At 36.2% G+C, this 71,321-nt stretch overlaps 5 protein-coding genes across 5 annotated transcripts; all 5 read left to right on the top strand.

Moving 5' to 3' along the window:
• Nucleotides 1–24,683: 24,683 nt before the first annotated feature.
• LOC115983580 (probable F-box protein At1g60180) lies at nt 24,684–27,414 on the top strand. Its single transcript, XM_031106298.1, has 3 exons — nt 24,684–25,304; nt 26,165–26,347; nt 26,893–27,414. The coding sequence occupies exons 1-3, from the start codon at nt 25,119–25,121 to the stop codon at nt 27,223–27,225; spliced, it is 702 nt and encodes a 233-aa protein (XP_030962158.1). The 5' UTR covers nt 24,684–25,118; the 3' UTR covers nt 27,226–27,414.
• Nucleotides 27,415–30,718: 3,304 nt separating this feature from the next.
• On the top strand, nt 30,719–38,464 carry LOC115987572 (bifunctional riboflavin kinase/FMN phosphatase). Its single transcript, XM_031111154.1, has 11 exons — nt 30,719–31,019; nt 31,648–31,763; nt 32,283–32,469; nt 33,350–33,480; nt 33,598–33,667; nt 33,789–33,854; nt 35,757–35,911; nt 36,002–36,097; nt 37,654–37,805; nt 37,890–37,973; nt 38,080–38,464. Exons 1-11 carry the CDS (start codon nt 30,823–30,825, stop codon nt 38,224–38,226), a joined length of 1,401 nt encoding a protein of 466 aa, XP_030967014.1. The 5' UTR covers nt 30,719–30,822; the 3' UTR covers nt 38,227–38,464.
• Nucleotides 38,465–39,966: 1,502 nt separating this feature from the next.
• Nucleotides 39,967–47,084, top strand: LOC115987999 (telomerase Cajal body protein 1). Its single transcript, XM_031111620.1, has 14 exons — nt 39,967–40,304; nt 40,481–40,543; nt 42,014–42,069; nt 42,342–42,422; nt 42,552–42,625; nt 42,932–43,014; nt 43,316–43,422; nt 43,515–43,657; nt 43,733–43,780; nt 44,688–44,740; nt 45,417–45,501; nt 45,611–45,677; nt 45,786–45,896; nt 46,730–47,084. The coding sequence occupies exons 1-14, from the start codon at nt 40,033–40,035 to the stop codon at nt 46,849–46,851; spliced, it is 1,365 nt and encodes a 454-aa protein (XP_030967480.1). The 5' UTR covers nt 39,967–40,032; the 3' UTR covers nt 46,852–47,084.
• A 5,240-nt stretch (nt 47,085–52,324) lies between these two features.
• On the top strand, nt 52,325–54,803 carry LOC115988022 (putative FBD-associated F-box protein At1g61330). Its single transcript, XM_031111649.1, has 3 exons — nt 52,325–53,326; nt 53,903–54,067; nt 54,188–54,803. Exons 1-3 carry the CDS (start codon nt 52,367–52,369, stop codon nt 54,539–54,541), a joined length of 1,479 nt encoding a protein of 492 aa, XP_030967509.1. The 5' UTR covers nt 52,325–52,366; the 3' UTR covers nt 54,542–54,803.
• A 5,216-nt stretch (nt 54,804–60,019) lies between these two features.
• LOC115986978 (F-box protein SKIP27) lies at nt 60,020–61,418 on the top strand. The gene is made up of 3 exons (XM_031110412.1): nt 60,020–60,522; nt 60,655–60,729; nt 60,824–61,418. The coding sequence occupies exons 1-3, from the start codon at nt 60,277–60,279 to the stop codon at nt 61,076–61,078; spliced, it is 576 nt and encodes a 191-aa protein (XP_030966272.1). The 5' UTR covers nt 60,020–60,276; the 3' UTR covers nt 61,079–61,418.
• The last annotated feature ends 9,903 nt before the right edge of the window (nt 61,419–71,321 follow it).

Here is a 71,321-nt window from a genome sequence, read left to right as displayed (position 1 = left end):
TACTTATGTATTTTTAGAATCTATTGTAAGTTATAGTTTTTGATATATGAAAAACTGACTACTTTCTAAACCATCTATGATATATTTGTAAGATTAAAGAATGATCTATTTGCAACTTATTATTTTAAGACTATGAAACTTCTTTAGTAATTTTTGAAAACCCATAGCATATTATAATTTCTGAAGGCTCATATTACATCTTATTACTTTACAAATCTATTGCTTGATAGAACTTATTAGGATTTTGGTTACTTATTGAGTTGTCAACTCACCCCTTTTTCCCCTCCAATTTTAGATTATGAAGAATAACAAGTTTTAGGAGTTCTGATGTTGTGTTGTGAACGGGAAAAGAAGCTTAGTGATTTTAGGATTGAATGGTCTTCGAATAGTTTTATATTTATTGGCCAATTGGCATTATGTACATAAGGTTTGGATTTTTGTTCCTATTAAATTATTGGAGATCTATTCATAAGGAAATTGTTTAGGTATTTTGGATTTAATTGATTTAATTTTGAGGATAAATTTTAGTTGCTGAGAAGGCTTTGCACACTTGTAAGGGGCTTACTTTATAAGCGTGCAGCAGTTGTCACGTGCCTATCTTTATAGTTGGGTTCGGGGTGTGACAGTAACGATAGGAACTAGACTTGTAATCAAATCCAAAAGAAATATATACAAGAACTAATCTCCTCGGATTGTGCCGAGGATGATTTTCTTTGGGTAAAACTAGTTTTTCTTTGCTTTCTCGTCATTTGGATCTACTATAATTGTTATCCAACTCATTAGGGCCTAGTTTTCTAACCCACTCTCTACAAATTCATTGTATTGAGCTCTTTGGGCCTAGATTGTATTACCTTTTGGGCTTAGGAACTAGATTGTGCCTGTACAATTGGCGCCGTCTGTGGGAAAAAACTCGTGTTGTAATGAGTTTAACGTTCAATTATGATAGGTTCAGGTCAGAATCGAGGGGAGTCCGTTGGTTCCCAACGTCAAGACCAGTTTCTCAACCTTGAGCGGAGAAGGGACCGAAAGGTTAGTGTGCATACCGCGCATACTAGTAGGAGTCAATCTCGAGGTGGGAGTCACGTCTCTCATGAACGTGAACACTAGGAGCATGCAACTGGAGATTGACCGTTTGCGAAGGAGGTTGCGCCACAATTGACGAAGAAGGCCTCCTTCAAATTTTGACTTTTCTTCTAATAATGATGGAGATGGTAGTTACAGGCCCAGGTCAAGGACTCCCTCCAGTGAGTCTTTCTCTTGTGATGAGGATCACCACTATGAGCATGGACACAAGAGCCTGCCTTGCAAAGGCCTGGGAAACGACTTTATGAGCAGGGCGTTAAACCAAAGTTCCAAATCACCTTTCACACGCAGAATTGAAGGAGGAAAACTTTCTCGATGATTTACTCAGCCAATATTCACCATGTACAATGGTCGAACGGACCCTGTAAAGTATGTAAGCCATTTCAACCAAAGAATGGTTGTTCACTCCAAGAATGAGACCTTGATGTGCAAGGTGTTCCCATCCAGTTTGGGGCTTATGACAATGAAATGGTTTGATGGTCTAGGAGCAGGTTCTATTAGTTCCTTTGAGGAATTCACTCGGGTGTTCGGATCTCGTTTTGTTACTTGTAGTAGAGTTCCTCGGCCTTTGGATTCTTTGTTGTCCATAACCATGCAAGAGGGGGAGACCCTGAAAACATACTCTGACAGATACTAGGAGATGTTCAATGAAATTGATGAGAACTTTGATAACGTAGCTATAAGGACCTTCAAGGTCGGCCTACCTGCCGAGCATGATTTGAGGAAGTCATTGACTAGGAAGCCTGCTAGGAGTGTACGTCAACTTATGGACCATATTGACGAGTATAAGCGGGTCGAGAAAGACCAATAGTAAGGGAAAGGAAAGGTTAAGGTTATCCCTCAAAATAGGAGGGATTTTGGGTCTGACAGATACAACAATAATTGGCCCCGTAGAGACTTTGCTAGGTAATTTAGGCCTATTGCTACTCAGGTGGTTGGCACAGTGTTCCGGGAACCAGTGTGTAAAGTTGTAATTTACAACTATGTGTTTTGTTGGCTTTTATTCCGTGCCAAATTTGATTGTAATTATGTTCAATATTTTGTACCCTGTATTTCACGTGGGATTTATATGTAAGGGATGTGTGTGAGAGAAAGAAGGTGTGAAGACTCAAGGCATTGAAGACTGAAGTGTTTTCGTGGGTAGCTCGCGAGTAAGCATCCCGCGAAGTGATGCATGTGCCTTGCACATGATTGGAATGCGAAAAGTCAGGATAGGATGAAGATAACTAGTTTTCGCAAGTATCTCACGGGTAAGGCCTTCCCGCGAGACACCCGTGAAACAATCTGTTTTGCTAGATTGTCATTTCTGATACACACTTTCTGTACCTACACTATTTATACCCATATTACCCACAGATGTTAAGGAGTGCTTCTGAGAGAAAACCCTAGCCACAAACCTTGAGAGTTAGAGATTGTTATACCCACAATTCTCTACACAATTGCTTGTGGATTTTTCCTCAACTCCTACCTCTCTATTTCCATACCATTGAGAGGTTGATAGCCCAAACACTTACCACATCCTTTCAAAGTGTTCAGTGAGGTTTTGGTGCTGCTAGGAAGTATTGGAAGAAGCCAAGCTTTAGCGGATGCAATGGGGAGTATTGTAAGATCCGAAGAGCTAGACAAGACACGGTTCCGAGAAACCTTGTTGGAGTAGGAGCTTGGAGGGCCTAGACGCATCGGGTAAATTAGGCTTGGAGGGTCTCTTGCTAACTCATGTATTCCAACTAATTGTCTAGTAGATCAATTACCTCTTGGAGGGCGGCAGAGAGGTTTTACGCTGAGTACTTCGATTTCCTCTTCGATAACACATCGGCATGTTATCTTGTATTTGCATTCTTCTTCCCTACTTTTTTAGCTTCCATATTACTGCTGTGTTATATTGAATATGGCTTGAAGTAGTTTGTTTGTTTATTCGCTCGCATTTACTTTATTCCACACTTAGTATAAGTTAGAGTAAAATCTATCGAACCGTAATTTTTAATTAGGGGGGTCTAAACAGCTCTTGTGTTTTAACACATTTTCGAGCATTCACAGTGCATCAAGTCTTGGAAAAGATTAAGAATGAGCCATATTTTAAATGACCAAATAAGATGGGAGGAGACCCTATAAAGAGCAACTAAAACCTTCATTGCCAATACCACCAGGAGCGAGGGCACACCACAGAAGATTGTAGAACTTTATGGAGCCATCTGGAGCAGTTGGTTAGAGAAGGAAAGTTAAAGCAATTTTATATCAGCCTAGTGGGCAAGGGGGCCAGGCAGGATTGAGATTTCAAAGAGATGCTTCTTTGAGAGCCCCTTTAGGCACAATTAATGTTATTCTGGCTATTCCGGGGAGGACTGGTTCTCGTGCCTCCCAGGTATTGTCCATAGCTCGGCCACATGTAGAGGACTCTACCCTTAAGCTGAAAAGGGCTAGGATGGAGGTCCTACCAGCATTAAGTTTCTTAGATGAGGACAAGGTTGGAACCATACAGCCACATGATGATATCCTAGTGGTCACCCTCAGGAGAAGGGGGTATGATGTGAAGAGGGTGTTGGTGGATCAGGGTAGTGGGGCAGAGATTATGTACCCTGATTTGTATAAAGGGCTAAACTTGAAACTTGAGGATTTGACAGGTTATGATTCACTTTTGTTAAGCTATGTATGTGAAATTCCCTCTTGGAGACTTAAACCCTGACCCTTACCCCCCACACCCCACAAGCATTTATACTTGTGGAATGACCACCGCACCAAGGGTGCACGGTGGTTAAGGGTCATATTTCTAGCGTAAAAAACATGTGATGTAAGTAGAGCGGGGGGAATTGTCTCCTGGCCACACCAAAATTCACCTTGATGTTATATTTTGTTACTTCTTTTTTTTGGGTATATATTTATAAATAACTTTAGAGAGAGAGTATTCACCTTTTTGTACGAGCAAAATATGGATTGAATAGAAGAGAAAATAACAAAATTGATAGTAAATAAAACAAGAGAAGAGCAGTCAAAATAAAAAGAAGATAAAAGGATGGATGAATTGTAATATTACGTTATAAAGTAGTGGGGAGATAAAATGTAAAAGTGCGTGAGGGGGAAATATTGGAGAAAGTGTAATTGTAAGGTGAGAAATTAATAAAGAGCAAAATTGTTAATAATGGGAGAGAAAATGTTAGAAATATGTGGATGGTATATGGTTGCTGATGTGACTCAATTAGAGCGTAGTAACCAAAGTTTTGAATTCCATTTTGGAGACCGTTCTGGATTGGTCATAGGAACGGAATATTCCGGTACCGGCATGTGCCAGTGCACCGTTCTGAGGTTAAGCGCCAGATATATATATATATATACCACAAATGCATAAAAGAAATATTGCACTTAAAAAAAATACTAGGCCCATAAAACCTCATACTATCATCCTAAAAGTCCATACTTCATAACATCTCATATATACATGATTAAACAAAAAAGAATGCATAACGTCTTATACATAATTTAACAAACCATATGGAAATACTTAATTTAAACAAACCAAATAGAAAGCCATCTAAGAAACTAACCCCGCTGGTTTCAAAAAAAAAAAAAAAGAAAAAAGAAGAGAAACTAACCCCGCTCAGTATCAATAAAAAGAAAATCATTAAGGTCAGGGACATTGGTCATGGCAACATCATCATCATCATCATCAAAAACAGGACTTTCATCATTTTCTATAGTTAAAGGAAAAGGAAAAGATTTTCAAAACCAAAAGAGAGACTTGTGATTAGAGACCTATGAGATAGAGACTGAGAGTGAGCTGAAGTGGTAAAGTGTTGAGCAGCCGTGAGGGAGAGTGAGATGGAGGCTTGGAGACAATGGAGAGTGACAGTTGATGATGCCGAAAATACCACTAGTAAGTCACACGGTTCTCGCACACTCCAAATAGCACCTGCACAGTAAAAAGAAAGGACCTAGCAGAGAGTATCGGTGTGGTACCGGCCAAATACCCTCCGAAGGTCAAGTTAGAACTATTCTCACTGCTCTAGAGTGCTAGAGAGGGTAAATTATGCGTATCTTGGTTCGTGAGGGTGCTTGGTTTTTATAGTAGTAGGGCTTGATCCCTTTTCCTTGGAGTAGAAGTCTTTTCCTTATAGGAGTCTCCTTGGGCGTATTTTGCGGGATCCTTTCCATATAGGAATCCTTCTTAGATTTAACAAAACGTGGAGGGCAAGTCATTTACTTATACACGCAAACGTGGTTTGCAAGCATTCTTGGACTAGTGCTGTCAGCTTATATTATGCTTTCGGTCTTCATACCGTCAGCTTCAGGATGACTTTCAGCTTTATTATCCCGTCGGCCTGTGGTGCCTCTCCTTACAACTTTATCCGCCGTCAGTCATTGAACAGGGACTGACGGCCCAGTAGATACCGTCACTATTAAACCGTCGGTTTATCTTTCTTGACCAATTTCTTTTATCCTTATCAGTTGCCCCCTACTCCATATCTCCGTCATTTTTCATACTGACAGGTTATGGAGTTCATGTTTATGTTAATTGTCATATTCTTTAAGGAGGCGGGAAAATTATTTATACGGAACTCCTCGAGCCGCCGTGCATTTAATGCTTTGGACACGTGGCGAGTTCCCATTAGCTTTGCTTCTGACGAGGGCGTCGCTTCGTCTTTCGCGCCCATTCATTCTGTATATAAGGGGGGCCCTCCTCCTCATTTCCCCTATTTCATCTTTGCTGATCTTTGAGAGAGAGAGACCGTCGCCCTGAATTCCGTCAGCTTGTTCCTTAACTCCGTCACCTTGTGCATTGCTGCCCTTGAAGCCGTTTCTCCAAGAAAGTTAACTCACTAGTAAGTTCTATTTCTTCTCTTCTTTTCATTTTTACTTATGCCTGTATAATTCATTAGTGAGGACATCAGCTTAGGTACTTAGATTGGATCCGTCACTTGTAGGTAGTCAGATGTCAAGTGACGCGTCATGTGAGGAGTCGTCAGTCCGCAAAAGAGCGGGCTACGACGAGGCCTTTGGTTCAGGCGATGAGTCAGAGGACTTCTCGCTTTCGTCAGAGAGAGGGACGTCGGCCCGACCTCCTGACAGTGATGAGAGTTATATTGAGGGGGCTAAGGATGAAGTAGAAGAGGGAAGAGGAGAGGATGAAGGTGACGGGGGTGATATAAATGTTGACGGAGATGATATAAACGTTGACGGCGGTGATAGCGACGAAGATGATAGTGATGGAGATGAGGGACTAAGTGAAGGAACTTCAGAGGGTCCTGGAGATAACCGTCCTTTCATTCTCCCTAAGAATTGGCTCGTCAACAAATTTTTACCTAGGATGAGTGATAATGTTTTTAGGGAGTTGCACACTCGTCACCAAATCCCAGACCATATCCCGATCCGTCTCCCTGAAGAGAATGAGAGTTTTACTCAGGGAGAACCGCTGACGTGGGCATGTATGATGCCATGTTTGCTGCGGGTCTGAGATTACCGTTGACTGCCCTACATCGTCAGCTGGCTGACTTCCTGGGCCTGTCCGTCACTCAAATTGCCCCAAATGCCTGGAGGACTTTCATAGGAGCTGAGATCTTGTGGGGCCGTCTAAGTAGAGGAAACCGTCAGCTTACCTTAGACGAATTCTTTTACTGCTACAGGCCCCATCATATCGCCTCGTCTAAGGGAACATACCATTTTAATGTCTGGGAGAAAAATTTGAGGCTGGTATCAGATATGCCAGATTCCAATAGGAAATGGAAAAGTAGGTATTTTTTTGTTGAAAGGACGGATTGGGTTTGCCGTCAGGAGGAATGGGCGACGATGCCCTATGGTTATTTTGACAACACTTGAGCTTTTGTCAGGGATTCAGGTTAATCCCGTCAACCATGTTCCTTTCATTTTTGAAGTGACGCTACTAACACTTTCTCTTTTTTCTTTTCAGCTCATACCCGTCCCCACATAACTGATGAACAGGAGGAGTTCATCTGTCGTGTTCTGGAAATCCCTTTGGAGGAGCGCAAGTGTAGGGATTTGATCACCCTTGACACTATTCATCTATACTATGGGGGTCCAGAACTGTCAGCTGAAGCCCGAAAATTGGACGATTTTTCCCACTAACGTAATTACTCCTTATCACCTCTGTCAGTCTACTCCTCCGTCTCTTGTTCTAACTGTTAGTTTTTTTTTTTTTTTTTTTTTTTGTATTTGTATTTGTATTTGTAGAGATGGAATCTGCTAAACAGAGGGTAAGGGCTGCCGCAGCCTGTTAGAAGGAGGAGAAGAGGGCAAAGGAGGCAGGGGGGAGACGTCTTCAACCCCTAAGACCGTCACTAAGCAGGCAAAGAGGAAGCCCGATGGGAGTGATGGTCGTCCGGCTAAAAAGGCCGCCGTCACTCCTGGGGATGGTGCTGTAAAAGAAAAATCACCTCTCAAGCTAAGTCACGGTGCGGGCAAAGGGGTAATGACCTCCTTGGGTCCCGTCAACGAGGGCCCCTGTCACCTCTTGACCCACAAGGAGTATACCGTCGGGGAGGTTAAGTCCTTCATAAAGCCGACGGACATAGAGCCTTGTGATCTGTTGGGGACGGAGGATTTAGAGGCGTCAGCCCTTTTTGATCTTACCAGGGTATGCTTGCTACCTTTTGGTCGAACTGATCTTATTTCGCTTTGATGAACTTTGACTGACGGCTGTGTTCTTTTCTTAGGCCTTGGTGCGTGTTACGGCCCTTCAAGACCGTTGCGTTGCGAAGGAGGGTGTCGTCACTCAGGTCCGGAAGCACAATACAAATCTGAAGGAAGTCAGTGAGAAGTTAGTGGAGGCTGACCGTCAGAATGACAAGCTCAAGGAAGAGGTGAGGGATCTAGGCCAAAGGCTGCAGACGGCTGGGGCTGACGCGGTTCGAGACTTTAAGGCGACGCAATCGTTTATTGACTCTTGTGCCGAGTATTATGGCACTGGTTTTGACGATTGCCTTAAGCAGGTCGCGTCAGCATTCCCAGAGCTGGACCTATCCAGAATTACAATGGATGGTGGAGATGACGGCTCCTCTCAGCCCAATCCCACTCCGGAGTTTGACGGTGTTGTTGTCCTAACCCAACCTGCTGCAAACCCTCCTACTCCTGCTTCCAAGACTCCAACTACAATTGTAAACATTGAAAATCAGCAAACTGACGGGAATCCTACTGATGCTCCTGCTTCTTAGTTCTCTTTATTTGTATTTTAACCTTGCATTTCAATCATTTTGCAAACAATCGTTGTACTTTGATTTTTTTTTTTTGGCAAACAATTGTTTAAGAGCCCGTTTGGTTTTCTCGGGGTTTTGTTTGTATACAGTTGTATTTATTACATGGTACATCATTCCCGTCGCTTTTGTATATATATATATATTTTTTTTCAGTAATTGAGCCGGACGAAGTCCTGGTAAACATTCTCGTCTATTTGGGAACCCCGTCAGTTTTTTGAATTGGCTGGGTGACTCCGTCGGTATAGCCTTCTTTGCGACTTATGAGATATCCTTCTTATCTCGTCAGTTTCACGGGTTTTCTCCTTGGATTTTCGACCTTGTTCGTCATTTTTCAAGGACCGTCACTTTGGTTGCACTATCCAAGTAACGGTTCCGTCGCTTTTGGCCCGTCGGTATTGAAGATTCGCCCGTCACTTGTCACCATTTTTATTACTTTACTGACCTTAATGTGGCCGTCAATTTTCTGATTTTTAATCATCTTATGGTCTTAATGTAAGCCCGTTGGTTTTATAATGGCTCCGTCCGTTTGGTGAGACCGTCAGCTTTTTAGCTTTAGTCTGACGGGTTTGATGATCTTATCATCTTTTGTAGGCCCGTTGGTTTTAGAACCTTGTCCATATGATGATTGCCACATTTATTAGGTGGGACCATCAGCTTTTTAGCTTTAGTCTGTCATGGGCTTGATGAGCTTGTCATCTTTTGTATGCCCATTGGTTTTAGGACCTTGCCCATGTGATGATAGCCTCATCTATTAGGTGAGACCGTCAGCTTTTTTAACTTTAACCTCGATGACCTTGTCATCTTTTGTGGGCTTGTTGGTTTTTGGAACCTTGTCCATATGATGGTAGTCTCGTCTGTTTAGTAAGACCGTCAGCTTTTTTTTAGCTTTAGCCTTGATGACTTTGTCATCTTTTGTGGGCCCGTTGGTTTTTTGGAACCTTGTCCATATGATGGTAGTCTCGTCTGTTTAGTGAGACCGTCATCCTTTTAGTCCGTGTGTTATGAACTTAATCATTTTTGTTGTTCACTTTTGTGAACTTAGTTGTTCACTTCTGTGGACTTTAAACCGTAGATTTCTAAAATAGATACTTCAGCAATTTTGAATAAACTCCTCTTATTGCCATGCATTTGTGAATAAAAGTAATTCCAAAACCAAATCCTGCCTTTTGGGCTTAAAAAAAAGAAGTGTTGTTGCAAAAAGCTAAAGTAAATGATAAAGCTGAGGAGTAAGACTAAAATTTGCTGAAAATAAAAAAGGTTGGTCTTCATGTTGCCGTTCCTACTGGTAATACTTTCGTAGGTGCTCGGTGTTGCATGGGTGTGACAGTTTCTGTCCTTCTAACGTCTCCAGGTAGTAAGTGCCTTTTCTCTGCCACGATGTAACTCGATAAGGTCATTCCCAATTGGGGCCGAGTTTCCCTTGGGTAGGGTCCCTAACGGCACCCATGACCTTTCTAAGAATAAGGTCTCCAACTTGGAAGTCTCTGTGGCAGACCTGAGAGTTGTAGTGTTTGGCCATGCGGTCCTGGTACCTAGCAAGCCTTTGTTCTGCTGCCGCTCTGATCTCGTCCACTAGGTCGAGTTGCAGTCGCATAGCCTCGTCGTTTTTGTTCTCATCATGGTTGTGCACCCTGTAGCTTGTGAGCCCAACTTCGGCCGGGATGACTGCTTCGCCTCCGTACGTCAGTCGGAACGGTGTCTCTCCTGTGGGTTTCCTTGCCGTCGTCCTGTATGCCCATAGTATGCTTGACAATTCTTCAGGCCATATACCCTTTGCCCCCTTGAGCCGAGTCTTGATAATCTTGAGCAAGGATCGGTTCGTGACTTCGACCTGGCCATTAGCTTGAGGGTGGGCGGGGGAGGAGTAGTGGTTCTTTATTCCTAACTGTGAGCAAAAATCCCGGAAGGAGTCGTTGTTGAATTGCCTCCCGTTGTCCGAGACAAAGACTCTAGGAATGCCAAACCTGCATATGATGCATCTCCAAACAAAGTTTTGCACGTTCTTCTCTGTAATTGTGGCCAAAGCTTCAGCTTCCACCCATTTTGTAAAGTAGTCAATGCCCACCACCAGAAACTTCAGCTGTCGTACTGCTGTAGGGAATGGTCCCATAATATCTAACCCCTATTGTGCGAATGGCTATGGGGCCGTCATCGGGGTCAGCTCTTCGGTTGGTTGTCTAATAATATTGCTAAACCTTTGGCATTTGTCACAGGTCCTGACATAAGTTTCGGCGTCCTTCTGCATGGTGGGCCAATAGTACCCTGCTCGCACAAGCTTGTGTACCAATGATCTAGACCCTGAATGGTTTCCGCAGATTCCTTCGTGTACCTCTCTCATGACGTAGTCTGCCTCTTCCGTACCCAAGCATCTCAGATATGGTCGGGAGAAGCCTCTTTTGTATAGGACGTATTTTATTAGGACGAACCTTGCCACCTGGACCTTCAGTTTTCTTGCAGCCTCCTTTCCGTCTGGTAAGACCCCGTCTTTCAAGTATGAAACTAACGGCGCGGTCCAGCTACTGTCGGAGCATATTTCCTGCACGTTGCTGGGATCTATTAGCGGAGAAAGCTGAACGAAAGAGAGTACATTACCAGGGATGACCATATGTTCTGCTGAAGTGGCCTTTGTGAGGCGATCGGCTCGCTTGTTTTCTCCTCTGGGAATTTGGAAGATTTTGGCTTCTAGGTCATCCACTCTCGCCCTTACTTGATCAAGGTACTTTTTCATCCTTTCGCCCTTGCACTCGTAGTCTCTATTTATTTGGTTAGTAATGACCTGAGAGTCGCAGTAGATGACTACTCTTGCGGCTCCTGCTGCTTTGGCGAGGTCGAGTCCTGCTATCAATGCTTCATACTCTGATTCATTGTTGGTAACGGGGAAGTCAAGACGGACCATATATTCAATTGTATCTCCTTCGGGCGATAGTAGCAAGATGCCGGCCCCTCCGGCTTGTCTGTTGGAGGACCCATCAGTATATATGCTCCAATGAGGGGACTCTTTTGCCCCCTTGTCTTCGTCATGAGTGAATTCTGCTATGAAATTTGCGACGATCTGTCCCTTGATTGCTGTCCGTGGGCGGTACTGGATATCAAATTTGCTCAACTCTTTGGCCTATAACGCCAATCGACCCGCAGCCTCTGGATTGCTCATCGCCCGTCGCAAGGGCTTGTCAGTCAGGACGTTCACTGTATGGGCTTGAAAGTACGGTTTGAGCTTGCGGGCCACCGTAACTAATGCAAAGGCAAGTTTTTCCATAGGCGAGTATCTTTCTTCAGCACTACGAAGCGCTCGACTCGCATAGTATACGGGCTTTTGTACTTTTTCTTCTTCTCTCACTAAGGCAGCACTGATGGCTATGGGGGAGACGACTAGATAGAGAAAAAGCTCTTCTCCTGGCTGCGACGGGCTCAGCAGTGGTGGGGAGGAGAGATAAGCCTTTAATTCCTCGAATACTTGCTGGCATTCGGCGGTCCACTCGAATGATCTCTTCAGTGTGCGGAAGAAGGGCAAACATTTGTCCGTCGCCCTTGACACGAACCTATTCAGTACCGCTATTTTTCCGTTGAGGCTTTGCACCTCCTTCACATTTCTTGGTGGCACCATTTCCATAATGGCCCGGATCTTGTCCGGGTTTGCCTCAATTCTCCTTTGGGACACCATAAATCTTAGGAATTTTCCCGCCGTTACTCCAAAGACACATTTTCTTAGATTGAGCTTCATGTTGTAGGAGCAAAGGGTGTTGAATGTTTCTTTGAGATCTTCCAGATGATCTTCTTCCCTTCGGCTTTTTACTAGCATGTCGTCAACGTAGACCTGGACATTCCTCCCAATCTGTTGCGCGAACATTTTGTTCATAAGTCTTTGGTACGTTGTGCCTGCGTTCTTCAGGCCGAAGGGCATCATTTTGTAACAGAATAGGCCTTGGCTGGTCACAAACGAAGTTTTTTCCTGATCAACTTTGTGCATTCGGATTTGGTTGTACCCCGAGAAAGCGTCCATGAAACTCAGCAACTGGTGTCGAGCCGTTGAGTCTACTAGGACGTCGACCCTTGAGAGGTGATAGCTATCTTTGGGGCAGGCTTTGTTAAGGTCGGTGAAGTCCACACACATCCGCTATTTCCCGCTAGCTTTTTTGACCATTACTACGTTCGCTAGCCAATCGGGATAGTATACTTCCCTAATGAAGCTTGCTTCCTATAGCTTTCGGACTTCTTCTGCTATGGCCCGATCTCGTTCGGGGGCGAACACTCTCTTCTTCTGTCGGACAGGTGGAAAGGCGGGCGATACATTCAACCTGTGCACCATGACTGAAGGGTCTATTCCTAGCATATCTTCATGACTCCAGGCGAATACGTCTCGATTGCCTCTGAGGAAGGTTATGAGCTCTTGACGGATTGCGGGGTTAGCGAGTGTTCCAATTTTGGTCGTTTGGCCAGGATCGGAACTGTCAAGGGGTATCTCTTCTAACTTCTTTACTGGCTCCGTTACCGTCCGGTACTCTTCTATACTCAAAGCCTGAACCTGATCCTCCATTTCCATCATGGCTATGTAGCATTCGTGCGCGGCCATCTGGCTTCCACGCAGCTCCCCTACTCCGTAGTTAGTAGGGAACTTAATCATTAGGTGGTAAGTTGAAGTTACTGCCTTCCATGAATTGAGTGTGGGTCGTCCGAGGATAGCATTGTATGTAGACGAGCAATCGACCACCAAGAATGTTACGTCCTTGGTTATCTGCTGAGGGTAATCGCCTACCATTACAGACAATGTGACCATGCCCAGGGGGAATACCCGGCTCCCTTCGAAGCCTACGAGCGGGGTATTTGTCGGAATCAATCGCTCCCTATCGATCCTCATCTGCTGGAACGCTGGGTAATATAAGATATCTACTGAACTGCCGTTGTCGACCAACACCTGGTGCATGTTGTAGTCTTCTACCCGTAAGCTGACGACGAGCGCATCGTCATGTGGATGGTGAAGGCGTCGTGCATCCTCTTCTAAGAACCCGATTATGGGGCCTTCTCTTCGTGCTACCTTCGGCACGACTCCCGTCAGCTGAACATTTTGTACCATCCGAAGGTAGGTTTTGCAGGCCTTTTTGGATGACCCGGCAACAGCCGTTCCTCCTACGATCATCCTTATGTCCCCTATTGGGGGCCTCGGTCGCTCATTATCCCGTTGGGGGTGTTGGTCTTGTGCGGGTGGATCCGTTTTCTCCTTACTAACAAACTTCTGCAGTTTTCCTTGTCTGATAAGGGCCTCAATTTGCTGCTTGAGGTCATAGCAATCAGTCGTATCGTGACCATGGTCGTGGTGGAAACGGCAATACTTATCCCTAGAACGTTTGTTGGGATCACTCTTTAGCTTTCCCGGGAACGTTAGAGCCTCCTCGTCCTTGATTTGCATAAGGACTTGATCTATCGGGGCTGTCAATAGAGTGAAGCTCGTGAATCTTCCCCCCAGGGGCTTAGAGCGCATTTCATCCCTTCAGTCTCCCGTCCTTGCTTTCTTTCGGCCTTGGTCCTGCCGAGTGTTTTCCTGCCTCTCTCTTTTCTTTGGCCTCTCATCTCGCGCCAAAAGCGCGTCTTCGACGTTTATATACTTTGTGGCTCGGTAAAGTACCTTCGACATGGTCTTTGGGTCGATTTTATACAGGGAGAATAAAATCTTACCCTTCTTTAGCCCATTCGTGAATGCTGCGACAAATATCTTATCGTCGGCTTCATCGATCGAGAGTGCCTTCTTATTGAAGCGGGATACGTAGGCTCTTAAAGTTTCATCCTCTCGCTGCTTGATACTCATCAAACAAGCCGTAGATTTCTTGTACCGATGGCCTCCGATGAAGTGCGCAGTAAATTGAGCGCTAAGTTCTTTGAAGGTGCTGATGGAGTTCAGTGTCAATCGGCTGAACCAAATTCTCGCCGTGCACTTCAGCGTTGTAGGGAAGGCCCTACACATGATCGTGTCTGCCACTCCTTGAAAGTGCATAAGGGTCTTGAATGTCTCTAGGTGGTCCAGAGGGTCCCTGACTCCGTCATAACTGTCTATCTATGGCATGCAGAACTTACTCGATAGGGGGAAGGAGTTGACGGAGGCGGTGAACGGCAAGTCTGTTCGGTTGACAAGGTCGTCAAGATCACTAGACACTTGCCCCTTGAGAGCATTCATCATAACCTCCATTTGTTCCTTCATCGCCTGCATCTCTGCGATAATAGGTGGCGGAGCCGTATCTACAAGGGAAGGGAGGCTCACGTTCTGCCGCTCCGGTTTGCTCGTGGCATTACTGGACTAGGGTCCCTCTTGGTGTCTTCTGTTAGCGCTGGTTCCTTCTTGATCAGCTCCTTGGTTGTCCGGTGCTGCGTTTTTCTAGCGTAGCTGCTCATCCAGGTCGTGATTTTGTTTGGTGAGGCGTTCCACGGCCGCGGCGAGAGTCTTAACTTGCTTCTCGAGGGTGGTCGTGGGTGGTTCCTCTTCTTGAATGTCGTTAGTGGTTGCCATTGAGCGGGTGAGCACTATGCAACCTTTGTCTGGGAAGCGGTAATATGACTTTACACTACACGGTTCCCACAGACGGCACCAACTGATGATGCTGAAAATACCACTAGTAAGTCACACGGTTCTCGCGCGCTCCAAATAGCACCTACACAGCAAAAAGAAAGGACCTAGCAGAGAGCACCGGTGTGGTACCGGCCAAATACCCTCCAAAGGTCAAGTTAGAACTATTCTCACTGCTTTAGAGTGCTAGAGAGGGTAAATTATGCGTACCTTGGTTCGTGAGGGTGCTTGGTTTTTATAGTAGTAGGGCTTGACCCCTTTTCCTTGGAGTAGAAGTCTTTTTCTTATAGGAGTCTCTTTGGGCGTATTTTGCGGGATCCTTTCCATATAGGAATCCCTCTTAGGTTTAACAAAATGTGGAGGGCAAGTCATTTACTTATACACGCAAACGTGGTTAGCAAGCATTCTTGGACTAGTGCCGTCAGCTTATATAATGCCTTCGGTCTTCATACCGTCAGCTTCAGGATGACCTTCAGCTTTATTATTCCGTCGGCCTGTGGTGCCTTTCCTTACAACTTTATCTGCCGTCAGTCATTGAAAAGGGACTGACGGCCCAGTAGATACCGTCACTAATAAACCGTCGGTTTATCTTTCTTGACCAATTTCTTTTATCCTTATCAACAGTAAAAGTGAGATTGGAGGCCAGAGAGATAAGCACGGAGAGATTGAGAAGAATTTAGGACAACTAAGAAAGTAAATTGACTAAAAAGAGCATTCAACTTTGCTAAAATTTCATTATATTTTATTGATGTTAATTTCCGAACCGGAACACCATTTTTAGCTAGAACGCTGGAATTTCAGCCGAACACTGGAACAGGCCGGAACGGGCAGGAATTTGAGGTGAAACAGAACGGGGGGGCCAACTGCACCAAACAAGGCACCAGAATGGAATATTCTAGCCATTCCAGCTGAAATGAAACGGAATTCAAAACTTTGGTAGTAACAATATAGATAACTTACGTATATATGCCACTTGTAAAATATTAAATTGTATACACACACATATTCAATTTGAGACAAGAAAAACTTATCCCTATCTTTTCCCCTTTTGGAGTAAGAAAAACCCATATAAAGTAGAGCTGATAGGCCTGATATAGTTTTCATCCCTACACTCAATTAAGATTAATAAGTGATTAATAAGTTTTAGACGCAAGTTAATGTTTACTTAGTAAATTTACCAATCATTCCAAATTATGCCAGTTAACCTATTATGTGAAAATTATATGAAGCAAATGATCACACGAGTCAATCATATGAACATAGCTTAACTATTTCTAAAAGCCTTGTAAATAAATAATATTTACTATTTTTAAATAATGAATTCCATGGTTTTTGTTTAGAATAGCATAGGTAATGTTTACGATTCTGAACAAGAACCAATAATCATATCATGATTTTAATTTGAGCTTGTACGATGAAGAATGACTATCATAGCATTATGAAAGTGAAATGAATAGTGACCATAGAATCAAAAAATCATTATTTCCCATGAGTTTAGGAAATACATAAGTAATTTCGAGTTCTCAAGCTTTTGAATCAATTGCAGTTATGGGCGTAGGTAATTTAATCATATGGTATTTCCCAAGTATTAACAATATTGGGCTTTTTACTAAATAGTGCCATTGGGCTTTTAAATATCGCCAGTGAGAACTGGGTTTTTTGATATTGCCAATGAGAACTAGACTTTTAATATTGTTAGTGAGAACTGGGCTTTTAATGTTGCTAGTGAGAACTGAGTTTTTAATGTTACCAATGAAAATTGAATTTTTTGATATTGTGAATGAGAACTGAACTTATTGATAAATAATTTGTCATGGACTTGAATCATGTTTTTTGATCTTGAGATTTGAACCCCTTCAATAAATATTGGGTTTTATAATATTTTATATTTGTGACACAATTTTGTGGTGGGACGGAGTATTGCTATGGGTTAGCATGATAATAGGGTAAAAAGAATATATATAGAGGGGCTCAATAATTTATTGGCGATGTTTCAGCATACATAGATGGTATTTAAATAAAAATAGGTGTAAAAACATGTACCCTAACAACGTATTACAATAAGAGACAAACCCAGTTAATTATAAAGAGACTTCAATTATTATATTGTATAGGTACTAACGAGCAAAAAAAGACCCCTTATGTTTAGATAAGGTAGGGCGCCTTTACTAATATTAGAATATTAAGGCACTTCATGCTTTAAAAAGATTGCAGAGGTACGTTAGCATCCTTCCTTCAGTTGGCTACAACCTATCTATTCATCTCTTTTTCCAAATGCGTATTTAGGGATCTCACTTGCTCATAGATCTTGAAAAAGATCAATATCCTTTATGCAATATTTCTTTCTACCTATTATATGGTTGCTATATTAAAAACTTCAATAAGAACAAAATCTACCGTGGTTCTGTCTCAACTCTTATTGTTGTATTTATATTTAAAACAAAAAAATTGAGAACACTTCTTATGAAAGAAATTCATTAGAAATTGAAAATATTTATAGGAATCTTTTTGTAGATAGCAATTGAAAGTGGGGAAAGATCTCTATTCAAAATCTTGATTTTGTTTGCTCAACTTTACTTCATCAATCCTATAAGGTGGAACCGGAATGAAGTTGACAAAAATAAAATTTGAAATAATCTTTACCCAAAATAACATTAGAGTGGTGAAGTTCAATAAGTGTGAGTAAAATAATTTTTGTTTCTGGTTTGTGTATAAATATGCTTGAAATACATATGTTTATAAGTATATAGTTAGGACAAAATTTGATTACAAACTTAGTTCTTGCCTAAGAATACAACTCTCTCAAAAAAAATTTAGCATGGTTACATTTTTTTAATATCTAACCATTAAATTGCATGTTCTTTATGTTCTTAACACAAATGTCAAATTTCATACCAATTAGATGTAATTTACTATTCAATCTATAAACTTATTTTTTATGTATTATTTTAGATTGGCAAGAATTGAAATTTAAATATTAGATTGATGACATCGCTATTAATTTTGATTTCCTTGAAATCTTGCAAACATGAAGAATATAAGAAGAATATAAAATACAACGGTGGATTTGGCAAAATTCGCAAAAATATAGAGATATTTAGTATAATTGTAACCTTAGGTTACAACTAAGTTTGTAGTCAAATTTTGTTAATATGATTATTTCTTTGTGTTATGGAGAAATACTATCCACAAATTACGTAACAAATCATAGGAGGTTAATTAGAAGGAATTGTTACATTTGTATGATAATTTAAAAATTATACCGCCTATTTTCTTCTTCAATATAAATAATTGCTAAGAGCTCCTCTTTCTTTATTTTACTAAATGATGTCGATAAAAGAGGGTTTTTTTTTTTTTTTTTTTTTCCACCAACCATCTTCTAAATATTTGAGATCGTAAACACTACCAAGATATTGCTGAGGAACCCTAAGGCCTCCATTAGAAGGTAAAAGAGCACGTGTAATTGTATTATAGGAAATCTAGGAAAGGAAAAACTTGTAAGGTTAATTTACGATTGTTGTTTTTAACATTTGTTATATATATATATATATATATATATATATGTTTGAAATTCTATTTTAGATAGCAATTGAAAGGAAGAAAGTGATCCCAATTTCAAAGCTAGATATTTTTTGCTCAACTTTACTTTATCGTATAAGGTAGAACCCACAATGTTATAAGTGAAGTTATAGAAATAAAATTTTAAAATAAAAATTACCCAAAATAACATCATAGTGGGTGAAGTTGAATAAATGTTTGAATAAAATAATTATTGTTGCTTATGTTTATAAAGATGTTTAAGATACATATGTTTATAAGTATGTTTAAAATTAAAATGGGTATATGTCTATAAATATGCTTATTATTTAGTAAATACTTTGTGTTATGAATAAATTTTGCCTATATATCAGCCCTTTACACGACTCCATTCTCGACCACATCCTCTCCTTGGGCACAGAAGCCGCAATCAGAACCAGCGTTTTATCAAAGAGATGAAACTGGTTATGGACTTTTGCCTATGACTTATACTTCTATAACCTTCCTAGCGTAGCACGTGCCCCTGATTTCGTTGCCTTCCTGTGCAAAACTCTAGAGCTATACAGTTCTTTTGGTAAGTTAGACAAGTTTCTCATTGACTTTGAATACAAAACTAGTTACGCTTCTGAAGTGAACAAGTAGGTTTGCTTCGCCACAACCCACAAAGTCAGAAAGCTCTATTTAGAATTCGAAACATCTGGTTCGAGTTACTTGTTCCCTCGACGTTTATGCACAAGTTCGACGTTAAAGACCTTGTCTCTAATGTTTTGTCACTTTACAAAAAAAACTACTATTTGTTGGGGTTCGCTTAAAGTACAATGGATTGGTTATGCAAGGTTAAGCCATGATATGATGCAGAATATTTTGTTGGGTAGTCTTGCTCTGACAGAATTGAGATTGTATAACTTTGTGTTTAAAGGTTACAAAGTGATCATACCTTCACAGGCCTGAAAAAATTAGAGCTAGTTGGAGATAAAGTTCTTGCCAATAGTGATGATGATTCTGCTATAGTAGAAATTTCGGCTCCTAATCTTCAGTCGCTAAACATTTCTGGGTTTATGAACAAAAAGAGGTTCCAGTTGACACAATTACTGAATATGGAAGAAACAGCTGTTACATGATCGATCAGATTGATTTAGTGCGTCTTCTTTTATAGCTTCCTCATGTTCCTAAACTTAGGATATCAGCTTGGTGTTTTAAGGTGAGGTTTGACATACTTTCTTGGCCCATTATTTAATACAAAAATTCTTTTGTATGTTTTCTTTGAAGGCTAAAACTTAGGTAAAAACTTGATCTATAGTTGTATTTGTTAGAGATATATATTAGACATATTAGCCCAATGTAATAGACTCAAGCCCAATCCTGCTTGTACTAGTAGTTTAGGGTTTAGTTGCCTATATATATTCATGTTATGACTCATTGTAACACAGGTTATTGTACTACACCCTTACATAATAAATATGTAGCTCTTAAGGGATTCCTCCGTGGATATAAGTTGACAAGGTTGAACCACGTAACCCTCGTATTCTTGATGTTCTTATTCTATGCTTCTTCTTCCGCATCCACTCTAGCATATACAACATGGTATAACACATCGCATTGCTAATAATACAATTAACATGGTATCAAAGCCAAACTTCGTTCTTGGCATCAAACAAACATCTCTACACAGCAAAGAAGATTCTCACGCGCACATCACCATTAGAAGTCACACATGTTTGTCTGCTGGATCTAGACTCCACGGGATCTCGCAATCACCATGGCTCTGTGCTGTGTCAAAATCCAACAACCAAGCAATCCGTGCCTCTCCCTATCAAATCTGTGCATATCAAGCCTTCGCCTGATGAAACCAACAAGATAGATGTGCTCCATGGCATATCACGACCAAAGCCCAGGAACCTGACCTCCAACGGGTTCCGCATGCGCCACCAGGCGCGGACAACGACTCCCAAAACTCTCACATGCGCCATTGAAGATTCTCAACTCCCAGCTCGGATCTCAGCCACACGCGCCGCCAAGACGGCCTTGTCATCCCCCGATCCACTTGGCCTGAGAATTTGGTAATCATACGAGGTAACACGTGCTCACACGCACCGCCTAGGTATCTGTCTCATCATCATGCGTTGGTACACGCTGTCACGCACCTTTCACACGCCGAAGACAAATGCTGATGTCATCAAGTGACATCATCATTCCACATCAGCATGCCACGCACGCCCTAGGCCACATCATCGACATGTCATCCGTGACCCGACTCGGAAACCCGGAATCGACCTGGACCATGTATCTGTTGACTTTGAGCTTGGACTAGTTGACTTTGACTTTTTGCGTTAACCTTTGACCTAAAGTCAAAATTTCCGAAAGGGCCTATCTTGTTCAGTTTTTTGCGTAGATTCCAATTTCAGACTCCATTTCTTCATTTGAAGCTCCCAAATTGGTCAATTGGCACATTCTTCATTGTGGTTTCTCCAAAGGCATTCTTCACGGCATCTCCAAGTGATCTTCTCATACTTATCCAACCTCAAGCCTTCATCGAGCTTTTGCCTTGAGTTTGATGGAAGGTATTAGAGATATATATTAGACATATTAGCCCAATGTAATAGATCCAATCCCAGTCCTGCTTGTACTAGTAGTTTAGGGTTTAGTCGCATATATATACTCATGTTATGGCTCATTGTAATACAGGTTATTGTACTACACTCTTACATAATAAAGATGTAGCCCTTAAGGGATTCATCCATGAATGTAAGTTGACAAGGCTGAACCACGTAACCCTCGTGTTCTCGGTGTTCCTATTCTATACTTCCTCTTCCGCATCCACTCTAGCATATACAACATGGTATAACACACCGCGTTGCTAATAATACAATTAACAGTATTGACTAACCAGGCAATTTGAATTTAATTGTTATTGTAAAAGATATATATTGTTTCGTTGCATTAGTTAATACAACTATGTACGTAATTAAAGTCACCAAAGTAACTGAACCTCAATTTTGCAATATAAGATCTTATACCCAAGTTATGTCACCTTGTAAATTTGAGGATGTGCAAATCATGTCATTAGGTCTTTTCTATTTTTCTTGGTGGCTACCAAAGAAACTGAGAAAGGTCAATTGCTTCATTGTATCAACCAGTAATGAAGCCCACTAGCTTCCTCTTTGCTAAGAATGATCAATATTCTTGTCTGTACATGCTATGAAAACATAATTTCTCAATCATTTGAAAAGTTATCAATGCTAAACTCTCTTGCTTCTCTCTTGATTTGCTAAGATCTTAACAATTAATATTGAAAATGCAAAGTTGGCCATCTCCGTTAGCAAAGCTCAAAACTTTGGTATTGGACACAGAGCTTGGTAAGTGGGACCTTCCCGGAATAAAATTAGCTATAAACCTTGTGCCCTCCTACGGCTCCAAGGTGAGTTTTTAATTTTTAGTCAGAACTTCCTTCTTCTTCTTCTTTCCAGTGCTATATTTTACAATACAAAGTTCATAAAAACTTTAGTATCTTACCACTTCTATCTGATCTATCTCACTTTATTTGTTAAAGTGGTTTTTAAAATGTCCAATTTCAATTGGAATTTTTTTCCCTTCTGGAGCCTTTCCACTTGCTTTAAGATATACCTTTGTATTTTTTTAAAAAAGAAATTACATAGCAAATTTCAATATGTATCCCTAACTTATTGTCTATCTTTTAGTTTGAGTTTCCCCCAGACTATACAGACAGTAACTTTGATCATGAGGAGTACTAGAAATCGCAGGACATGACATTTGGGCGTTTGCATCTCAAGACTGTTGAGATTGTTGGCTTTGGAGCAAGGTGTGTTGGTTTGAAATTTGTAACTGGACCTGTACAATTTCTGCTTAAGCATGCAAGGGTGCTACGTAGCACCCTTGCATGCTTAGCACGGTATACCGTGCTAAGAGAAGATAATTATATATGGAAAAAGAGAGAGTAGTACTACTTCAGGTCCCTCAACTATTTTTATCATAACAAAGATCCTCTCCAAATGTTGTGGTTTTGTTCTCCTGAGGATTTATCGGAATTCTCATAAGCAACAGATTCATTAATCACTATTACATTAATTCATGCATAGAGGTTTTCCTTCTAGATTAGAATTTTATGACCTAACTTTTCAAAAGCCTATCCTCAAAATGTAGTAATGTCATATTTTTCTTGCTATTAAGCTTGTTTTAATGAACTATCCAATTCGTTGGTACTTGATAAGTGTTGAAGTGGGCCTGTGTGTGGCTTGAATTGCCACAAGCCCAAGTCAGTCTAACCTTAGTTGATCGAATCCTATTTGTAATAGGAACCTCTTCAGCCAACTTTGACATATATATATAAATATATATATTAGGTTTGAGATTAAGGGAAGCTATGAGAGATAATTCCTAATAACCTAGCAGCCGCATAAGAAGAAAGAATAGTGTTTTCTTGTCTTGTAGGTGAGAGAGAAATATTAGAGCCGCAAGTTTTACTCTGTATTTTTCCCTAATAATAGTAAATCCCTGCAACTCCGTGGACGTAGGCAAATTGCCGAACCACGTAAATATTGTCTTGTGCGTGTGATTGTTTTCTTTAGCGTGTGTTTTCTCTATTTGTTTTGTTTCTCACAGGTTGGGATTTTGGTTAAATTCCCTACAATAAGTGCAATTGTGATGCAATTTTCTTTCGTCTAATCAGTTTGTACTTGCTTTTGAATTTTGGAAAATTTCCTAGTTCTTTGACGGTCCTAAATATCGATTGAACTTTTGAATTCAATGGCTTGTTGAAATGGACCAAAAAATAATACGAATTCACAAACTTTAAAATGTTACTATGATCAAATGCTTTTGTTCACCGTACTTGATTTTTTGAAAGTCATTCCACAATCCATACTTTAAATACTAATTATTCCACAATCTATACTCTAAATACTAATTATCATCTCAAAAAAAAAAGGAAAAGATAAAAGAAAAAGATAAATCACTCCACAATCTCTTTATTCGAAGTGGATTCTTTTACAAAAGAAAAAAAAAAGTGAAAAAAAAATTACCTAGTATTTGATTTCTTGAAAGTATAAAGTACCATACAAAAAAAAAAAAAAAAGAAGATAGATCACACCACAGTCCACACTCTAAATACTAATTACTATCTTAAATATTTATAGTCCACTTAATAATATAAAATTTTAGCTAAATTGACTTCATTATACTTTCATGTAACAAACTATTAGGAGATATACAATAGATTCTTGGGTATTATTTAATTGCACGTGGGTCGGAATGGCAATTTTGCCCTGCCCAGTTTGACTTGCTCCTTCACGCTTTGCCTTGCACAGATTTTTCCAGCCTTGCAAAGGTGGTGGGGTGAGGATGAAGCGAGATTTTAGCCCCGTATCACAGGGCGGGACGAGGATGAGTTTAGACATTTTAGACCCACCCCGTCCAATTCCCATCCCTGCCTTGCCTCCCGTTGACAAGGGTTATAATTGTAAATACTTGGATAATATATTTCAGTTTTTGCTTAAAATTAATTGAATTTGATGAGATGAATTTAGTTCTAATTTGTTGAAGTATATATTTATGAATGAAATAGGTTTTATTAAAAAAAATTATAATAATTGTAAGACTAATTAACAAAAAGTAAAATTTTACAATATAGGGTGCGGTGCTCCGTAAGCTCCAAGGGACAGAGATGGGGCAGAAAAATCATTCGACCCGCCATACCATTGCCATCCCTAGATGGGCATACTCATAAGCTCATGAATTTTGCAAGTACTCAGAGCCCCCTTTACAAAATCCATCTCTTGGCCCATACGTAAGCTGTAAGCTTAAATGGGCACTTCTCTCCATATATGCCAGAGAGGCAGATACCACATTATCACATTCCTTCAAAATTTTCTATAATTAATAGTAAGCCAGTATTTTGAAGATCACCAATTTCCCTAGAAAACCTGGAATCAACGAAGACCTCAGAAGACTTTTGGGTCGTGGAAGAAAGAAGCAATAGCAATTGTGTGTGTACCAAAAGACATAACCTTGACCGTATCAGCGACTTACCAGACTCCATTCTCCACCACATCCTCTCCTTCTTGCCCACAGAAGAAGCTATCGAAGCCTCATACTTATCAAAAAGGTGGAACTGGTTATGGACTTTTGCCTCAGGCTTATCCTTCCATGACCATCAAGATTCAGAGCATGTCACTGACTTCGCTGTCTCCGTGTGCAAAACCCTACCCCTATACCGTTCTCACAAGTTAGACAAGTTTCACATCACCGACTTTAGATACACACCACATTTCGAGTGTTACGTGGACTACTGGGTTAACTTCGCAACAACCCACAATGTTGAAAACCTCTATCTAGAACTTGATAGTACAGAGATGCCCTATTATGATCATTATAAGTTGTCTCAAAGTTTATGCACTCACTCGTCGTTAAAGACATTGGCTCTAAGATTTTGTAAGTTTGAACCAAAACCTTGTATTCGTTGGACTTCGCTCAGAGTATTATGTATTACTTATGCTAGGTTGACCCGTGATATGATACGTAAGATTTTGTTGGGTAGTCCTGCTCTTACAGATTTGAGATTGTATAACTTTGAGTTTCAAGGTAAGGTAGGTAAGAATGTGGTCACTATTAATTCTACAAGCCTGCAAAAATAAGAGCTAGATGGAGGTAAAGATCTATGCAGTGAAGACTTTTCTGTTGTAGTAATTTTGGCTCCTAATCTTCGGTCGCTAAGTATATCCGGGTTAATGTATAGAAGGAGGTTTCGGTTGAGGAATGTATCATCTTTGGTTGAAGCTAAACTCAGTTTCGAGAGGACAATGACTGATCATGAAAGAGAATCTTGTTACTCAAAGAATCGGAGTGTGTTAACGAAACTTCTTGTATCGCTTCTTCATGTTCCCAAAATCACCATATCAACCTGGTGTCTTCAGGTAAGGTTTATACTTAAAAAATCGAAGTTTATTGTATGTTTTCTTTTCAAGGCTAAAACTTAGGTACAACGTGTATCTTAGGTTTCTCACCTAAATTGATCAATAATGTTATTGCATTGATCAATGAATCATATGATTGAATTTAATTGTATTTTGGAAAAGATAACATCGTTTTGGAAAAGATAACAGTTTATAAGTTTTTTCCCCTTTCTTTGAATGCATATAAGAAAACAAAAGAATATATTTGAAGAAGAGAGTTGATCAAGAGGACCTTCTTGATTCTTCAGCAAATTCTACCTTCATAGATGTTCTCTTATTCCATCTATTAAACGTTTCTAATTTCTGTGATTAGCTTTTAATGTATAAAGGATAATGGCCATGGTGACATTGATGATATGATTCTGGAAAAGGTTCAATCTATGAACACAAAAAATGGTTATCTTCACTGATAAGTTGGAAAAAAATTTATAATATAGTTGTCTTAGTCGACGGCTCGAACCCTGTAATAGGAGAAACAACTAACTAAACCTGTAATAGGAGAAAGTACTAATTAAACTATGTCAGCTCACAGTTTAATTAAAAAGTTAAAAACAGAATTCTCTGCCATTCTTGTGGCAACTAATAATTAGTAATGCAAATCATATTTTCTATTTTCCTTTGGTGGCGATCCGGGAAGGCACCTGTTAAGAATGTTCAATAACATCATTTTATGAACTAGTAATGAAGCCAATTTCCTTTCTCTTTGCTAAGATTGATCATTCTTGTTTGAACATGGTATGAAAGCATATTTTCTCAGGCATTTGAAAACTCATCTATGCTAAGCCGTCATGTTGTTTTTGTTTTTGTCTGAATGTGCTAAGGTCTTGAGTCTCTTGACAATATTGGAAGTGAAAGCTTTGCCATCTCCATTGGCAGAGCGCAAATGTTTGGTCTTAGACACAGAGCTTAACAAATGGGACCTTCCAGGGATCACTAACCTGCTTCAAAGTTCACCTGATTTGGAGAAACTGGTTGTAAACTTGGTACCCTCCTGCAACTCTAAGGTGAGTTTTTGATCAGAACTTCCTCCCCTTTTTTCCCTAGTGATATTTTACAATACAAAGTTGATATAAACTTAGCATTTTACTTCTTCTATTTAATCTCATCCCACCTTATTTGTCAAAGTGATTTTTAAAATGTCCTATTTTCCCGGGACAATCCAAAAAGGAACAATTTTGGGGGTTGGAATGTGCACTATGCAAGTAAGTCAGACTCCCTCCCCAACAGAACAAGATCCTTTTCATCAATTTCACGACTATGAATTTTTTCCCTCTTATCTAATTGAGTGTAGAGTGCCAAGTCATTTAATATTAAATAACTTTTGTTTTTTTTTTGAGGGGATAATATTAAATAACTTGACACTAGATACACAATTAGATTTGCAGTATCTTATTTAAACAATGAATTTGGTCCGTTTCAAATGGAGATGATCCTTAAACTTCTAGAGCCTCCTTTTCACTTGCTTTAAGATATATACTTATATTTTGGACAAAGGAATTAACATTGGAAATTTCAACTATCTATCCCTTAACTTAATGTTCATTTGCAGTTGGAGTTTAAGCCAGAATTTATCAACGATTATAACTTCGATCACGAGGAGTTTTGGAATTCGAAAAGGACATTTGAGTGTTTGTCTCTGCATCTTAAGACGGTTGAGATTGTTGGGTTTGAAGCAAAGTGTTTTGGGTTGCCATTTGTACTTGGGTTTGTACAGTTTCTGCTTAAGCATGCAAGGGTGCTAGAGAAGATGGTTATATATGAAAAAAGAGAGGCTACTAATCAAACCCCGACTCTTGTGGAGGCACGTGAATTTCTGCAGGTCACTCAACTAATTTTATCATACCAAAAATCCTCTCCAAATGCCGTGGTTATGTTCTCTTGAGGATCTGTCAGAATTCTCATAAACAACAATTTCATAGATTACTATCACATTAGTTCATATATAGAGATTTTCCTTCTTGAACATAACTTTATGATCTAGCTTTTTCAATAGTCTGTCCTCAAAATGTAGTAGTGTCATCTTCTTAATATTAAGCTTGTTCTATTACACCATCGAATTTGTGGATGTATGAAAGTGGTGCCATTTTATCTTGTCTAATCTCTTTGCACTATACTTTTAAATTTGTAATAGTTTAATTTCCAAGTTTCTGACTCATATATCGATTGAACGTTTGGTTTGAGTGGCTTGTTGACGAACCAAACCAAAAAAATGACTTCAACAGGCTAGAAAAAGTTGCTATAATCAGATGCTATTGTTAATCAATTTAAGGATCATGTAAGTGCTTTAATTGGATGATTTGTAATGCTTAGGAAGTCTTGGATGTTTGAGTTTGACACCTTGGTCGAAGAGGGAATCATTTCTCGTCTCAAGGATCCCATATGGTGTTGTAACTCCCAACTCTTATTCTGAACCCCCTTTTTTCAATATGAATACATAACTTGTGTACACAGTTTACTGCTAGTTATAGAGATTTTATTTATTTATTTTAATTTTATCAATGATTAACATGACATGCTGCCTCCTGATACTTTAAAAAATCTTTCACATGTTATAAAATTGTTTTTAATGTATTTTGTCGTAAAATTGTTTATTTGATTGAATCATGATGGGGTCCTTAGAACAAGAATTTCAAGGCTAGAAACATCACCTGAATGCAAACTTAATTATCACTGAGTATTTGATTATCTGGTTCTAGAGAGGGAGAGAGAGAAAAGGAAGAATATGCACGTTTTTATTTTTTAAAGAAAAAGAATTAAAGTTAGAAACATATAGCTTACTTTGGTTCTTGGAAAATTTCAATATGTCCCTAATGACTCTTTTGTAGTACAAAGATAACATTTCTGCATGTGTCAAATATCAGTTATCAATATGAATGACTCTATTGATGATTTGATATTAGGGACATAGAGATGAATTGATAACTGATAGTTGACACATGCAGAGCCTTATGGCTCTAGGTATACAGCACCAAAACCTTCTTTTTAACACATTTATAACTCTGAGCTATCAAATTTCAAACTCAACCAACTGTTTTATAATGGAGATCACTAGCCACAGCCATGACTCTTAATTTCCTATGAATCTAACAGAACCCATTACACGCTCTGGATCTGACAATCAAGTCAGTGGTATCATCCATAAGAAACTTTATCCATAACATTCCACCACCCAAATGGCCCTAGGACTCAGAGAGAAAACAAAGAAAAAAAAAAGCTCCAAAGATTTCTAAGAAGACATCTTGATCGGTTTGTCATCAACATTTTCTTTGACTTTTTAGCTTACTTGTTTATATGCAACTTTTTTTAATTACAGTTACATTTTAACATACTATCAGCAAATAACAAATAAGCCATCAATAATAAGCTGCATCAAAATGCAGAGAGTCATTGTCTGCCTAGGCAGTCCTCTATTTGTTGTTGCTTACTTAGTGGTGTTGGTATATTGGAATTATCATTATGTTGCACTGAATCCGCTTTCATTTTGTCATAATTCACTTGGTTTTCTAAGAAAAATGACTTTCCCCAATATAAATATTGGTTGTCAAGGTCCAAATACTTAAAAGAGTTAAAAAGGATCAAGGTCCAAATACCTAAAAGGCATGCCCAGAAGTCATCGTCCTATAGTTTTAGTTGCTTTGTGTTTGTTATACAACATGGAAAGTGGAGACCTCCAAAACAAGAGACCAAAGTAACCAGTATTTGAGGATTGTGATTAGGGCCCTCACTCGGTTGTACACTAGGTATGTGGAATTTAAACATATAACGTTAGCTCTATAGTTATTGCTCTTATCATCATGCTAAGATACGAGTTGATTTTTGATATAAACATGGTTTGAATTTCAAATCTCTTATTTGACGGCAATAAACTTTACTAATTGAGCATTTGAGCTAACTGGAACTCATTGGTACGGCTAGGAAGTCTCAAATCCACTAAAACTTCAAATAAATGAACCAAACACTATAAATCCACAAATAAGACAATGAATTTTCATATGGATCACCATCCACTAAGAATGGAAAAGGCACCGGACCTAGACAGGTAAAATTGTACACTATATAATAATGAGTTGCAACAATTTTCTCTAAACAAATACAAGAGATTAGAACAACATCAAGAAAAGATCCCATCAAGTGGATCTTATATACCAGCAAATTCTTGGCACACACATATAAAGTTGAGCTTCTTACCATTTCTTATGTTCAGATCAATGGGGTAAGAGCCTAGCAGAGAGTTCAAAAAGAGAGTTAATAATGTCGCTAATAAATCCAAGACCTCATAATCTATTGAAAATTTTCTTAAACCAAATGCACTTAAACATTTAAAGTCCAGAAAGTATATGGCCATGACAAAATCTCCTGTTTTTAGTTGTGAGGAATCCGGGTGTACTTTATTTTATTTTGACTTTTGGTGGAATATCATCTTAGTTTATGTGAATATTTTGCGATTTTGTTGTGGCCATAAAAAAAAACTCTATGAAGTGGCCTCAACATGTGATTTAGTTGCACATAAGAGATGATATTCTCATTTCTGTATTCTCTTTTTTCAACATGTGAGATGATATTCTCATTTACTTTATGTTCTATGAATATCATCTCATTTCTGTATTCTCTTTTTTCAATAGCTTCGTTTGGAAGTTTATAAGGAAATTGAATGAAATAGAATGATCATAAGAGAATAGAAATGAATGAAATGAAATGAAATATATTTAAGTAAAAAAAAAGGAATGGAAATAATGGAATGATGTGGAATTAAGTAACATTAATTGGATGTTTTAGAATAACTGAATGGAAAGGAACGAAAATGAATGGAAATAAAATAATAAAATATTATTATTTGGACAAGAGGGCTCAATCTACACATGCCTAAAGCCCAACCCAATGTTCAACCCACGTGCATATAAACTCATATTTTCTATCATTTCTTATATGGATCTCAAAAATTCCCACCACTTCAATATTATATTCAAATGGACACATTAAAAGTCAGTCTCTTATTCACTTCATAATATTCTTCTAACATGAGCATTAAGATTCCCTTGCTGAACGAATATATGATTTTTTTTTTTTTTGAGAAATGGAAAAATATATAAAGATGAAAGCAATAGTCTTGACCCTGGCTTCTTGGATTATGCGAGCTACTTGAGGTAAAATACAAAGTTAATAAATATTTTCTCACTTTTCTCTAGTCCCTTACTAAAAAAACAAAATTTAAATATTTTATGTACAATTTTTATTATTATTTAATTTACGTATAACTTTTTAATTTCTTATTTAAAAATCTATATTCTTGATTCAGCTTATTATCTAAGCAAAATCAACCAAAAGGCTATGGATATATATATATATATATATATATATATATATATAAAAGCTCTGAAAGCCCAATCAACTAGGCCCGTGAAAATAAACTCTCCCTCTGCTAATCTTCTTCTCGGTCATTTGGGTCACCGGCTTGCTCTTGTGGGTATTTTTATTATTTATGTTGACGTGGCATATCCTCAGTGGAACATACTTAAAGAATTGCACTAGCAACTACAACCCGGTAATTTTCTCAGCCAATTCCAACGGAAACGGGAAAGCAAATCTCGCTTTGGTCTCTCCTCAGGAAAAGGAAAAGGGAAAGGGAAATCTCAATTCCAATACAAAACACAAACACTCTGTTCGTGCTTCACCTCAGTAAGTCACTGAATTGATTCTCAGAACTTTTTCCACGCATATCAGTTCCTAACGTTTCTCTTTTTCTCTCTCTCTCTTTTTATTCCGATCACATTTGCTCCTTCTGCCCCCTTTCTTATTGCAAAACTTTTGTAGAATTGTAAAAACAAGATTTTTATTGCTATTTGAACCCGCGTCTCTTATTCGAGATGACGAGAGACTTTATCAGTTAAACTAACTCGATTCGAGTATGAATAAGAAGTTAATCTTATGTTAATGTTTGTTATATTTTGTGAAATATCAAATGGGTCCAGCCAGGGGGCAGAAAAATATAGTTTTGAACTATCTTTGTATCAATACCCATAACATGAATTGTGCTATGTGATGGTTCAATTGGGTGATCTTTATAATTTTGAGTGAATAAAATTGTAGGGATTGTTTTCTTTCTTGTATGTATGACAAGGTGTAGCTTAAGAGTTAGTTGAGTTTTGTAAGATTTGGGTTAAGAAGAGATGGTGAAAAAAAATAAAAAGTCGAATATCGAAATACTGTCATGAATTGGTTCATTTTGTTTTCAACAATGAGATGTTGGTATTAGATTCTTGCTGATATTTACTGGGTTCTTATCTCATTTTCATATATATTCCAGAAATGGGAGCATAGCTGTAACTGGAAGATTTACTGTTAAAATGTCGATTGCGAAGCCATTAAAGAAGTTAGCATCGTGTGTTATCCTTGATTTGGATGGGACGCTTATTAATACAGGTTAGTTTGTGCTTTTAACATTGTTAAATTTTTAATTTTTTTATTTTCCATTATGTTATGTGTGATGAGCACTTTGCTGATTTGTTGAAAGTTGGTTAAAGTATAGCTGTACTTAGAAAAAATGAAGCTTTAAAATCTCTACATATATAAATAAGCTAAAAAGCTAAAAAAGAAGCTCCTGGCAAATAGACACTGATTGATGTTTAGATATTTTCATGAGCAAAGTCCAGTGAAGTTTGGTAAACAAAGAATAGGATTTTTCTTGAATTCCTGAATTTCACCATCTGTTTTTACCAGACACTATTGATAAGAACGTTCAGAAATAGTCCTACTTAATAGAGGGTTGCAATCTCTATTTGCATGTGGCCGTCATATTCAATATATTCAGTACTGATCTTGATTCTTATTGTCCTATACTGTTTGCAACCATATTTTCATAAATTAGTTGATTGCTTTCAATTCATATTGGTGATTGTTTTCTTAATTCGTCATAATTTGTATTTTTAAATTTGATGACAGATGCCCTTTTAAGTGATGTTTTAGGCGGTTTCTTGAGTAAGTATGGAAAGCAATGGGATGGGAGAGAAGTTCATAATACTTTAGGAAAGACACCACTTGAAGCTGCGGCTGCTATTGTGGAAGCTTATGATCTTCCCTGCACTACAAATGAATTTATTTCAGCAATCAACCCACTTTACTCTGAGAAGTAATTATCTATTGCACTTTTAAATTATGGTTATTAAATATGTAAAGTTTTTCCAATTGAGGCAAGTAATATTGCCCTTGAATTTCAGGCGTAAATTTTATTTCAAATTAATCTGCTTTTATTTTTTAATGGTAAGATGCATGCATGAATATAGTATTGAATCCACAACCACACCCTCAAGGCCTCAACCCTGTACTTATGGGGGAGGAGATGCTTTTTCAGGTAGAGCTCATTGGCCTTTTTTGACTTTTCTATTTTCATCTGCAAAGGTACAACATTACCAATTGCAATAATCTGGGGATTCCACTGGAAATAATAAGCTGAGACACAGTTTCTTATATAGTTATTTTTCCAGTTTTCGTCTTAGAAAATTGTTCTGCTATACAATCTATAAGCCATGTGCTCTATAGTTTGTAGAATAAATGGTTTTTTGTTTATAAACGCCAATGAAAACTTTTAATGTGAGAATTCCAATCGGAACTTCAGTTCTCGTCTGTTTAACACATACTCAAAGGGTTTCTTTGCAAATTTGGCAAGTTACTGATATGAAAAGCATGCTAACATGTCACCAGGCTATGTAGTGTTGGAATCTTGGCAATTTTCATCCCTATAAATGATGACTTATCTTTTTGTTTTTGTTATTACTTTCATGGTTTTTGTATGACTAGGCTGTTCTGCTGTATAGGTCCGGGCTCTCATAAAGCATTTTGACTTGTTTTCATTAATATTTAACTATACAGGATTTACTTTGTGCCATTTGTTTGTCACTAGGTTCTTTGATGATATAAACCATAGCTACTCATCTACTCATTGTTATGTGTTTAAAAATTTGAATTTTTGTGCCAAAATTTTGAGTGTCTTTTTACTGCTGTTGTTGTAGGTGGTGCAACATCAAAGCACAGCCGGGTGCCAATCGTTTAATTAAGCATTTTGGTGGTCATGGGGTCCCAATGGCATTGGCTTCAAACTCTCCAAGGGTAAATATAGAAGGAAAAATTTCTTTTCACCAAGGTAAATCTTAAACCACTTACAACTTGATCGAGATATTGACTTGCTAACATGCAGCAAGGATATCATTTTTTGTGATTTTAACTTCTGAGATTCTTATTCAATATTTTCCAATTATAGGATGGAAGGAATCCTTCTCTGTCATCATTGGTGGTGATGAAGTGGCATCTGGGAAACCATCTCCTGATATGTGAGATGCAACAAATAGTTTTTGATTTTGACTTCTTTATTGAGGTTTTTTTTTTCTTTTGGTCTTAAGTGTAAAAGTCCATGTTTGTCTGTTATTCTAACTCCATGGTTCACTGTTTAAGATATCTTGAAGCAGCTAAAAAGCTAAATGTTGAACCCTCCAGCTGCCTAGTCATTGAGGATTCTATGTAAGTGACCTGACTTTTAACTCTTGAAGTTCTGAATTTGTCCTTTCATTGTATTATTCTGACCTTTGCTTTTGATAGCACCTACTGAGTATCGCATTGGGGAGGGGATGGTGATTTTCCCTTGCATGATTATTGATTTGCCCTTGTATACTTGCACTTTATAGTATCAACAGCCACTTATATTTAAGTCTTCGATAGAACATAAAAGAGTTACATATTGCCATGTGCTATATTGGAATAAAAATATATTCAAAAATATTGTCTTTTTTTTGTCTTTATACTTGTTTTTTATTTAGATTGGTGAGAAAAGAAATTTATGATAATAGAAATACCACCTAGATCACTTGGAGCTCTGTATTATAAATCCCATGAGTCCATTAAGCTCCTCAAGCCTGTGTGTGCATTCCTCCATCATAGTCCATGTCATTTACCCTTGACGCAGAATCAATTCATTTCTATTGAAGTACAATACTAACTAATTATTTGTTGCAGCCATTTTAATTTTTTCTAAATATTGCTAAAATTCTTAATGTCAGGGATTTTTTTAAAACTTAACCTTTTAGTTTTCTGAGACTAAGGTTGCAGAAATTCAGCCCTATAGAAGCATAACTTTTTCATATATCTGTTATCTCTCAAGGCATTAACTGTGAATTTATTCAATTTCCATTCTATTGTGAAACCTCCAAGTTTGAAATATTTAGCCCAAAACTTGTATATAGCTCTGAAAATTACTTTGTATCAACATTTCAGGATTTCTGAATATTAATTCTTAATTTACTTGTTTTATTGCTAGAAGATGTACAATTGTGCATGAACTAAATTGATGGAGTTGCATCTTTCACCCGTGCCTAATGTAGGACAACCTAGGCTTCCCACCTAGATTAGTCCTACCGAAGAACCTTAGGCTTCCCACCTAAGGTGTTTGGAATCACCACCAAACAAATAATATGCAATCTCTGCAAATAATCTCAATAATAATAATAATAGTCTGTAAACTACAAAAGGAACCATCTGGAGCTTTACATACAGCTTCCAGAAATCATAATGATAAAGATAAATTTTCCTAAACAATCTCAAATACTAAAGATAATCCTAACAATCTCAAATACTAATCCAAATACTAATCCAATACTAAAGATAAACCCAAATAAAGATAACATAAATGATAAAAATAATCTCCACAAATGTGCCATCATGTGGTGTCCGCACCAGTGCCTTTGTTAGATTCATGACTCTCTATTTATTTCTTTCTTTTTTGATAAGCTTCAATTTCATTAAACTAAAAGGAAGACAGAGCAGGGGGGATGTCTGCCTTACATGACTCTCTATTTCTTGTTTTCTAAGTTTGCTCTTCTTCTTTTTTTTTTTTACTTTTTTTCGGTTCTAGCATAATTTTTCACTAAGGGATAAAGGAGTCTATTCCACTAATATTACTGTCTTAAGAAAAGCTGTCATGTAATGCTATTTAATATCTTAGTGATTGATACTTGATGTTTCACACAAATCCCTGCTTTCAACCATGGTCCATGGGTATATGTATTGCCCGTTTGGTATAGGTTATTTTTTCAGCTTTTCGCAAATGGGTTGTCTGAAAAAGCTGTACCTAGAAATTTTGAGGTTTAAAAATCTGTACTTTGAAACAGTTCGGTTTCAAAATGGGATGCCAAATGGGCACGTGGTCTTGTTCACATTTTGGAGGGTTGACCATATTGTTATCCCTCAGTGCATGAATTACTTGAAATGGATTCTAGATATAGTTTTATGTGTTAGTCTAATGATGAGAAGTTTTTTACTGTCTTCCATCAGATGAGCATGGTTATTTATTTGTAAGGGTTAATATGATGAGGATTTCTGTAATAATTTCTTAGGTTTTTTCTTAATGCTTGTATATTTGGTTGTCAGACCAGGTGTTACCGCTGGTAAGGCTGCTGGAATGGAAGTAGTTGCTGTACCATCCATTCCCAAACAATCCCATCTTTACACTTCAGCGGATGAGGTGATCAACTCTCTGCTTGATTTGAAACCTGAAAAGTGGGGCTTACCTCCATTTCAAGATTGTAAACCCCTCTCTACCTTTGTTTCAACCATGTTAAGTCAGTTCTATATGTATCAACCATTTTTAACAGAGCTATTGATTTGTTTTGCAGGGGTAGAGGGTACTTTGCCAATAGAAACTTGGTACATTGGTGGACCTGTCATTAAGGGGCTTGGTCGGGGCTCAAAGGTACTTGGGATTCCTACAGGTATGTAAAAATCCCCCAAGTTTCTTTTTCTTTTTCTGGATGAATGAGAGACTTTTTTTGCAAAAAAGAATAGAACATTTAGTACAAAGGCTCATGGAAAACAAGCAGCAGTAAAGAAACAACGAAAACCACAAGAAAACTACTAGGTATTAATATCCCAAGCTACTTTCCAATTACAACAGATGCTTCTATTCCTTATAAATTTGGGACATTCTAGAAAATACCAATCTAAGCTTGAATATCATCTTTGATCTCCTTCAACAACTTTTCATCAGTTTTCACCTGTTTGTTATAGACACTTGCACATCTTTGAAGCCGAATATTGTAAACAGTAGCTGCAAAAGCAAGTTTACATGCTAGCAGTCTAAGTGTGCATTTGGATACCACTTATTTTGCTGAAAACTGAAAACAATAAAAAAATAATTTCCGGTTATTGTTCACATGAACATTGCAAGAGATGCTGGGTCAAAAAAAAAAAAAAAGCCAAAAATGCAGAGGCCAATCCAAACAGAGCTTAAAGCTTTTTACTTTAACTCTTGTACACTTCCTGATGTACTCGGGTTGGCTTTATTTTTAATAATATTTTATGTTACCTATCAAAAAAAAAAAAAAAACTCTTATACACCCCAAAGCATAATGTAAGGCCAAGAACAAACATGTCTAATAAAAAGACATAAAGAGAGAACTTGTTTCCACACTCTCCTAGTGAAGGAGCACCCAAAAGAATAAACGGTCTCTTCATTCCTAGTAATTTCTGCAGTACACACACTATACACCACCCTTATATCCCCATCTGGCCAGTCTATCACGAGTAGAATGTCCATCCTTGATAGCAAGCCATAATATGGATTGCTTAGCTATTCCAGCACTAAACCAAACCAACCTGTACCAATGCAGTAGTGGATGATTTCCCCTATTCTCATTCCAAGCTGAGTTGCAGGTAAATTGACCTGAAGGCTTAGGGAACCACCTTACAGAATCTTCATGCTGCAAAGTAACTTGAAAACGGCCCACTTAGATGGTGACCAAGGTCTCTGATCTGGCAGGAGGCCAATGCCACTGACCATCAGCCAAATCATCAGAAACTTTAGCATTTAGGGTGCTGCCAGCACCCTAAGTCACTTTTTAGCCATATATCAGCAAAAGAGCTCTATCAGGATGCACTTTTTGTCCTGAGCCTACTGCATGTTTTATGAGAGGTCTTATTACACCTTTCAGAGTACCCTTAGTGAATGTTGATGGACCAAAAACCCCCCAAAATTTCTCTTCCTTTGTCTCATTAAGCTAGGATTATCATGCACATTTCTTGACTTTTGAATACCTATTTGCTTTGAAATCAGTATTAATTTTACTTTCAGGCCACTGAGATGGTCTATAGATCTGTCAGTTTCTCATAGTTAGCTGGTTTTGTGGTTTCTCCCAACGTATCCTTCAACTCCTACTTTTGCTCATTGAGCTTGAGAGTTTTGGGATATTATTCAGGTTATAATTTATTCTTCTTTTTCACTTGATAATTTGTTGCATTTTGTTAATGTAATAACTTCTTTATTTTTCAGCTAATCTATCTACCGAAGGTTATTCAACTGTCCTTTCAGAGCATCCCTCGGGGGTATATTTTGGTTGGGCTGGATTATCAACCAAAGGTGTTTTTAAAATGGTCATGAGTATTGGGTGGAATCCATATTTTAACAACCCAGAAAAGACCATAGTGAGTGTGATGAGACATAAATGATAGACTCTTGAATTCTTTTCCTCTTGTCCATTCCCTTGTTAAAGCTAGTTTACAATGCAGGAGCCATGGTTGCTTCATGACTTTGCTGAAGATTTCTATGGGGAGGATTTGCGTCTTGTTATTGTTGGTTATATACGACCTGAGGTATTATCATATATGATTGCTTTTTGCAACTTTTTGGCCCCTTGCTCATTCCAGTCTAGCTCTTCTTCCCTTTTTTCATGCTAAATTTGGGTGTGGAATGTGATAGGCCAATTTTTCGAGCATTGAGAGCCTGATAGCAAAGATTCATGAGGACGGAAGAACTGCAGAGGAAGCTCTTGATCTTCCAATATATTCAACTTACAGGGATGATCCATATTTGAAAAGCTGTGTCAAGGATAGCAGTAATTTATAAATTTCGTGAAATATATTATGCCAACCCCATTGGCTATAATGGTAATGGAGCTGTTTCCCCTTCATTTGATAAATAAAAATGATAATGGAGCTGTTTTTTCTTCATTTGATAAAGAAAACCGACTATAACCCTGATATTCTTTTATTTTGATGAGGTTCTTTGCGAGTCCCAAGAACACAAATGGGTCTAATGTACCGTGGGAAAAACATCATTTCAATGTATTGTTACAATTCATATATGAGTAGCAACAAAGAAAAATAATCATTTAACTGATAGGCCCATGGTCCTGTTTCATTTTTCGGAATGGTTTCTAAAATTTTCTTCCAATTAAAAAAAAAAAAAAAGCATTTCTAACTTAAACAGTAGAAACACAAAACCCCACTAACGTAAGAAGCATTAACCACTAATGATTTTGCATATGTTAAAACCCATATCATGGTGTAGTATTGTTCCATTATAAATTCTGATCACATATGTGATACGACGTAGTTTTATTGGACTCAAGTTTCATCGACGACCATGAATGGACTTATAATTTCATTGGCGACAATGAAAGGAAGGATCAACTTGACAAAAATGTTAAAGTTTAAGATTTGAATGACAATTCATCTAACCAAACATAAAGGTGTAATTTGAATTTCAACCTTACTCCCTAATTTCTCTCAAATTGCTCACTTTGGTTAGATCCACCCGTTCACTTTTCACATGCACTACATAAATTTTATTCCCCAACCTCCAACTCAAGAAAAACAAACAAAATCTCCCAACTATTCCCCCCCCCCCCCTTCTTTGCTCCTCTCTCTAGAAATTTGACCGATGTTGGAAGAAAATCTAGAGGCAATATAGTAGGATTGGTGACTACAACTGTATTTGCCAATATTGAATTAGTTTTTTATTTTTTGGGGGAATTGATGTTCGATCAACTTCTTCACAAATAATATAGTAAATCCACTATTGCCATTTTTGCATTTTTTGTGCTTTTACTTTCGCTCTCACTTACAATTCTCTTGCTAAAAATTGACCAAATGGAAAAAAATCTCCGAACGATTTCTTTGAAATTTTAGCATTGTCGATAGGCCAATTTAGAAGCCGACTCTAAACTAAAACAACATAAAGTGCATCCCCCCCCCCCCCCCCCCAAAAAAAAAAAAAGCGAAATGAACTCTTGAAGTTAAAAAAAATAATCCTCTTTATTTGTTTCTAAATGAAGACAGGGTTCATTTTATGATGAGAATTTGGTAATTGACAAATCAAAAAATAAATATAATACCATACTATTTAAAATTAACTATATTTCTTATTTGGTGGAATAGAATTTTAAAGGAAGTAACACCAATGTTTTTATATATTTTTTTTATAGGAAGTAACACTAATATATTGTTTTAATATTGCATAAATTCATTTTTCTTCTGTTTCATTCTTAAGTTCTAAGAAGTTCATTTTTTTTTTTTTATTCTTAAACCTTTTAATGAATTTTTTTTAATTTAGAATAAATAAATAAATAAAAGATTATTTTTTAATAAAAAATTAGGATAAAAAAATCTAGAATTTAAATCTCTCTTAGTTATCAAATTATAAAAAAAATTAATTAATTAAAAATAGTGTGACATTTTTTCAATATTTTAAGAACCATAAACGAAAATCTCCAAAAGTTTAGGGGAAAATGTAATTCATAGAAATTTTAAGGAGGAAACAGTATTTTTCTTAACCTTAAAAAAAAAAAATAATAAATAAATAAAAACGTCTCCTCTTTGTAAAGAGCAAAATTGAGCGGAACCTCACTAAACTCTCTAGTCAGTGGTGAAAATGTCTGTAACAGAAGCAATGGGACAAGAAGAAGAAGAACAAGAGAATCACAATCACAATAACAATCACGAGTCCGAGTCCAAGTCCAAGTCCAACTCGCCCTCAGAACTGGCAGAAATTACAGAACCAACCAAGGACCAGGAGGAGCAGCAACAACAAGAGTACAGTTGGCCTGTGATTCGGTTCGATGTTCCGCCTCATAGAACCTACCATTTCTACAACCAGTTCAGGAACTCTCCAAACCCTAACAACTTCCTTAAAGCCATCAAATGGTACTTTTGTTTTTTGTTTTTTTTTTTTTTTTTTTTTTTTTGTGTTCCTCCCATGTTGTTTTTACTCTTTCACAAGCTTTAACTTTTAACTTCTTTCTTGTTTTTGTTTTTGTTTCTTTGGTTACATTTTGAACTTTGGGGCTTAATTTTGTTTTGTTTTTGGAGTTTTAATGTAGGTCTCCAGATGGGTCTTGTTTTCTTACAAGCTCTGAGGACAATACTCTTCGTGTGTTCACATTGTGAGTTCCTTATATTTTTAGATGCTGTGCTTTATGTTTTTTAATAAATTCAACTATGTGGTACATATAAAAAAAAATTAGATAAATGCAACCATGTTGTTGTGTTGACCAATTACCTCTCTTAGGCCTTGCAAAAATGGGAGTTTTATGCACTGAGTACGACCTTTTTAAGCATGTGATTGTATCGACCAATGAATCACATAATTGAATTTAATTTTCTTTGAAAAAGATAACACTAGTTTGTATGCATTGGTCAAGACAATGAATTCAATTAGGAAATCTAAGCTTAAGCACCAAAAGAATTGTATCTAAGTTTTAGCTTATGGTTTTAGAGAGAGTTTAAAGTTCAAACAGGGCAATGCAAGTGGTATATTGAAAAAAGAAAAGGAAAGAAAGGATGCTCTTGGATACCATTTTGGAATTACTTTTCTTGCTTTTGAAATATAGATTTAATGCAGTTTGTGATTTCAGAAGCAAAACCTGCACTTTAACAACCCAATATTGATAGTCACCTTTTTGTTACTTATATCTGTGTTGTGGTCTCAATTTTTTTTTAATGCATTTAATGACCTTATGAAAAACACTCACATACGCAAAAACTAATGTTGTAGCTAGGAAATTATTGGTGTTAAAACCATATAAAATTTCTTTGTAATTCATTAGGACTATGTCATGTGTACATCTGAAATGGATCAGTTTCTTGGTTTGATTAAATATTACAAATCTAAAAGTGTATTTGGTGCCACGTTAATTAAAACTGTTCAATGACTTGACACTATATACATTGTCAGATGGAGAAAATAAAATGACATTCCTTTCCAGAGGGATAGAGTGATCCGCAAAATAGGATTGGGAAAATTACAATAACTTCCATTAACACATAAAGAAATGATAGAGTGGCCAGCAAAGTTTTGCAAAAAATGACAGTCCTTTCTAGAGGCATGTGATAAACATAACATATACAAAAAAATACCTATTTTACCCTTGAGTTACTCAATTAAGCATGCATAATTTTTGGTAATTGGGTGAATCAAATAACTCAAGGGAAAAATAAGGACTTTATCAATAAAGCAAGGGAAAATTAGGACATTAACCAAGAGCAAGTTAGTCCACAAAAATAAGGTAACCCAAGGACAAAATAGGAGTTTCTTTTTATGTTTTATATTTATCACTACAATTAGGGAGGGGAGTGTCAACTTTTGCAAAACTTTGGGGGGTCATTGTCATTTTTATTTACCTCAAGGAAAGTTGTGTTATTTTCCCCATAAAAAAATTCTTATAAAAAACTGGGTAAAACTAATGCTTTTGTTTATGAAAGCAAGGTGTTTTAATAATGCTAGAGAAAAATTATTTACGTGGTTCAGAAAATGATACTTTGTTTGCATGCTCCTATTTTCACTGTTATGTCACTTTGATGCATTAATGTGTCCATAAGAACTTTACCATAATAAGTATTTTGTTCTTCAACAGACCAGATAATGGAAGTGGTGGTGATATCAACACTTGTTCAATAGCTGCTGATGAAGGTAAGTTTATATTTAAGCGTTTTTGTTTATTACACTATACCATAACCATTAACTCTCTCCAAAGATGATTTCTTGTGAGAAAAGAATGAAGGGGCAGTAGTGTATGCGCGAAACTTCTCTTTATTGAGAATGATTCAGAACAAGAATTTTAACTAGTTTGCATCGATATATAGAAGCTAATTTTGGGTTCTTTGTATCTAAACTTGTGAAGCTCACTTGCTTTATTCAATCATTATACATATACTTATGGTTTAACTTTTAAAAAAATGCAGATTCCTATGCTGCAAAACTTGTCATGAATGAGGGAGAGTCAGTATATGACTTTTGTTGGTATCCATACATGTCTGCTTCAGGTGCTTCAATAATCTCCCTTGTCCTTGTGCTGTGACTCTTATGCTTTCAGTTAAATTTGGATTGATTTTGCGATTGATTGATGGTATTTCTAAATGGAAGTTTGATCCGAGGATTGATTGAAATTTCAGATCCAGTTAGTTGTGTTATTGCAAGTACGGCTCGTGACCATCCAATTCATCTTTGGGATGCTACTTCGGGAGAGGTACTGAGCTCTTATTGCTGAAATGCTTTTTGTTAATGAGATTTGTGTTTTATTAAGCTCTAAGACTCGAAAATGGCTTTGTAATATACAGTATACGGGCCTTTCCATGGGTACACCTCTCTTTCCTACATTATGAAGGCATGGTGGGTCCCACCCTTAACATGCGCCATGTGTATATTCCAGCTCACCATTTCTAAACTCTATGTGCTCATTCATAGACTTTCTACGAAGCTTGTGCACTGCATTTGTGGTTTCCTTATTACTATAACTGGTTGGTGACCATTTCCTTCTGACTGAAAATTTCAGCTGCGCTGCACATACCGGGCTTATGATGCCATGGACGAAATAACTGCTGCCTTTTCAATTGCATTCAATCCCACTGGGACAAAGTAAGTAAGGTTTTTCAAACGATTCATAATTTGCACGCGCTGCTATTTTAGCCTTTCGTATTAGGATTAAAAAGGACACTGTTCTCAGAATAGTAGATGCTGTTTATTTATATATCACCTTTAGCTCTAATGTGATGCTAATACTTTATAATGAAATGTGGTTTAGTGCATTATCTGAACCATTTATATAACTGCCTCTATGTGTTGTCATCTAACTAGGGTTTATGGATAGTGCAGGCATGGTATCTGGGTGCCAATTAACAGATGATCCATTGATGTTTATACTTTTTTTGTCATGCAGAATATTTGCTGGATACAACAAAGCTGTTAGGATGTTTGACATACATCGCCCTGGTAGAGATTTTAAACAACATTCTACACTTCAAGGGAATAAAGAAGGCCAAACAGGTGCGTGTTCTTATTTTAATCACCTGAGTAAAATTTTCTTTTGGTCAATGAAATAATGAAGCACATATCCTCATCTTTTTTACTGTCTACAGGTATTATATCTGCACTGGCTTTTTGTCCAACTCATACTGGATTGCTAGCTATGGGTTCTTACAGCCAGACCACTGCAATATATCAAGAAGATAATATGGAACTCTTGTATGTTTTACATGGTCAAGAAGGTGGGGTTACACATGTAAGTCTGTATTCCCCATCATTTACTTCATTCTGATATTGTATCAATAAATAAAGGCAAAAATTATTTCTTCAGGTCCAGTTCTCAAAAGATGGAAACTATTTATATACAGGAGGCCGGAAGGTAACTATTTCTACTTTTTTTTTTTCTTTTTTTTTCTTTTTTTTTTTTATTTTTGTGAGCGTTGAGAATGGGATTGGACGTGGTAATGAACTTTTTTCTTGGAGACCATATATTCACTTCTTGTGATCAATTTTTACATCTTTGTTTTTCCTATTAATGGCTGACTGAAGACAAAATATGCAAAACAAAAGCTAGAAAAATTTCCGGGCTATCCAAAGTTAAATAAATATATGTAGTTTTCCTATTAGTATTGTATATTAGATGATAAATTAAAAAATAAATGATAGTTTTGCTATTATAAAAATTAATGTTTAATAGTAAAATCAAAGGTTATGGGAGGGTAATTTGTTTTCCAATTAAGCCAGTTGTCAAGAGGTTGGGGTATAATTTTTTTGCCTGCTCCAAACATACTTGCTGACATGATGCTAAAATGTAATATGTGGTTTATTCAGTTCACCTTCAGATTTTCAAATATATTGCAATGATGATTTTTAGTGTTAAGGACACTGTTGTGAAGTTCAACTAGTACGGTCATGACCTGGCGGGTGGGGGTGGGGTGGTCGTTGTGGGTTTAGGCAGTGCCTCTTTTGTACCACATAATATTGTGCCCCTAAAATAGAACAAAACAGAAAAGAATTATTGTTTCTTTCTTCACCTTATGTTTGCCAACTTGCCATTGATATTTCTTGCACTAGAGTCATTACTTCCTTAAGGCCTTATTCTTCTGGGGATTTGGCAAAGTTGCTCTCTCTGTTTGCATTCTTGTATGAACTTCTGTGTAATTCAGCCATGTTGTCATTTTCTGATGGACTTGGAAAGTTCAAATATGGTGCATTTTCTTATGCTAACATTATGTGTACATGTTTTCTATCCACCTGTATAAAATTCGCATTTAATTTTCTTGAAGGACCCATATATACTATGCTGGGATATACGCAAAGCCGTTGATGTTGTGTACAAGTAAGTAGTTTTATCTCATCTGGAGAAGCTTTCCTTCTTCTTCTTTTTTTATTTATATATATATATATATATATATATTTTACAATAATATGCTAGTCCATCACACAAGGAGGTGTACACACAAACAACTGAACATTTACAAGAAAGAGACTCTTAAGGATATAACAACCAATGTATTGGGCCCCACTTCGGTTCGTACCCGGGCTCAGACATTTATTTATCAAAAAATGTATTGGGCCCCACTTATAAAGGAAGAGTTTAGGCCCACAAGTGAGGGAGAGTATTAGAATTACGATTAAATGATTTAATTCACCTTTTCCTAATAGTTTAAACTTTTGGGAGAATTGGTAATTTAATACATAGCAACACCCAATAAATATTATGAAAATTCTAAAACCAAGGATTGACAATTTCCCAAATCATGTGCCAATAAAAGTGTATGAGTATGTACTTGGCAATTTTCAGTTTCAATTAATATCTAATCTTCGCATATGGTTTCTTAACATTAATAAAAGCGTTCCTTGTCATTTTCCATTCACTTAATGACTACCAAAAGGAAATTTTAACGCCATTAATAGAAACTTATGGTATCTATTAATGCAAGTTTGTTTCTTTCATTCATTAAAATAAGGCAATATTGAAGTGTGACCAATTTTATATATGTGCCTTGTATTAGGTTATACAGGTCATCAGAATCTACCAACCAGCGAATATTGTTTGACATTGAACCCTTGGGCCGACACCTTGGTACAGGTGGTCAGGTATTGTTTTAGTTTCAATTTATCTCTGTGGCCAGATATTATGCCATAGCCAAATAAGAGTTACCATTTCAATTAAGTTATTTGTTTGTTATTGCACTTTTGGCTTCAGGATGGTTTTGTTCATATATATGATCTTCAAACTGGGCATTGGGTATCAAGTTTTCAAGCTGCATCGGGTATTAATGATATTTCATATCTGTTAAAGATGTGGCTGGTTGAATTTTGCATATATCCTTATCTCTTTGATAATTAATTTTTTTATATCTGTTCTATTGGCTATACAGACACAGTAAGTGGATTCTCTTTCCATCCATTTCTGCCAATGGCTGCCTCCTCTTCAGGGCACCGAAGATTTGTAGTTCCTGATGATCTCTATGAGGATGTGCCTTTGAGTGGTATCTCCAGTAACTCAGCTGCAAACTTTGTTCTTTTGGAGATGTTTTGTAACATTTGCAATGTCTTTCCTTCCAATATCAGTCTTGTTGAATTGTGTCATTGTTTTTGGTTATACTGCCTCTTTGCTCAATGGTATGACTATTTGAGTGTTCTGGCCATTACTTGCTGCTTAGGGTGTTATTGTTTTGGTTCAAAGGGTAATGCAATATACTTGGGATTTGTTTTAAGTTTAAATGACTTTAGAAAAAAGGTTTTAAAAGTCAATATCTTTATTGTGATGTCTGGGTAAATACATCTAACTGGATTTTGGCTGAACCCAGAAAATACAACAAGAGAATGTAAATAAATAAAATAGTTAAGTTGAAGTCAATATAATCTGATGAACTACAGCTTCAGGTTTCTCGAGTCACAAGGTAGAAAATACAACAAGAGAATGTAAATAAATAAAATAGTTAAGTTGAAGTCAATATAATCTGATGAACTACAGCTTCAGGTTTCTCGAGTCACAAGGTAGTAACATTAAAAGCATAATGAAATTGGTATTTACATATTTATTTGTTTTCAGCTTCTCAAAGTTTTAGATTGTAGGGCTTCTATGTATTCGTACTGCATTTACTTTATTATGGAATTGCAGAATTTTAGATTGTTTCATTGGAATGGAAGAGCTCTGTAATTTCATTTTTCATTTCATTGCTAAAGAAAATTTTTAGGCGGCAAAAAAACAAAAAACATCAGGATGGAAGAGGGTACCTGTGTTTATGGGATCTTATGAATTGTTTTGTTCTTGTAGATGAACGTATTCCTATTTAAATTTTGTTTATGTTTCATGTAGGCAATGAAAATTGTGCTTCTGTGTGGAATTTCTCTGTTGCTTCAGTGGAGAACGATACTGAATTGAATGGCAACGATTTTAACAATCTATCTGAACATGAAGAGCTGCACCAGGGTCCTTGAGTCATTTGCCAGAGCTTTGTATATATCAAGTTTCTGGATAAGCTTTTGTTACAATTATGATTCAAACGGTTATCATGTGCTTAATTAATACATTGTTTGATTGAATCAGTGGTAACAGAAGTCTATCAGAATTTGTATTGAGCCTTAGTGCCTGTATGTACATTCCATGTTTTTGGGCTGAAATTGGACGGATTTTTCATGAATTGCTCAGTTACAGAGGCTTTGGGATCTCATCAATTGGTTTTATGGATTTATATTTATTTATTTTTGTGCTGTTACTGGTTCATGACCTGTACAATAACAGCAGTCCATCTATGCCTATGGCTGTTAAACGGGCGGGTTAGGCCGGGTCAATCGGGTTGTGGGTTAAAACGGGTCATTTTAAGCGGGTTAAAGATGGGTTCAGGTTAATCAGGTTACAGGTTGGGTCGGGTTGAACCGTATTTTTCACATGAATTTTTTTTATAAAGAAAACATGTATTTGCCATTTAGAAAGTCATACAACAAATTACTTGATATAAAATGCATTACTTTGAATTCACCACTTATATCAAGAATGAATTACACTTATTAATATTTATTCAATAATTTTAAAATTATACAAATCCTAATATTGCTATCTAAATAAAATACCACAAAGATAAGTAAAACAAATACACAAGTTTAATTTCTACACAATATCAACATCTCAAAATATAAAACAAAAATTACAAATGACTTATTAGATAATTCATTTGACAAAGAATAAAAACATATAAGAAATTTACAATTTTAAAAATTAATTTTATAATATATTGTCAATTGTGGTTGACATTCTATTTCAATTTGAGAGATATATTAAAGTTTGATTGTTTACTTATTTATACATGATTTCTTTTATGAATATCATATCATTGTTAAACAACACACGCTTTAAGAACTATCATAATTTGTTTTGAAAAACCGTTTATTTTGGATATAAATTGTTAAAAAATAGGTCTAAGCATTCATAATTTATGTTAATTTGATACTTTGGCTTCACTATTTTCACACTTGTAAATGTTTCTCACACATGTCTATAATTTTAAATCTATGTTTTTAACTGTAATGTAACAAGATTATCTTGGCATGCACTTTGCTATTTGATATCTAAAAATCTTTACTTATTACAGAATGTTCAATCATTCATCTTTCAATTAATTTGCATACAGTTATATAAATGTTTCAATTATTTCCTTAAAGCTCACAACGAACGATTAAATCAATATTGTCTTTATTTTATTTTATTTTATTTTTTACCCAAAAAAAAGTTTTAAAAAATGGTTCGGGTTCAGGTTGATCCGCAAAAAACACAAGTCAGGTCACAGTTCAACTCGTTTTTGCTTTAGGTCAAAAAAATTGGGTTCGAGTCAGGTATTTTTCAGGTCGGGTTGGGTCGGGTCAAAATTTTTTGACTTGTTTTGCCATGTCTACCTATGACTAATGCAACAAAAATAGCAATAATGATAATGCGCTTAACCATTCATGGAGTACAGAAATAGAGCATATACTATATAGGCTGATTTACCCTGAAGCATATTTTGCAACTCAAGATAGAATGCATAGAGAGTTGACATATATAGAGCACTAGATTTTATGAAAAATTCCCTTTGTTCCCAAATTTTCCACCATTACAATGATATTTTTGAAAAAGTATTGTGGATGGTGGGTGAAAAGGCAAGGGTATTATGGTTAACTTCACGCTGTCACGCCTGTAACATGAACGATGTTGTCCCTCAAAATGATACCATAACTTGTCAATGTCAAGAGGCTATACCAAAGGACTCACTGGTGGCGAAGCTAGAAAATATTTCTAGGGGGGCCAAGCTAAATATTATAAAAATAAAAAAATTATTTAGGACTTATCCAAAACCCAAACAATTGAACAATGTATAAAACTTGAGTTCTAGACTAATTCAAAAGGATTGAGGAGTTAAAGGCCTAAATTCTAAAATCTGAGGGGGGACAATAACTACATTTTTCTATAATTTGTAATTTTTTATTATTTGAATACTATATATAATTGAAAATTATTGAAAAATCTAGGGGAAGCCACGACCCCCTAGCTTCGCCTATGGGACTCGCCAGTCTAAATCACATTAAATGCTCCACTAACCCATAACCAGACTTTTCCCTTAGCTTTAAATGCAATGCGGCATTCCCCCCCCCCCCCCCCCAAACACCAATTCCCAACGAGCATTGCAACCAATTAGGAGGAGCACCTAGGTTGGTGGAGCCGACATAGCCAATCACATCCAAACAAAAGTAGTGTAGTAGTCATGATGATCCTATAGTATGAATTAAACACTATAGACTTATTAGTTCAAAAGCAAAAGGTCAAGATTACCCCTCACTAGTTACATTCTCTCATTACAATGAAGGGCAAACTAGACCTTTCAACTCTATAGTATTAAAGTGGTATCGAATTATTACTTAAACATCAAGATTCAGGAATGCATAAAACTTATCACCGCACACCCTTGGTGTAATGGTCACTTCACAAGTATAAATGCTTGTGGGATGTGGTGGGTAAGGATCAGGGTTCAAGTCTCTAGGAAGGAGTTTCACACATATATACACTTAAATTATACTAGAGTAGAATTTCTATCTTTTATATAAATCCCTAATAAATTCAAATACATAATTGCATTGCATATAATTGTTCTTGGAAATAATGAAACTATTTGTGTTTTAATTGTCAACAAATTCAATACAACAAAATATTTGAATTTAATTGAGAAATCCAATGTAGTGTGACTAAGATACTGTTTTTAAGTCTCCAGGATGGAGTTTTACATATATATACACTTAAATTAGACTAGAGTAGAAATTCTATCTTATATATATATATATATATATATAACTTAGACATAGAATACAATATTAAATCCCTAATAAATTCAAATACATAATTGCATTGCATTTAATTGTTCTTGAAAATAATGAAACTATTTGTGTTTTAATTGACAACAAATTCAATACAACAAAATATTTGAATTTAATTGAGAAATCCAATGTAGTGTGACTAAGATACTGTTTTTAAGTTTTATCAGTTTATGACTATCCTAATTAGCTACCATACAAAGGAATCAAACCAAGTCAATATTGTATTGGGAAAATATATTGCACTAGCCATTAAATTGGTACCGGTACTCCTTCAAAATGACAAAATGTACCAGATATAATAGAGGGTTATACCGAGATATTTTGAGTGTTTAGGCCGGTAAAATTTGTGTAAAAAACATGTTATTTAAAAAAATATATTGGGTTAATGTACTTGGGCTAATATTTAGGCTTATAGAATATGTAAATTTAAAATTTTATGTTGAATAACATCAAAATTAATAAATTCATACTTACATAAATAAATACAAAAATACATATATGTATAAAAATATATAAATAATCGTAATCCTGAAACGATACACTGGTATCAATCAATACCGAAATATTTCGTTCTCTTGGCCAAACCGAAATTAGCTCTGGTACAAAATTGACTCTCTTGAAACAAACGCATTGAAACAGTCATGTACACATTAAACTATCGATCCTAAAACGACACCGATTTCAATTATATCTCATGATGTCACAAACCTTAGCTTTTAAAATCTTGAGTTTCATTAAGTCACTTCCATTTTTTTCAAAATATAGTCACTTATTATATTACCATTTATAACTTATAAATTATAACTTCAAACTTGACTATAATTACAATGCCATGAAAAATAGAATTAAAAAAATTCCAATTTATGGGATGTTTAAGTTGGAAAAGTAGAATGCATAGAGAGTTGACATATAAAGAACACTAGATTTTATGCAAAATTCACTTTGTTCCCAAATTTTCCACCATTACAAAGATATTATTGAAAAAGTATTATGGGTGGTGGATGAAAAGGCAAGGGCATTATGCTAACTTCACGCTATCATGCTAGTAACATGAACAATGTTGTCCCTCAAAACAATATCATAACTTGTCAATGTCAAGGGGCTATACCAAAGGACTCGTCAGTGGCGGAGCTAGAAAATTTTTCCAAGGGTGCCAAGCTAAATATAAAAAAAAATATTTAGGAGTTATCCTAAACCCAAACATTTGCACAATGTATAAAACTTGAGTTCTGGACTAATTCAAAAGGATTGAGGAGTTAAAGTTCTAAATTCTAAAATCTGAAAGGGGCCATAACTACATTTTTCTATAATTTTTACTTTTTTATGATTTGAATACTATATATAATTAAAAATTGAAAAAGCTAAGGGGGACACGGCAGTCTAAATTACATTAAATGCTCCACTAACCCACAACTAGACTTTCTCCTTTGCATTAAATGTGATGTCCCTCTCAATGAGCATCGCAACCAATTGGGAGGAGCACCTAGGCCGACGGAACCAGCATAGCCAGTCACATCCAAACAAAAGCAGTGTAGTAGTTATGATGATCCTATAGTATGCATTAAACACTCCAAACTTATTATTGAGACTTACTTCTTCTTCTTCTTCTTCTTTTTTTATTTTTTTATTTTTTTTTATTTTTTATTTTTTTTTAACTCAAGCTTTGAAGTGATCTTTACCACCCAAGAGAGGTATCCTGCTTTGCTAGGACCTTTTTTTTTTTTTTTTTTTTTTTAACGAAACACCAATTTAGTTCAAAAGCAAAAGGTTAAGATTACCCCCTCACTAATTACATTCTCCCATTACAACGAAGGGCAAGCTAGACCTTTCAACCCTATACAATTAAAGTGGTATCGATTTATTATTGAAACATCAAGATTTAAGAATGCATAAAATTATCTTGTATTAGAAATTCACACATATATACACTTAGATTATGTTAGAGTAGAAATTTTATCTTGTAAAAAAAAAAAAAAAAAAAAAACTTATGTACATGGCCTTAAACATAGAATGTTATTAGGTTTCTAATTAAATTCAAGTACATAATTGCATTGCATTTAATAATTTTTAAAAACAATAAATTTATTTATGTTTTACTAATTAATACAACCAAATATTTGATTTAATTGAGAAGGAGTGTACCTAACATACTGTTTTTAAGTTTTATTAGTTTATGACTCCTAAATCAGCTACCAAACAAACACACCGAAACTGCCATGTACGCATTAAACTACCGGTCCCAAAACGACACCGATTTCAATTATATCACATGTTTTAGACACCTTGGCTTTTAATACCTATCCATTGACCCGGTAACATAGTAAACGTTACTGACAGGTCACTACTTTGTCGTTGCCTCGCTTCACTGATCAGCTCACTGGTTCAGTCCTCCTAGGAATGCCACAAAAGGTAAACCAGCCACAAAGCTAAATTTTCTCTAACAGCACCAAATACATAAACAAATAGTTAATATAAATTCAAAAAATCATTAACTTCCCAAACACCAATTAAATTTTTTGTTGTTTTTTCTCTTCATATATTTTTCATTGTTTGATGCATAAAAGAAAAGGCAGAAAAAACCAGCACTTTACTCTCTCTTTGTTATTTTTCAATGGCTGCACCAAAAAGAGAGAACCAAACAGGTTCACAATCACCACAAAAGAGAACCAAGAAGGTTCACAATCAGCACCAAAACAATCTTATTAGTCACATAGATGGTGTTAGTTCAAATCCTAATCGTTCAGGGAACCTTCCTGACGATATTCTTGATAGGATTTTCTCGTTCTTGCCAATCAAACAAGCGGTGGAGATCGGAGTTTTGTCACCAAGGTTTAAGAAATCTTGGCTTTTCAATCGTAAAATACTGTTTGACAGAGAGTTTGCTAGACATCATGATCGTGAGGAGTATATTCACATAGTAAACCATGTTTTCAATTCTCACGTGGGTTCGAGAATTCAAAGCCTAAGTTTGTGTTTTGATCCCACAGCTAAGGAACACATGATTGAGAGATGGCTCAAAATATGCGCTGAAAAAGGCATTGAAGAGCTTGATTTAGATTTTTTTCAAGGGAGAGATGTTTTTAAGATTTCACAGTTTCTTGACATCAAATCATTGACAACATTGAAACTAGTTTACTGTGAAGTTGATCTTCCACCACAGTTGACAGGTTTGAGTTTCTTGACCACTCTCATCCTTAAGAAAGTCGATCTCAACACTGAAACGATGGAAACCTTGTTTTTCCATTGTTTACTCCTTGAGACTGTGGACCTATGGCAGTGTTGTAATATTCAACATTTGAAGGTTTGTGCTAGGAGCCTTAAGAGGTTTAAGGTCTTGAAAGTTAGACATTGCACTGAAATTTTGAGCATTGAAATCGATGCCCCGACTCTACGCTCAATTTATTATATTGGGAATGTTGTTAAATTTCAATTTGCTGAGGTCTTGCACTTGGATGAAGTGTTGCTTAATTTCTCTCCCTCTAGATGTTTTGCAAAGGCCTCTCTAGTGGAAAATTTGGTATCTGATCTCTCTTATGCTAATGTTCTGACTACAACTAGTGCATTTCTTGAGGTATGTATTTATTTTAATGGATTTAGGTTGTTAAATTCTTTCCGTTAATATCGTTAAATTACTGATTATTCCAGCTTAAATTTTTAGAAGATGGTGAATTTATTGTCATTAATGGTTGTACATTTCTTTTTGTTAGTATTGTTAAATTACGAATTGTTCCAAAAATTTAAAATTTTAGAAAACGGTGAATTTATTGCTTGTGAGTGGAGGCTCAACACGTGGAAGATTAAATGGAATGTGAGGCGGTGATAGGAGATTGAATCATAACTTCTTATTCTAATACCATATTAAATTATTGATTTTCTCAAAAATTTTAGCCTTTAGGAGATGGTGAATTTATTTCATTTAATCTAACAAGTATTATTTGAGGGACACCCAAGTGGTTTCAACTTTCAACACTCTTCTTATGCTGCTTGATAGTAGGGCTTGAATCCCACCAACGTATACCCCCTCCCCCTATTTACCTATAAAAATTAAAAAGTATTATTGAATTAAATAGAAATATATAGCAAATCCTGATGAATGTAATTTCTTGGTTTAATTTTGAGGTTTGTTTGTTGGTTTTGTACGGTTTAGGGCTTGACAACAAGAATTCGGGATGGAGCTTTTCGAGATTTGCAATTCAGATTATGGAATTTGAAGGAATTTCAGTTATTCATGGAAGGTACAAGCTATTGCAATCTTTTTGATATTGCTTCTTTTCTCAAGAATTGCCCGAGCCTAGAGAAACTGTTTCTTGATGTGAGTATATTCAACTCAACCAATTGTACAAATTGCGACTTTGTTCTTAGCAACATAGCCTTACACTTAGCTAGCTAGTCTTACTTTACTTATTATTGATCATACTTGAAACTACTGCAGCTCAATGATTTTTCTTTTGACTGCGGGTTTTACTGGGAATTACATCAGAAGCAACTACTTCAGTACTTCCCTCACTTCTTCACTGGCCTCAAATTCATTAAAGTGAAAGGTTTCAAGTTTCAAAAGCATGAACTAGAGTTGGTGAGGTTTCTCCTAGGGAAGGCAGTATTCTTGGAGACTCTAGTTCTAGTCACTCCTAGAACTGGCCGTGTAAGAATATATGAACCTGCAGATGCAATAAATTACAAAAGACTTATTTTCTCTTGGAGAGCGTCTCCAAAAACCAATATAGTTCTACTTGATCATTATCATGACAAGGGTCCTGTTCAACCAAAAGTTTCACAGTTTGGATAGTAATCAAGTAGGGCAATATACCCTTATATGTGCTTAAAAGATTTAGGGACATAAGGGAACTCAATAGTTTCAAACCATGTGACAAAATTTGCAGCACTCCTTTGGATTTGTCTATCACATTGATAATGGAAATGGAAAGAACAAGAATACAGGTCAAAATTTTATATTAGGTTCAAAAAGTTTAAAGGTTCAGAAAGACAGAAAGGCATTGGATTTGTGGTTCTATCTTCCATTTGTTTTTGAAATACTTTCTTATAGAATATTATCTGCATTGTGTTGTATGGTTCTTACTTCTTATAGAAATTAATTATACTGTTTTGGAAATATCATGTACCTTCACTGTAAATGTGATTGGTTAACTATGGGATGACATTGATATTATTCCAATTCCAACATTTGAGCTTCCATCCGAAAGTCAATTACATCATATGAAAAAGTACATTACGAACTGATCTAATGAGGTATTTCTCTTGCAGCATATGTGGATGAGTGGATCCCATATGTGTAGATCACCCTATATATATGATGTGAGAGGGTGATCTCATGACAATATAAACTCCCAAATCTTTAGGAATTTATTGGTTGCACTATCATCCTTGAAAAACCACGAATTATTCACCGAGATATATTTTTACAGAAGTGAACTGGATTGAACTATGGACCTAGGTTCTTTAGCTTAATAGAATGGAGAAAGCTGGTCATGCTCTGCTATCGATGGAGTCATTTTAATTTTCCATTTTCTATAACCATATGTATCCATTTGGCAAAAGCAAAAACATTTCCTAAGGAAAACTATCATGGGAACTTTAAAGTTTAAATCACCTCCCTCGCTTCTATGAACTTGCAATGCAAAATTGATTTTGAGTTTGAAATTTTAAGAGATCCTGAGTTTTGATGGATGCACCTTAGCCTTTCATTCACTTTCTCATATATTATGGATCACTTCCTTTCTCAACTTCATTTACTTGTTCTTTTATTTATTTATAATTATTAAGTGATTGGTCGATCCTAGTCTATCGAGAACCTATCAAAAATTCTAAAAATCACTAATTTTTAGGAGTATTATTAAGATAGTTTAACTTAGGTTAAACTCAATTGCCAATAGTTTACTTTACCTAAACTCTATTATCTAAATTTCAATAAATTTAAATTAACTACCAATAATATATTCCACATAAAAATCTACTACTTAGTTTTAAGAATTTGAAACTCTACTCCAACTAAAATTTTATTATTACAAAAAAGTTTCAAGTCATTTTTAAATAAAAAAATTAATTGTTATTTTTGATTGTAAAATGATTGATGCAACCATACTATCCCAACGTTTCTTCTACCTTGAATGGGCTACTAAACGTAATGAATCAGTAAGCCTCAAACTTATGGGCTTCGGTTAACAAAAGATACAATTAAATTTTTGGCTATAGGCCCAGTCCAAACCCAACAAATACTATTTCTCTTCTGTAGCTCGAGTGCATGAGCCAAAAATTAAGATCGGTGCACCACCAATTGTCCCACTAGCTATACAGCAGTACCAAAGCTCTAGTTTCAAGCCCAATATATTCTATTAAGACCCATCCACCATAAATCTATGAGGCAAAACATCATATGTTGGATCCACTGGCCCAACCATGGTACGAATAAGCGCGTTGTTAGCAAAATAAACAGTTGGGCCTGGCTAAGCCTCTCTACCAATAACTCTTTAATGTGGACCATGACCATTTTGCTTCTCAGTCTCTGTCTCTCTCAACATTGTTTCTACCTTAACTTGGTTCAATAACGTATTGGTTCACTTAATATTGTAGGTACCAATTAGGTATGCTGTATCTGTGCAGAGGTCTTATGAAGTTTGAGTTTTGAACTGGGCAAATATTCTTACACCCACGTTAATTTATATTTATATACAGAAATGTTCATAAATATAATACAATGTGTTCACATTTTTTAAGAATGTTCACATTTAACACATGAAATGAGTGATGTGTATGAATGATGTACACTAACGAGTGTGCAATAATCAGTGTCTTTTAAATTTTAGAAGGCTTCTTACTTATGAAATTTCACTAATAAGAATATATATTTAGGCTTTAGGCTATGGATATTGTTTTTTCTGTGAGAGAATTTGAGTTTATGTTTGTAAAGGATTTCATACTAATGTTGTGGGGCCCAATAATCTCTGGGCCAGGCCCATTTGCTCGTGAAGAGTCCGAAGGCCCAAGCCGAGGAGAGCTATGGCCCAAGCCCGATAACATAGAGTACAAGACTGTTTTGGAATACAGCCGAGGACAGTTCAGTCCTCGGCAGATCCAAAATCCCACCGGAATAAAGGGGTAAAACTGGTATTGGACTAAACTTGAAAAGAGACCTAAAATATCTTAGGAAAGTTACCCTTATGACCCTTCCCAGATAAGACTCTACACCTAGCAGAGCTGTATTCTTCAGCCTTATCAATCATCCCCAACAATTCTGGGATGGGACTGATGGGACAAATATCAGTCTTGTAAATGTTGACCCTACACGTGGACGAAGGACAGTGAACGCAGACGAGTATAAAAGAAGAAAGTAAGTAAATCTAGGGGGACTCTCCCCTCCTACCTCCAGAAAAGAGACGACAGGGGCAGAAAGACCGGAACAACTCATGCAGATCGGAAAAAAAACCCACCGTTGGGGAACCGGAGTAGGACCTTAATGCTCCTCGGATCAAGTCCGAGGAGTCCAACCCCATGGGAGGCGACGCTATAGGGCTTAAATGTTCAAACCCAACTCATCTTTCTATATGAATTCCTCCGGAATCAAGACCGGAATATCGCCCCGTGCCCAACGGCCATCTTTTCAAGCCCACTCTCTACAAATCACATTGTGAGGGATCTTTCACGTGCGAGCCCAACATCATTATTGGGCCACAAAAGAATCGTGTCCTTACAAATGTGTTTTTCACAAATAAGAAGATAAGCTTTAGGCTATAAGTCCAATTTATAGGAATATGCGTGTACCTAATTTTTTAGCTTGTTAACCTAATAATTAGTGCCCAAAGATAGGTTAACAAGAAAATTAGGTATGAAATCCTAATTATAAGTCCAATTTATAAGAAAATTATAACCTAATAATTATAAATTTAAAAAAGAAAAAGAAAATTATAAGTCCAATTTATAAGAAAATTATAACCTAATAATTATAAATTTAAAACTAAGAGAATTGGAGTACATCCAAAGATATATAATTGTTTGGTTAAAGAAAAGAGTTTAGCTCCAGGTTTGGAGCAATCTTCCTCCAACTCACTATATAACAATAAAGACATCATTTATAAATTGCCACGTAGTAGATTATATCAGATAGTTCTTAATGAATTTGGAGCTAAATTTTTTTTCTCTTTGGACGTACTCCAATTCTCTCATTCCTTGAAAAAATAACTCAAAAAATTGAAAATAATAATAAAATAAAATAAAAAAACTAATGATTAGGTTAACAACCTAAAAAATTAGGTACAATAATCCTATAATTTGGGCCCATAACCCAAAGCTTAAATATTTATCTTCTTATGAGTGAAACCCATAAATGGATAAAATCTTTGAAAATATAAACTCAAATTCTACCCATAAAAACAACACCCATAGCCCAAAGCTTAAATATATCTTCTTACAAGTGAAATCCAAGAACAATCCTCAATCTAATAGCTAGATGATATGTTACGCTTAGTGTGAATTTGGATATCGCTTATTTTGCTGAAAATTGAAAACCGAAAACAATAAAAAAATAATAAAAATTATTGTTCATGCTTGAAAGTACTGTTCATATGCCTGATTGCACTATTCATGTCCCATGAACAGTGCAATAAGCGCTGGTTTAAAAAAGGAAAAAAAAAAAAAAGAAAGATAAAGAAAAAAGAAAGCTAAAAATGCAAATAATCTATACGTGGATGTGCAAACCAAACCGACCCTTAATCTTCATTTATTGGAAGAAGGATGTAATCCTTTTATAACAATAAATGCTAATATTAAAAAGAAAAAGAAAAAGTGAGATTTGGTTTCAAATTTCTAAAGATGGCATGACTGTGTATAAACTAGTAATAAATTGAAGTGTTCACTTCAAGTAGCTTTATCAACAAATCATGCAGTAAAGGCTAAAAAATTAAAGGAATTATTAATAGTTGGATGATGTTGTATCAATTTATCAAAATTGTTGTCTTTTTTAGATATATTACATATCTCAAAATTATGTGCTTTTCTAGTTTTTATTTTATTTTATTAAATATTTTAATATTTTTTTAATAAATTAATTTTAAACCCATGTAAAAGATATGTCAAAACTCAAAAGATGACAAATTGTTATTGATTTTTACATGAATCCACCATTAACACTATTTTATATTATTTGGTCATCAAAAAAACTGTGTATATAAACAAAGTTTTTTTATTTATTTTATTTTAAGGAAGTATATAAACAAAGTTATTGATAATTTCTTTCTCAAAAAAAAAAAATATTATTGATAATTTATAAATCCATCAATTTAGAATCAATTTAACAAAAACTTTGAATAAATCTTACGTCTATATTATTTTTATTACAATTTCACAATAAATCATAAATTGCATGTTATTATTAACTATTATTAATAGACAAAAAAATAAATTTCATATTTATGATCAAAGATTAGAACTAATAACAATTTTCAATTTATAATTTGTAAAAAATAAAATAAGAGTGGTGTAAAAGCTAGTTAAAGGTTAGTCAAGATACAAGTCCAACTTGTTTTTGCCGCGCAGATTCAAACCATGCAATCAAAGAGATTTTGGAGGGACCATCTTAAAGCTAAGAATCATGGTCATTGACGTGTTCTTCTTCTTCTTTTCTTCTTCTCTTCTCCCAAAAAAAAAAAAACGAGTCTTTGACGTGTAGTTGACGGTGAATTTGGATTATCATCATCAATCTAAAACCATCAAACCCACCTCAGCCGCCGATTTAGAATACTTTAAAATAACAAGTCAAAACAAAACCAAATTGGCCACGCCAGTCAACCACCACTCACCTTCTCATCCTGCGTAATTTTCCCCCCCAATCCCCACCGTTCAAATAAAACCATCTACACGTGTCACAAAATTAAGCCCCCTGGTGACGGTCACATTGGCCAAACTTCCAGAACACGGTAGAACCACGCAACGTGTCCAAGAAGATTACAAAGCCAGCCAGCCAGCCAGCTAGCCAGCCGACTTAGACCGACCATATCGCCACGTCACCACCCAGGTTACTTCCCTAATTCCTCTCAATCGTAGCCACGTGTTCCCCAACTCAAACGGCTAGTTTTCAGCCTTTTTAACTCTTTAACCGCCAACCCACACGAAGTAACGAAGATTTTTCCATAGAAAACTCCAGTAGATTCCTCAAAACGCGTAGATATATTAATTATTTATTTATTTAATTTTTTTTTACTGTTTGTACTTTTTTTATTAATTCAAAAAGCACACTCTCAAAAAATTAAAATTTAAAAAGCAAGCAAAACACTATCTTCTCCTCCCTCTATATATAAGTGAGTGATAGAAAGGGACACGACAATTTTTTAAAAGCAACTCCGTGGTTGAAGAAAGGCGGTTCTAAGTTTCCATTTTTTCACAGCAACAGAAATAGAAACGGTTATCCAAAAGAGTTTTAAGAGTTTAAGAGAGTTCGTTTTGTTTTTATTTTCAAAATTTGCTTTCAAAAACAGATTTGTTTTTCGAAACGATTTTTTCTTTTTGAAAAATATGGCGTTGGGAAAGAGATGCGGCAGTTCTTTGAAATCGAAGCGCGTGGTCGGCGGTGAAGAGCTAGGACTAGGGTATGTGAGGTACACGAGATCATTTGGGAGGAAGAGGATTTTGATTTCGAATCATTTCGAGGGTTTGGCGATCGATTCGGCTCCGAAAACGCCGTCGAAGAAAATGTGTGGCGAGAGATTGGGTTTGGATTCTGAAAGGTCTCTTCTCGAAGCCTTGCCTCAGGATATTCTGGTTAGTACCAAATTTTTCTCATTCTCGAAGCTTTTGATTCTGTTTCTGAATCGGATTGAAACTGTTTTTGGTAGTGAAATTGGAATTGAAATTTGACATTTCTGGTTTTTTTTTTTTTTTTTTGCTGAGCAGATTAGGGTTTTGTGCGGTGTGAATCATGAGGATTTGAAGCAGCTATTCCACGTTTCGAAATCGATTAGAGAAGCTGTGAGTATATTTATTCATAAATCAATCTTCAATTTTTTGTTTGATAATGTGAATAATGGATATTGATTTTTAATTTTTGTGTATTTAATTGCAGACTCTGATTGCAAAGCAATGGCATTTCGCGTATAGCACGCCATCAAAGACTCAAGCTTTTCGAAGCGCGATTGATTTGGAGAATCCAAGCGAGTTAGATGATGAAATTGAAGCTCCGAATGCTCCAAAACAGTTGAGGCCTCGTCGGTCGCGGCTGCCGGAGAAGAAGCTGGCCGATATATCAGTGGCATTGTTCGCTTCTCCAGACGAAGAGCATTGGCCGAGAAAAGCACTATTTATGGAAACAGAGATATGAATGAGAGAGGCTTCGAAGGTTTTTGTAAATAGATTTGGTGTTGTATTTTGTAGTTGGTGTTGTTGATGTTGTTGTTGTAAATTTGGTTGATTTTGTACACGTACTTGTAAAGAAATCTTTGCAAGCCAAATCTTCAAAAGCTTTCATTGAAGGTGGGATTGGCTTGGCTGTATTTTTTTTTTACACGAAATTAGTGAGGGGAAAGAGATAGAGAGTCCAGGATTTTAGTTCAGGGGGCAAATCTTGAACCCCTTCTTGTGTCATAAAAATTTGAGTGTGTACAGTTGATTCTGTATACTCTTCTTTGAGCTTAATAAAATGAGAAAATTGTTTCTATGTACTTGTTCTGTTTAGGAATCTGTATATGCATTTTTCTTTTGTTTCAATGTGTTGCTTGCTAGAGATTAGACCTTTGTTTATTATGATATGCAGCACACTAAAATGTGTTATTTGCAATGAAATGTCCCTGTTTTGCACTTATATAAGAATTCGACATAAACGGGGTTTTAGTTAACTTGATTGGTAAAATTTTTTATCTTCAAATTATGTAAACTCATGGATATCTTGATTTGATTATAAAAGGCAATTACGATGGAACGAACCTCATAGATTCCAAATCTCCTATCAAATCTATAGAGTTTGATATTGGAGTCTTGAATGAAATGCTGATTATACTGATATGGGAATGTTTTAGGAATGGACTGTGTGTGAGAAAATGCCTACATTGCTAGGTGCACTGTGCACATATTAAAAAGAACAATTGGCGTGCTCGTGTTTTACAAGGCAAAGACAAGCACATTGCAAAAAGTCATTATTTTACACGGTTGGAATTTGGTGGAAAGGGGAAATGTGAACAAATACAGATTGACATTTTGATTTTGTTGGGAATTGACGGGACAGAATGTTCTATTGAAAATCTAATAAAGTACAGCTATTGGGGGACAGTGTCTTACTTTTCCCAGCTGTACCGTACGCGGTTTACAACTCCAGAAAGCCTATGCAGTAGCTCATGTACATTTAAGAGTCTCTCTCTCCTATTGTGTAATATGTGTTAAATGTCTGTACACTGTTATTAATAGCAACCAAACCTGTAGGGGAAAAAAAGTTTGTATATTCTTGTAACTGAAACTTGATTGAGAAAAACTAGAGAGGACCATGATTTGTTCACCCTTGATTTTCCATCATTGAGTCTTCGAGACCTGTTTTCTGCAATTCTTTGAGTGGATCTATCATCTATATTTTGTGAAATTTAAATGGATATGGAAATTGGGAGGATTGGGAGTCATCTATGGTGCTGTTACATCTTTATTTATTTCAGGAGATTGTTTCCCATATATAAAGATGAATGTCCCTAAATTTCGGTTCTCTCCAAGAATGGTAAAAACTTGAGGGGAAAGAAAAACTTTGAACAAATCATTTATTTCTGGCTGATATATAATAAATAACTTCTGATCCAATATATAATATTATGTTCTGTTAGGAACTATCTTTTATAACTGTATTCATTAGATTAATTTGTTTGGTAGCAAAAATTATCTTAAGTGACAGGCTCACAGTACTTGAGTTTCATTTTCGTTGGTGTGTGGAGCCCATAAAATGCGAAAAGAGCATTCTATAAGAAGATTGTCTCATAAAATACTTTCTCCTAAAGGCCATATTGTTTCCTAGGCAGTCTTTGTTCAACGGCGGTGCCACTGTGTCTGTATTTCTTCCTACTACAGCTTATTTGGTTTCTGTGTATGGCCATTGGAATTCGCTTCTCTCACCTCCCCTCCCCTTAAATGAAAGTAGGGGTGAATTAAACATAAAGAGTTAAGGGTGGCATACAATTGTAAACTGGAGAATCCACGGCCCTGCTAATATGCTGTCAGTAGTTGAGTCTGTGCCACAACTTTAACTTACACTCGGTTCTTAAATCCCACTACTCATCATTAAACCAAAGCATTGTCTTCAAGATATCTACATTCATTGGGTTTTATATTTGGTGAATATGAAGCCCAAGGTCATAGTCCACTTGCTTACTGATTTGGCTTCTTTTTTTTTTTTTTTTTTTAGAGAGAGAGAGAGAGAGAGTTTCAACCTATGATGTTTGTTATGATAGCTCTTTATCATCAGATTAAAGCACTAATCAGTTTTTACTGTAGGTAAGGATTAAATCTCAGATCTCTTATATAACCATAAAAAACTTTATTAGTTGGGTTAACTAGAACTCACACTGATTTGGCTTTTCTTAATGTGAAATAAAAGTTGAATTCTTAATGTGTGTAGGGGCCTTTTTTTTGCGTATTGTGCGTTGGGCTGGGTTGCCTCCTGCGGTAATGGGCCCGAATGTTTCTGAGTAAGGGAGTTAAGACCGGTCCAACTGTAACTCAACTTGGGTCGGTTTGCACACAAACTATGCCTCATCTGCCAGGAGTAGGCTTACAGCAAGTAGAACTGTTTCAAATGAGTTACGGCAGACAGATATAATAATAATAATAAAACAGAGTACTCTGACTATTTAATAACAAATGGCCAAGTAATCTCTACTTATTAAACATAATTACAGTCGTGATAATGTCATTTACAAAGAAAGTAAAGGAGAAAGAAAGTAAAATGAACTAATCAATAATGGGCATAAAGTCAAGTTTTAAGTTTGGTCCACAAAAGCAAAATCAAAGAGGGGAGAACGCTTTCTCTCAATGCAAATAATCTCCCAGGAAAAGATCCTGCCGTGGGGATTAATGGTTTTGAGGGAGTCGGACCTGAATGGTTAATGCCCAAAAGGAATCCTTGTTATGTTTTGGAAGAGAGCAGGATTTGAATGGGGAGAGAGGGAAATTGACCTACTGGTGCATGCCCATTTATTATCTCTCTTTTTTCCTCAATTTCCTCTCTTCTTTCCTCTGTTTTCTCTCTTATCTTTTTTTTTTTCTTTCTCTTGTTTTCTTTTACTCTGCTTTCTTTTACTTCGTGAATACCCTCTATTTTTCGATCCCTTTTTCAGGGCACGGTAAGGGTCCTTTTATAGTGCCTGCTGTGGCCAGTTTTTTACCACTTTGCCCCTTAATCGCCTTTGTCTAGTCTGGGCGTACTTGCCAACCACCAAAGGGTTCGTCTGTGACACTCACCCTTGCCAGACAAAGGCAAGTTTGTTTCATTCGTTAGTCCACCGTAGCACTCTTACTTGCCACGGCATAAATGCTTTCTTTTTCTTTCCCTCAAGGCATGCACCTAACGGTTCCCCCCTCAACCTTACCTCTTTTGGGTGGTCTGTCATCTCAGTAGGACGTACCTCCCAAAAGCGCTTGGGCAGGAGCCGCAAAATAGGTCTTTTCCTCTCTCCCCACCACCAAATCATACCCCCTTTACCTCTTATCTCTGGCCCATGACCCCACCATGTTTCATATTAGCTAGGTATAGGCTGGTGGTGCCTAGACCTTGCGCGTGCTTTCCTTTCAGATATGTCCAAAAATCTGCCTACTGCTCATGCGTTTGCCATGATCTGGAAGCTCGCCGTCCGTGTTTTTTGACTTCTTATGTGGGTTTTTCTTTGTTTTCCTACTCCATTCAAGAGCTGGACTTTGTCTGATGATGGGCCTTACATTTCTTTGTCCACTGTTGGTTTTCTTTATTTCTTACAATGTTGTACTGTTATTCCTGCCGTAATAACTTAATCCTGTTGGGCCTCTTTTGGGCTAGCCGTTTATTCCTTCTCTCAGTGGCTTGTCATGGCCACTGTTTTGCTTTTACTTATGGGCTCCTATGTCCCTTTGGGCATCCATGGCCTGTTTGCTTTCTTTGGGCTTTTTCGGCCTATTTGCTAATTTCACACTCCCATGGGCTTTTTACTAACTTCATTGGGCTTCCTTGACCCAATAACCTTATTCTCATCCTTGGGGTTCATGGGCCTGTCATAAACCCCTTACTCTCTTAGTTTGCATTGTCTTGGGCCTACGGTGGCCCTTCCTCGCTTTTCTACCTCGTACACTGCCCATGGGATGCTACTTCTTTCTTTCCGGACTTCTTTGAGCCCACTTGCCTCTTCAAGACCCATTTGTTTATTTCTTGGACTTGTGATCCATTATTCCTGCCGCTTGGGCCTAATGGTTTTTTACTGTCTATTTTGTCAATTCCTTGTTGCCCTTATTATTGGGCTTTCTTTCTTTCTGCCTGGGCTCTCACAAATGGCCCTCAACAATGTGTAAGAAAAACTTATTCCTTAATATAAAAAGGATAAAGTTTAGTTACAAAATTGGTTGTAGCCAAAAGTTACGATCTTATTTAATATCTTTTTATTGGAAGTGAATTTTGAGAATTCCACTATTGGATTACATCTTCTTTTTGTATCCTCCATACTTGCAAATTTTCTAAAAAATTAAAGATCAATAGTTATACCATCAATAAATTGTTTAAATTACTAGTTTTTTAGTTTTAAATTATGCATAAGATATAAATTTATAAATCATATAATATATAATATCCAATTAACATAAAATTTGATATGTGTATTAATTGAATTCATAAAATTTGATCATATACATTAGCTTATAAGCTAATGCATTTCCTTTCACAGATAAAAATTATTATGTTTTCACTATAAAAATATATTTATTTCTTGCCTTCTAGGAATATGATTTGAAGGCACATAGGTGGACAATACAATATATTGTTTAATGACTATTATGATTTTAGCATTCACATTGGTTCTTGTAAATGCCATATATTGGTAATATTTAACATCAATGTCCCAAAACCCTCCATTACCTGGTCTTGCAAAGTCTTGAAGTTGCAAAAATATTTGCAATTGTGCTACAATGTCATCCTATTTTTATGATGGTACTGTAGCTCAATTGCAAAAATAAAGTATTCAAATTTATTCTTCATCTCATTCTTTTAATCCCTTTTATTCTTTCTCTCTTCTTTGTTTTTCTCTTTCTCTTTCTTTGGTCTCGGTCCATTTTTTTCTCACTCTCTCTTTCCTCACATCTCTAGTGGTTGGGCCTCCATGCCAATGAAGCAGAGATCAAAGCTTCTCCACCGACCTACTAGCTGAGGGGTATTGGACAATTATAAGAAAAATAGTTATTGGAAAATAATGGGTAATCTAGTCATTGGACTTTTATCAAGAGGTTTTAGTAACCAATAACTATAGGATATTATTGTCATGAGCAAGGACGGACCTAGGTGGGGGCCTAAGAGGACCCGGGCCCAAAAAACAAAAATTTTAGTAGCTTCAATTTTTCAAAAAAAAAAAAAAAAAATATATATATATATATATATATATATATATATATATATATATAAGCTTGGGCCCCCTTGGTTTTTAGCTCAAGCCCCCCTCATGAATTCCTAGCCTAGCCGGCCCCCCTCATGAAGTATATTTACAGCCCATATATTTACACATATGTTGAAAAACTGAGCCCATGACCCATGTAAATAAAATAAAAAAAAAAAAACCCAGCAAAACCTAACGGAGAAAGTGAAAGTCTGAAAGACGAAAGTAAAAAAGAAAGAAAGGAAACTTAGGAGAGGTGAAATAGAGTCACAGAGAGATAGAGAGGCCGAGGCGAGATAGAAAGATAGAGAGTACTCAGACAGTCAGACGCCTCCATCATCACGCCGATGACGATAGAGAGGCGAGATAGAGTCACAGAGAGATAGAGAGGCCGAGGCGAGATAGAGAGATAGAGAGTACTCAGACAGTCAGACGCTGCCATCATCACGCCGACGACGACAGAGAGGCGAGACGACACCGACCCCGATGCGAGACCCATTTTGCCGCTACCGCTAGTTGCTTGATCTGCCCAGCCCAGCTTCATTGCTCCTACCTTCATAGTTCACAGGTATTTAATCTATCATTTCCTTCAAAACCAAATAAAATGTTTGTGAATCTGCTTGTGGAGTGTTTGTGTTTTTACTAATGAGTGATGAACTGATGTTGGTGATTGTGAAATTGTAAATTGAATTTGTGCTGTGGCCTGTGGTGTTTTTTTTTTTTTGGCTTTTTGGCTCTCTGTCACTCTGTGTTTGTGACTCTCTCTCTTGTATTATATAGATAAGAGAGATAGAGAGAGAGAGAGAGTAGAGTTTGTAGAGATTACTCAGATTAAAGAAGTTAAAGTTAAGAAAAGTTTTGGTTAGTAGTGTAGAATAAATTTATAGTGTCGAACTGTTGGTAGTGGGATTGGGTTAGTAGGTCAATGTCAGAAAGATGGAGACAACACAAAGACAAAGTCACAAAGAGATAAATAAAGGCAGAACAAAGAAAAAAGAAAAAAACAAATCATATAATATAGAAAATTGTTACACAAATTTAAGAAAATAACAGTGATTCACTTGTGCCTATTGTTAACTCATAATGTTAAATTAGAAAAATTTATAAATTAAAAAGAAGTGAGAAATTCTAAATTTATAATTAAATGCATCATGCATATTACCTAGATTCTAGTATCTGTCTTTAGTTAGTAACAACAACTATGATAATATATATGACTCTTATTTTATTTGTAGATCGTGAAAAAATCAACTACAATGCTTGATTTTTTCAAAAGAAAAGATTCAAATTCTCTTGAAGTCAACGTGGGATTGCCAACAACTAATATTGCTATTCCAATTCTAGAAAATGTAGATATTCTAATTCTAGAAAATATTCATTCCCCAATTCCGGAAAATGTCGATGTTCTAATCTCAAGAAATATTCATTCCCCAATTCCAGAAAATGCCGATGTCCCAAATCCGGAAAACAAATATATCTCTCAAACAAAATTTCAAAAAGTTGATAGTTTATTAAGAAACAATGATTTTTTGGGTATTTGTTTTGGTTGATAATTTATTAATACTATATGGATGTGTATTTGAAATTTTTTTTCTTTGCTTATCTCCGACCCCTCTAGTTTGAAATCCTGGGTCCATCCCTGGTCATGAGTGACCTATATAATACTCATCACTATACCTTTTCATTAAAATATTTCCAACAACATATAATTTGGCCACTATAGTTTAGAAGACCAGTTCCTATTTGGCAAAGTGGGTGCTTAAGACCTCACTTTGTAATTTAACTTCAAAACTTAGATCAAGAGCATCCTTGTACTTAGGACCAAGACCTTGTAACTTTTGAAGTTAAATTACAAAGTGAGGTGTTAAGCACCCACTATGCCAATGATTCAATGAAGCATGTAATTTCAAATTCAATGAATCAAGGAAGCATGTATTATTTATAAAGGTTTTATTTTTTTTCCATAATGAAATAAGTAATGACTCTATTATGAATCCATGATTTAGGGGGAAATGTGTTTTCAAGTGGGCTTTCCATTTTAAGGGACACGATCACAAACTTACCCATTCACGTGGGTTTGGCCTGATTAGAACCAATTGGCAGGCCAAGATCACGAGGCTATGTAAATGATTAAGAGGAGTCTTGATTGTAACATGACGAATTGTTTTGGAATATAACACAAGTGTGGCAAACACTTTCCTCATGTCATGACATATTAATGGTAAAACCCCTCTCATAATCCATTTCTTCCAAATCCTTATTTATAGGAGCCAATTTTCAACTTTCATAGAATTTGGCTTCCCCTCAAAAGAATTAGATTTCTATAAAGCCCTTTAGTAACAAAATAGGTCAAGTTATCAAACACTCACTTAAAAAACCATTAAACATATAACCATATTAATTTTAAACTTACTTATAAACAAATAAATCCTAACCATATTTATAATCATACCAATATCTACAATTATTTATTCAAATTTTTTTTCAACTCTTCCCATCCTAATGTTTACTATGTTATATGAAAAGGTTAATGTGAGCACTGAATACTGCTTAAGTGATAGTATTTGGGCCCTCAATTAATTTCTACGTGGGCTATATCATGATCCTACTAATAGGGCTCTAAACTTAGCCTGGTGTGTCTTCTCCAAGCCTTAATCCAAGACCCTCTTCCTGATTTCCCTCAGTTCGCCAGTGTTTCCCTGTGTTTCTCTCCTTTTATCTCACTTCACCGAAATTTTCCAACCCCCATGCCCTTACCATCTTCCTCCTTTTATAGGTTCTTGTGAGTGGGAGGATCATCATTATTTTCCCACTTCACACACATCCCTATGTTCATCAGAATCCCAAGGGGATCCTCACGACTTTAGAGGATTCTCTTGGAACTTATTCCAAACACCGGACAGTGTTCGAGAGTGGTTCCCCAATGACACTATCAGACCCTGACCACCATCCACTGGGTGCGTGTTGCACCCCGACTGTCTTGTTACCGACCAGTTAAGAGTCTCACGAGTCATCTTCCCCTCGATCACCATCTTGATCTCGGGGTTAGGCCTTTCATGACAAGGCCCAAGTCCGACTCTCTCCTAGCGTACCAAGCCCAATTCGTTTGGTGGGCCTCGGGCTTCAAGTTGGACTTTAACCAAGGGGACAAACATGGCCGCTCGGGCCCAACTCACCCACAGTTAATAAGTGAGATAATACCAATATTTTATATAATAACCCTAAACACAATTATAGACGTATAAATCTTAGATATATTTATCTAAAAAATTGAACATATGTATAAACATATATAAACAATGAAAATTATTTTGGGTTAAGTTGAACAAACAAATTCTAGATTTGAAATAGTGCTCCCCCCAACACCCCCTCAGTAGACCTTCTTTCAATTACTATCTAAAACAAAACTCTAAAGAAATATGTAACTATTGAAACAAAATCTCTAAAAAAATCATTAAACTTATGCTCCGAAATCAACAGCAATTATAATGATGTCAAATCTACTCATGGACTAAAACCATTAAACTAATCTAAGTGTGTTTTTCTTACCACCCAAGCCATACTTGGTTGAACAATACTAAAAAATAGTTCGATAATTATAAATGTGATGATAAAATGTAAAAGACTAGGAATGATTGAATGAGTTTTTTAATAATACTAAAAATATTTAATATGTTTGTAAAAAAATATAAAGTTACATAAATTAGAAACAAAACACTATAGAAAAGTCCTAATTAACCTAATGTGGAATATATAAATTACAACGGAAACTTTTGAACCTATTCAAAATAAAAATGAGCTATAACCCTCAATTCAAAAGAAGCAAAACCTTTTAAATTCCTCTACTTTCCTAAAAAGTCAAGGCTAAACATAATTTAAATAAGTAATTGGGTTGAAACGTTTATGGACTAAACTAACTAAATGACGACAACAAATTAAAAATACCTTTACCTATTCTTGCAAGATATGTCATATATCAAACACTTGCTTAAAAAAACCATTAGACATATAACCATGTTAATAATAAACATACTTATAAACAAATAAATCATAATTGTATTTATAAATAAACATATAAGCAAAAATAATTATTTAATTCATCTAATGTTTACTATGTTATATGAAAAGGTTAATTGGTTAGATAATATCAATATCAACGCAATATTATATATATATATCTACACACACACAGAATACCTCATTTAGGAAAAAAAAAATATAAATAAAATAAATTATATCTTAAATAAGAAAATGTTTTTAAAACACTCATCTTGAAACCTTTCATTTAGAAAATCAATTAATACGGATTGTTTCAAGTTCTTTGAGAATCCCTTGTCATACCTCCAAACCTTTATTTATTATTTTTTTGGAAAGTGATTGATGGAGTATAAAGTGAAACACAAACAAGTTATTCATAAGATTTTTATTATTTAACTCAAAACTTGTAACATATGACTAACAACAACAACATACATTATTTTTGGGCTGAGCTACACTTTGAAATAATATGGGACTGATGTAGTTATTCGAGTGGGCTGAACATCACCTCAAAACTATGAGTTTCTTATTTGTTCCCAAAGTTGTACTAATTATCTGCAAACCAATAACAACAACCATGCCATCCCCTTTAAACATTTGTATATGACATCTAAGCTAAGCCATATCATGTGTTACACAATTCATAGTATGGAATTAAAGATGAAAAAACGAATTTTCGATTTGAAATAAAACTATCTTTTCCCCTTTCAATGACTATCTAGATCAAAATTCTAAATATAAATATATAAATATATATATATATATATATATATACACCGAGAACAAAATTTGAAACAACTTTTATTTTAAACCTCTAATAAAACCATAAATTTAGAGTTCGAGATCAACATCTATAATAATGATGCCAAAAAGGTAGTGCTAAACATAATTCTAGCAAATAATTGAGTTACAATTTCACTAAAGGATTAAAAAGGATCATAGAGTTGA

Source organism: Quercus lobata, chromosome 4, assembly GCF_001633185.2.
Source record: "Quercus lobata isolate SW786 chromosome 4, ValleyOak3.0 Primary Assembly, whole genome shotgun sequence".
NCBI lineage: Eukaryota > Viridiplantae > Streptophyta > Magnoliopsida > Fagales > Fagaceae > Quercus > Quercus lobata.
This window is presented reverse-complemented; position numbering and strand designations above follow the sequence as displayed.

What these genes read in the sequence shown, in the direction of transcription:
- LOC115983580 (XM_031106298.1), top strand. Translation starts at nt 25,119, where the DNA reads ATGTATAGAAGGAGGTTTCGGTTGAGGAATGTATCATCTTTGGTTGAA. An exon ending in TATCAACCTGGTGTCTTCAG is followed by an intron (nt 25,305 to 26,164) that starts GTAAGGTTTATA and finishes GAATGTGCTAAG; the next exon opens with GTCTTGAGTCTCTTGACAAT. An exon ending in TACCCTCCTGCAACTCTAAG is followed by an intron (nt 26,348 to 26,892) that starts GTGAGTTTTTGA and finishes GTTCATTTGCAG; the next exon opens with TTGGAGTTTAAGCCAGAATT.
- LOC115987572 (XM_031111154.1), top strand. Translation starts at nt 30,823, where the DNA reads ATGTTGACGTGGCATATCCTCAGTGGAACATACTTAAAGAATTGCACT. An exon ending in CTTACCTCCATTTCAAGATT is followed by an intron (nt 35,912 to 36,001) that starts GTAAACCCCTCT and finishes TTTGTTTTGCAG; the next exon opens with GGGTAGAGGGTACTTTGCCA. An exon ending in ACAACCCAGAAAAGACCATA is followed by an intron (nt 37,806 to 37,889) that starts GTGAGTGTGATG and finishes TTTACAATGCAG; the next exon opens with GAGCCATGGTTGCTTCATGA.
- LOC115987999 (XM_031111620.1), top strand. Translation starts at nt 40,033, where the DNA reads ATGTCTGTAACAGAAGCAATGGGACAAGAAGAAGAAGAACAAGAGAAT. An exon ending in TTCCTTAAAGCCATCAAATG is followed by an intron (nt 40,305 to 40,480) that starts GTACTTTTGTTT and finishes GTTTTAATGTAG; the next exon opens with GTCTCCAGATGGGTCTTGTT. An exon ending in AAGTTTTCAAGCTGCATCGG is followed by an intron (nt 45,678 to 45,785) that starts GTATTAATGATA and finishes TTGGCTATACAG; the next exon opens with ACACAGTAAGTGGATTCTCT.
- LOC115988022 (XM_031111649.1), top strand. Translation starts at nt 52,367, where the DNA reads ATGGCTGCACCAAAAAGAGAGAACCAAACAGGTTCACAATCACCACAA. An exon ending in CAACTAGTGCATTTCTTGAG is followed by an intron (nt 53,327 to 53,902) that starts GTATGTATTTAT and finishes TGTACGGTTTAG; the next exon opens with GGCTTGACAACAAGAATTCG. An exon ending in TAGAGAAACTGTTTCTTGAT is followed by an intron (nt 54,068 to 54,187) that starts GTGAGTATATTC and finishes AAACTACTGCAG; the next exon opens with CTCAATGATTTTTCTTTTGA.
- LOC115986978 (XM_031110412.1), top strand. Translation starts at nt 60,277, where the DNA reads ATGGCGTTGGGAAAGAGATGCGGCAGTTCTTTGAAATCGAAGCGCGTG. An exon ending in CCTTGCCTCAGGATATTCTG is followed by an intron (nt 60,523 to 60,654) that starts GTTAGTACCAAA and finishes TTTGCTGAGCAG; the next exon opens with ATTAGGGTTTTGTGCGGTGT. An exon ending in CGAAATCGATTAGAGAAGCT is followed by an intron (nt 60,730 to 60,823) that starts GTGAGTATATTT and finishes ATTTAATTGCAG; the next exon opens with ACTCTGATTGCAAAGCAATG.